Raw genomic sequence first — 70,886 nt, 5'->3', positions numbered from 1 at the left:
TATGAATGTAGCTATTCAACGTGTTAAACAATTTCTAAAATTAAAAAAAAAATTTGGCCGCACCTCGCAGCATGTGGGATCTTAGTTCCCCGACCAGGGACTGAACCTGTGTCCCCTGCTGTGGAAGCGCGGCCTCCTAACCACTGGACCACCAGGGAAATCCCAAAGTGTTAAATAATTTTTAATTATTCTTGAAATTCTTTTAGGATAGCTTAAAAACACCAAAAAACTTAAAATATCAAGTGTGGGTGAGAATATGGAGCAACTGGAAAGCTCATGCATTGCTGGCCTGAAAGCACAGTAGGTTGTACATTTTGGAAAACTTTGGGTAGCAACTACTAACGCTACGCACATCCCCGCCCCACTCCGGGACCCAGCCACTCTCCCCGTGGCATGTGCAGGAGCATGTGTCTATCCCCACAAAAGATAAGCACAGGACTGCCTAAAGCAGCTTTGTTCCTAAGAGCCGAGAACTGGAAACAAGCCAAATGTCCATCAGAAATAGAATGGATAAATTATGGCATGTTCACACAGTAGAATACTACACGGCAATAAAAAATAAACCAGTACACAACACTGATGAATCCCACAGACATTATGCTGAGAAATAGAAGCCAGACGCAGAAGAGAACGTGCTGTGCGAATCTATTTCCATAAAGTCCCAAAACTAATCTATGGTGAGAGTGTTGGGGGGACGAGGAGAGGTATTGCCGGGGAAGAGATCTGAGGAAGCACTGTGGGGGGATGGAAATGGTCCATATATATGGAAAAATGTATCAAGCTGTGTACTAACAACGTGTGTAGTTAATATCAAAGTTGTAACTCAACTGAAATGAAAATCCCTCAGAACAGTTTGGCGGTTCCTCAAAAAGTTAAACATAGAGTTACCAGATGACCCAGTGATTCCATTCCTAGGTATCTACACAAAATAATTGAAAACACATTCAAGTCTGGACCCAAACAAACACCGGACACTAGCGTTCAGAGCAGCGCTATTCACAATAGCCAAAAGGTGGAAACAACCCGAATGTCTATCAACTGATGGCTGGCTGAACAAATCGTGGAATATCCATACAATGGAATATTATTCAGCCACAAACAGGAATGAAGTACTGATACCTACTACAACAGGGATGAACCTTGAGAATGATATGCTGAGTGAGAGAAGCCAGACACAAAAGATCATATGTTATATGATTCCAATTATATGAAATATCCAGAACTGGCAAATCCGTAGAGACAGAAAGTAGACTTGTGGCTGCCAGAGGCTGGGGGAAGAGGGGAAATGGGGAGTGAGTGCCTAATGGGTGTGGGGTTTCTATCTGGAGTGATGAAATGTTCTGGAACTAAATAGTGGTGATGGATGCACAACATTGTGACTATGTTAAAGGCCACTGAATTGTTCACTTTAAAATAGTTACTTATGTTACATGAATTTCATCTCAATTTTTCAAGAAGTAAACAAGCAAAAAAACTATGTAAAAAAAATCTCTCCGGAACTTACACTGGTGAAGACCCCATTTGCTGCATCTCCGGAGTCCAGTACAGCCAGATTTTCCCCTGGGGATGGACAAGACAGACACTATGTTGTCCAGAGAGCCCCAACTCACTAGGGGCCCTGGCCTTAGGGCCCATGTTGTAGGAAAGCTCCTCGTCTTCAGCCACAAGAAGCATGAGCCTGAGGGGACACGTGGGAGATGCAGTCGGCGGGCAGCACGTCGCAGCCGCTGTGTGTGGTCTCCTCGGGAGCCTACAGATCCCAGCCCTGCAGCTCTAGCTGGGTGATCAAGGGCAAGGTCCTTCCTTAGTCTCTCTAAGCCTCTTTCTCCCCTTCTGTAAAATGGGAGTAAGAACGACACTTACCTCACTGAGTCCAGGAGAACGCAGTGGGCTAGAACAAGTAAGGCACTTGGAACGGATTGGCCCATGCTGAGCTTGCAATAAATGGACCCAGGCTAGGTTAGTCAGCATCAATGCCACTCAGTGCTAAAGTTCCTGTTGGAACTCTTGTGAGATGCACTTCTTTCCATCGGAGTTGACGAGGGCACTGGATCTGAGCCCGGGGCTGCTGACCACCGTCTTTCTTAGAGACCATCTGCCTAGAAAAGGAGACAACACAGAGAGAAGCGTTGTTGGAGCATCCGGACACAGCCTTGCCTGAAGCCATTGACTCTGCACTTTTATGTTACGTGAGCCGATATTTATTTTTCGGTTAAGCTGGTTTGATTAGGTTTTCTGTCACTTGCAACCTGGAGAGTCCTGCTGATGCCGAGGCAGAACACACAGAATGGCTTTTGAAGTTGCTTCAGTGCCACACCTCCGTCATTTGCCCTGGGAGTTCCACATAGCCGGCTGCCAGCTGACACTCCTGCCCAACAGGCTCGGGCTCCTCTGGGAGGCTTGGGGCAAATCATCAAGGCCACCCAACCTCCCTCCTTTACGCCTGAAACCCTTTCTTCCCCTGACCCTCCTGTCCCCTCATTTCTTCTCCCTCTTCCCCTTCTCGGAGGCTGTCTTCTTTCCTGCTTTCCTAAGAGGATGAATTAAGGACCAATGAAGGCTGAGTGTGGAGTTTGGAATCATCCACCCCAGACATCAGAGATCAAGCATCAAGTAATCTCTGCTGAGATTACTTAACCTCTCTGAGACTTGGTTTGCTTTTCTGTAAAACGGGGATAGTACTTCCTATTCATGAGTCTTATAAATACGCCGTGCGCACCGTATGGCCCATAGGAAGTACTCATCCACACTGACGACTATTATTAAACTTTACCTCCTCTCCCCAGTCCTTGGCTCATTAATGCCCATTGCCATCGGTGACCTTGAGGACTAAAGAGGAGACCGAGCCCCTGGCCATCTCCCGGGTGGTCTCCATGAAATCATCTGCAGACACTGTTAGCTGATGACTTAACTCTTCAAACAAGGCCCACCCCAGTGAAATGCCTGCCTGCTCAGCCAGGTTTTAAGAATATAAATAGCACCATCGGCAAGACTCAAAGCCCAGGGCCAGGTAATGACTACCCCTCTTGGGCCTTAGTCTAAGGCAGGTTCCAGCCTGCTATGCAGGGCCTGGAGCTTCTCTTAGGTGAGGCTGTAGCAAAGAGCCTCGCCTTGCATGGAGCGTTTCACTTCCACTTAAGGAATAAGAAGCACGTGGGAACTCTGCTGCCGGTCCTCTCAATCCCCAGGCTCAGCACTCTTACGGCAGAAATGGAACAGTCTATGTATGAATGGACATTAGCTAGAGATGCTAGGAAAGCCATAACTGAATTTAGCCTGTGAACGAATTGGAACAGTATGCCCACCCTAAACCATCACTGGGGATGCTCCTGGGCTGTGATATTATTACTGGAGACTTTTCCATTCACAGAGCACTCTTCAAACATCCTGCTACTTGTGTAAGATGCTTACCATCACATGAGGCTGAGGTCACACCCCAAGCGTCCTTGCATAACTGGGATTCTCTCGAAATGACACAGATCAGTCCAAGGCATTCTGGAAGTCATGGAATATAGTTTTGTGAGCTGGGTGTAGGCTTTGGAGCCAGTCTCTCTGTAAGGATTGGGAACTGAGTGGTGAAAATGAAGTACACTGTCTGCATTTGACTTTTTTAAGCGCAGTGCAATGCACAGCAGTTTTTTGTACCGTTGTCTCCTCCTCTACCCTACACTGCAAACCCCTGAGGGGCAGGGTGGGTCTCGTTTGGCTTTGTCTGCTAACAAGCTGGCTTAGTTTCCTATTCTGCTAAATGGGGATCCTAGTGGTTCCTGCTTCGTAGGGCTGCTGTAAGGATGAGTGGCAGCTGCCTTTGCTGAGCCTGTATCCCGCGCAGGGCATCTAAGTGTGTTACAGGCATGACTTCATCTAATCTGGGCAACATCTCAATGAGACAGGTACTAGTGGCGTCCCCAGATAAGAGGGATTTACAGATGAGGAAACTGACGCAGCGGGGGCCTGAACAACTTGCCTGAGGTCACAGACCTAGCAAGTGCTGGGGCCAGAACTGAACCCAGGCATTTGGAGAGTGGAGCCCAGCTTTCTGACCACCAGCCCCACCGCTCCCTGGTTCAACACGATGATGGATGTGAAACACACACATGGCACAGCATCTGCACCCAGCTGCCCATAAACTGTACATCTGATTGTTATTCATGCTCTCCACAGGACTCCACACACATTGTGGGACATCCATTAGTCAATATTTAGTGAATGGATTCACGCAATTGGTCATGAAATACTGGTTGAGCTCGTGCCATGCCCAGGGTACTATTCTAGACACAGGGAATGGAGACGTGCGAGGCCCCTGACCTCCGGATGCTTCCATCCCAGTGGGAGAGGACAGGCAGTGGCCTTACAGTCAGCTAGAGTATCAGATATAGTATAATGTCAGAGGTGACGTGAAGCAGCCCAAAGGGAAAGAGACGGACAGGAGCTGAAAGGGAAACAATTTAGAGTTTGTTTGAAAATGTGGAATTTTAGAACCAGAGGGGCAGTGAGAAAAGTCCCAGAGGGGATGTATTTGTGACTCTGTCATGCTTTGGTCAAAGTAAATGCCACCACATAGCAGTGAAAGTTACACCAGGGGTTTTGAAATGGCAACAGAGAGGGATGGTTGATGAGGTCGACCTGGGGGTGGACTCCTTACACACACACCCCTGCCCGCCCCGGCTTTCAGAGCCGACGGCACAGTGTGAAGACAGGACCAGGCAGCCCCCAGCAGATGGCATCCACATACGCCCCCGCTGCCGGCTTAGCTGTCCTGGGAAGGGGCCTCCCGAATCCTGTATTTTGCCTTCTTTGCCAAAAGCTCAGCACAATCTCAAATAGGATGTCCTTCATCTGTGACCAGTACATAAGAACCAAGAACACCGGAATGGAATTTCAACGGGGTAAATAAAATGTAGATGCTAAACCCTGAGTTGCAGCAGCTGGACAAGTGAGAGGCCAGTGCAGATGGGGATTCACAGGCGCAGGAGAGTATGGCCGGCTTTCGTGGGTGCAAATCATGCAAAACGGGGTGGGTAGATTTGCAGAACACTGGACAAGAAGAAAAAGAACTCAGGTCTGCGTGCAACTGTCCTCCGACGCCAAGTCTCGGGCCCCACAAGCGGTATCCCGAGGAGGCTGTGATCTGCAGGCTTCAGCCTCCCAGCTGCTCTCGCCTCTGAAGCCCCCCAGGAGCTCGGTGGTGACCTCATTAGCATCCAGTCCTGTGCTCCGGAGGGAATCCGCTGTGCAGGGTCCAGGTTGAAGCCGGCCAAGAAATCCTTGAAGAGAGCCAGGGACGGAATTTAAAGCCAACAGAAACAGCAGTTTCTGACCCAGGGTTCCCCACGGTCTGTGGAATTCCATGAAGGAGGTGATGTTAAGATGGTCAAGGAAGACCACCGGGGGCCCCTACCCCAGATCAGCACCTTGCTGCCCCTGTCTTGGGCTGATCAGACCCCCAAAGAGGGTAGGGGCCACCATGTCATGCCATGTCCCAGCAGTGGAGCTCTTGCAAGTTGACACGGAGAGTGGCCTCAGAAGAAGGGGAGAAATGACAGAAACGTGGGAGGAAAGCCCAAAGTTATCAAAATTATCAAAACTCCCCCAGTCAAGTTGGATTTGGAGTGCAAATAACAGGCCCTTCTGCGCAGGCCCAGCCCGGCAGACAAAGTGTCAGCGGTGGTGACACATCGTGTTTGTCCTTTGCCTCTGGCAGCTGAGTACGTGGCTTGTTTGGCCATCCGCAGAAGAAATCCATCTTGACAAGAACATTCTAATTCTATTAGGAGGCGTCTGAGCCAGGCGCTTTTGGCTCTTCCCTGCCTCTCTGGGGAGCACGTCGGGACCAGCCATAACACAGGCAGGGGAAGAGAAAGGACCGGAGGCCCTGAGCTGGGATCTGCAGGAGCCGAGGGGCACTTCATTCTGCAGGGCTTGCGGATCGCACAAAAGTGCTTCCACCTGGGACGGGAACCAGCAGGGCTCCTGTCCCAGGACAACCAGTCCAGCACTGTGGACAAGCTCCGGGGTTTGGGAGACAGGCCTGGATTCAAGTCCCAGCTCCACCACTTTCTTGCTGGGAGCCTCAGCCTCAGTTGAGGCCCTGAGGCCTCTCTGAGCTTCAGTTTCCTGATCTGTAAAATGAACATAATAATAGCACTGGGACTTCCCTGGTGGCGCAGTGGTTGGGAGTCCGCCTGCCAATGCAGGGGACGCGGGTTCGAGCCCTGGTCCGGGAAGATCCCACATGCTGAGGAGCAACTAAGCCCGTGAGCCACAGCTACTGAGCCTGCGCTCTAGAGCCCGCGAGCCACAACTGCTGAGCCCGTGCACCACAACTACTAAGCCCACGCGCCTAGAGCCCATGGTCCGTGACAAGAGAAGCCACCGCAATGAGAAGCCCACGCACGGCAACAAAGAGTAGCCCCCGCTCGCTGCAACTAAAGAAAGCCCGCCCACAGCAATGTAGACCCAACGCAGCCATAAATAAATAAACAATTTTTTAAAAAATAAAAAATAATAGCACCAACCGCAAATGATCTTTAGGAGGACTCGGTGAGATCGTGCTCATCAAACACTCACCAGAGCTTTAAACGTTGTATGTGCTCCATGAGTGCCTCTGAGGCCCTGTTAGCTTAACTGCGGTTGCCACAGTGAAGGGCTTCTGTGTTCCAGTGACTGTAGGGCTGCCCTTTGTCCAGTGCTCTCAGGCACCAGGGACCGTGCTAAGTGTTTTACAAACATCATTACCTCACTAATTTTCCCAGCAAACCTATGACACTGGGACCATTGTTGCATCAGTCAGAACACTTCTGATAGCAGGTCACAGGTCAGCCAATTAAAAGCGGATAGAACACGGGGGAAAGTGGGTTTTCTCCCAGCACTCGATGTCTGCTGGCAGGCTGTACCAGGTGGGATTGGTGTCCCCGTGAACTCTCCAAGGACCAGGCTCTTTCCATCTTCTTGCTCCCCCATCAACTGCAGACTGGCTTCTTCCCTCATGGTCACGGAATGCTGCTGCAGCTCCAGGTGTCACACGCAGATGTGACAACACTCTGACGAGCGGCATTTGTCCTGTCCGTCTCTATTAGGAAGGGAAGCCTTTGCCCTAAACTGAAGGCACGCAGGCCGTCGGGAGTCGTCTGCCAGGACTGGGGCAGAGCCCTCCACTTAGCCCCACCATTCACTAGCAAGGAATTAGCCCGACTGTTCATCTCCCATGGTGGGAGGTGGGCTTTGCCAGCAAGGAGAAGGACTTGGGGGAGGGAGACAGTTGATAGTGTCTTCTCAAATGTTCACCCATCCTTGACGAGGAGAGTCGAGGTGCAGAAAGATGAAGCTGGGTGTCTGACATCACACTGCTGGCAGGTGGTGACTCCAGACCCACAGCCTGGCCACTAGTCTTCCTGACCTTTCCGACCTACAGAATTTAAGAAATCCTTCCCTATCCAAAGTCATGTGCTTTCTTTTTTGAAGTTTTGTTTTTCATACATAGGTCTTTTTTTTTTTTGATGTGGACCACTTTTAAAGTCTTCATTGAATCTCTTACAATATTGCTTCTGTTTTATGTTTTGGTTTTTTAGCCCCAAGGCATGTGGAAGCTTAGCTCCCTGACCAGGGATCAAACCCACACCCCCTGCATTGGAAGTCTTAACCACTGGACCGCAGGGAATTCCCACACATAGGTCTTTAAACCACTTTGAAGTGAATTTTGAGTATGATACACAGTAGGAATCAAAAAAAAAAATTTTAACGTGGAAAAATGGTTGTCATAGCACTATTTTTTAAAGTAGCCCATCCTTTCCCCTTATCTTCAAGGTCACCTGAGTCATGGAACAAGTCTCCACTCATGGAACAAGTCATGGAACAAGTCTTTCACTCATCTATTTATCCATCACTGTTTCAACATCAGCTTCTCTCAATAACTAGAGCTTTGTAACAAGTCTTATGTCTGGTAAGTTAAATCGGCCCAACTTCTTCTTCCAATTTATCTAAATTATTCTTGCCCTTTGTTTCTCCATACAAGTTTTAGAATTGATTTGTTAAGTCCATTGAGAATGCAAATTCCAAAAGAATTATTGGAATTTCATGGGATCTAGGTTAATTTGGACACATTCTTCTTTTTATAATACTGAGTCTTACATCCACAAATATGGCATATGTCTCCATTTATTCTGGTCTTCTTTCATGACCTTAAATAATGTTTTATAATTTTCCCTGTAAAGGTTTCATCAATATTTTCTTAGTTATATTTCAAAAACCCACACTGGAGTGAAAAGGATCTTAGAGATGATCGGATCCGATGTCCCACTTACAGATGAGAGACCGAGTAGGCGGCCGGGTCTGCGTATAAGATTCTATGTGAGTGCTCCCAGAATTGGGAGCTGTAGGAACAAGAAGTAGCAAGAGACGGGGTGGGCAGGGGAGTGAGGAAGACTTACAGGGGAGATTGTCCCCAGGAATGGACAACACCGACCAGAGGAGGGAGGTGGCATTCTGCATGAGGATGAAGGATCATGTGGGAGACTGCAGGTGATGGCTGGAGCGAAATAAACAGGTGAGATTGCCAAGTTCTATGGAGGCAAAGCTGATGTTACAGTTAACAAACTCCAGGATCTTGAAGGGGGTCAGAGTATAACCTTTAGCCAACACAGACAGACTTTTGATCAAACTGATGGAAATGGACACACAAAAGATGTGACCAGAGTTCTGAACATGTGCTTATACTGACCTACATTTTCATCACAACTGTAAGATGATGATAATAATAGTAACAGTAGTAGTTATAATGACAGTTAATTTTTACTGAGCACTTACTATGTGCTAGGCCCCATTCTATGCTCTTTACTTATGAATGTTTGTATTAATGAATGAATGAGCGAAATGTGTTAATTCATTTAATCCTCCTAACAACCTATGAGGCAGATACTTTACCATCCTCCTCTTAAAGACAGAGGAAGTGAGGTCCAGGGAGACTGATAATTTGCCCAAGGTCACACAGCTAATAACTGGCAGAACTCAAGTGTGAACCCGGGAACTCTGGCCACAGATCATATGCTATTAGCCACTACAAAAACCAAGGTGAATTGTGCCTGCAGCTGGGAAGCTGGGCTACTCTCAGGGAGGTCCTTGCTCCTGGTCCTGACTGCAGAGCCATGAACCAGTCCTTTGAAAGAGACGCCAAACCAACTCCCCATCAAATGCGGTAGAAATAGAAGCCACTGGTCATTGGATGCCCTGTGATTTTGGGACAATCACCTGAGAGGTTCCCCAACCACAGATTTGGTGACTGCTCCCCTCTGCCTGCCCCCTGCTATTTTCTTTCCAGAATTTACCTCGTCTAGACAACATGCTAATGAGTTACCTGAGAAGGTCTGGATGGCTGGTAGTGTCTCTTAATGAAACGCATTTGCTCGATAGAACAGCTGGCATTGGCGAATGAACCTGAGTGACAGGACCGGGCAGGGATGCCGAGTGGCACTGGGATAGTGGAGTTCAAGGGTTGTCCAGCCACCAGCACCGCCTCCACATGCAGGGCTAAGAAAACAGTTTTCAAGCACGTGGGTATGGTTTTCAAGGCAGGTAGAAGAAAGAGGTGCACGAGGTAGAAAGGGTACGGCCTCATCTGCTGCTACCTCCACAGGGAGGGCTAGGGGACAACTCCCACTAAAGCCACCAAATAAGGCAGCGCCAAACTTTGTTTAAAGACAGGTGGGCTGAGCACCGGCACAGGGCAAGTGAAGAGAAATGAGCGATGCCCTTAGAGCAGACTGTAATCAAACCTACAAGACCCATTTACTCTATATTCAGCAGCAAATCAAGTTCCAAAAAACACCAGGAACAAGGATTTCTGCTTTAAGAACCCAAAACTCTTTGAAGCCAAGTCTGGGAAGGAGGGAGACAAAGTCACAGAAATACAAAGATCCTTGCTGACTGTGATTACATGAGACTCATGTCTCTTTCCCTTTTTCCTAAAGACAAAATAATCCCTACCTTATAAAACGGTTCAAACATTTCAGACATATATAATATAGAAGATGAAGTCCCCCCAAATATAATGTACTAAAGAGGGATAATGTGACACAGCTGGCCTTTTCACCCAACGGGTAGCCAGGCAGTATGCACTCTGTTCCTGTTATCAGCTTATAGAGTTTTCCACTGTGTCTATGGAAAGCATTGCATCAATCTTGCACTGGAGAATATCTGAGTGCTTGCAAGTTTTTTGCATTTCCAAACAGTGAGGCAATGAAAAACACTGCCGATTTTTATAGACACCGAATGTTTTAGCAGAGAAATTTGATACCACCAGAGGCCTTCAAAGTAACAATTGCTTCCATTTATTGAGCACTTACTGTGTGTGTCCTAATAGTGTGAATGCATTTTATCCTCACAACCCTCTGAGACAGGTATGATGGTTACCCCCACGTGACAAATGAGCAAACTAAGGCTCAGAGAGGCTAAGAAACATGCTCAGAGTCAGAGGGCTAGTAAGTGGTGAGGCTAGGGACCGACACACTGCACGCACTTCACGCGTATGATTATTGCAACCATGCAGCCACACGGGTGTGACAGAGGGTAAGGAAGGGGTGGGGGGTGGGAGATGGAGCCCAAGGTGAGGTGAGGCACCGACGGGGGCAGAAGTACAAGCACGTGTGGGAAGAAAACATGAAAATTACTCTACTTTTCTGAGCTGGAAAGATAGAACTGCCCCTGCAAAGCAATGAGGCAACGTCCTGCATTACATCTCTATCATGGGGCTTCAGAAAGTCGGGTGAGGAAAGCTGGCCCAGCTGACTGCTGAGGGGCTGCAGATGGAAATAAGCACATCTTTCTCCCCTGGTTGCACAGGTCAGCTGGGAAGCAGGACAGCAGTGAGGTTAGGTCTCCAGCCTCCACGTCTGGATGACTGGGGCCAAAGTCCCACTGTCCCTTCAAGAGTAGCAGCACCCTGGAAAGTCCTAGCACCGCCTCAGTTTCCGCCTCTGCTCAGCGGGGATTTGAACACTTGCTCTTGTGATTTTTTTGAGCATGAAGTAAGATGTGCCTCCCTGGTACCCGCTAATCCGTGATCCTTTTATTTCTTTTTAGCCATTGTCACTCTATCTTCTGCACGTGCTCCCCGTCCCCGCCCCCGCACGTGATGGACACTAGGTTGCTGTGCCTGGATGTGGTGATCCTGCTCCCTGGTCATAAGCGGCTGGGCCCAGCAGGACGTCTCAGATCAAGAGGCTGGCTCTGCCCACCAGCTGGCTGTGTGACCTTCGGCAAGTGTCTCAACCTCTCTGAGCTTCAGTTTCTTGTATGGAAACTGGCAGTCATAATAGACCTACATCCCCCATAGGACTGAAATGAGGATCGCATGAGTTAATGCATGAACAGTGCCAGGCACATGGTAAGCACCTTAGACATTAACAATTTGTATTACTACTGACCCACTTAAATAAAATTTATTTGAGAACCTTTTGTATACCAGGCAGTGTTCTAAGTGCTGCAGGTACAGCAGTGAACAAAACCAGACAAACCCTGCCCTTACGGAGCTTAGATTCTAGGGGAAGACACAAACAACTAAATATAATATAATGTCAGGTAGGGAGCAGTGCAGGGAAGGGCATTAAAGCAGGGTGGCGTGAGCAGATGTGGGGTGATTAAGAAAAGGGGTAACATTGCGCTGTTCACTGAAAGTTTTTGGTTTTCCTTCTGGACACTTGTGACTGGCTTTGGCCACGAAACGTGAATGGAAGTGATAGGTGTCACTACCCGGTGGGACTGCAGAGCCACTGTGTGATTCTCCACACTCCTGTCCCGTGGCCATTGTGACCATGAAAATATAAGTAGAGACAGAGTCTCACTCAGCCTGGGCCTCTGAGTGACCACCAGAGCCCCCAGGGGACGACACCAGACATGCAGTGTGTGTGAGAGATGAGCATTGGCTGTGCCTGAACTTGGAGAATTGGGGCCTGTTTGTTACTGCAGCAAACTGAGCCTGATCTAAAAGTCCTTAAGGGGGCACTTGAGCAGAAGCCTAGGAGCAGAAGCCTAGAAGCAAGCCGCAGGACGATGTGTGATGTGTGGGGAGTGCTGCAGGCAGTGGGAACAGCAGGTGCAAAGGCCCAGAGACAGGAGTGGACTGGTGGATTTCAGGAACAGCACAGAGGCTGGTGTGGCTGGACCAGCCCCAGCAGGGTCCGTGTGGCAGGGGAGAGGGGGCCTGATGATGTCCTTGTGGTCACTGGAAGGCCAAGCACAATGATTACTGGTGTCTGGGGAGGGGAGGCTCTCCAAACCAACCAGCACACCTGTCCTCCCGGACCTGTTTCCAATCCTGCCTTTCAAAAGTCACAAGGAAGGCTTCCCTGGTGGTGCAGTGGTTAAGAATCCGCCTGCTAATGCAGGGGACACGGGTTTGAGCCCTGGTCCGGGAAGATCCCACATGCCGCAGAGCAACTAAGCCCGTGAGCCACAACTACTGAGCCTGTGTGCCACAACTACTGAAGCCTGCGCGCCTAGAGCCCGTGCTCCACAAGAGAAGCCACCGCAATGAGAAGCCTGCGCACCGCAACGGAGAGTAGCCCCTGCTCGCTGCAACTACAGAAAGCCTGCGCGCAGCAACGAAGACCCAATGCAGCCAAAAATAAATAAAATAAGTAAATTAAAAAAAAAAAAAAGTCACAAGGAGAAGATGCAGCCCTTGGTGCCCATCCCGACCCTCCACGCAGGCAATGGGCTGGAGCATCCTGTTGGACCCTCCCCCTCCCCCAGCCCAGGGGCTCTCCTCCTCCCTGGCTAGGGACCTTCCAGCTGGCCTCACATTTGGCTGTGGGTCCTCATTTGTTTGGGGCTTGGACAGACTTTCTGAGCTGCTCCTCTCAGCGCCTGTCTGTTTGTGACAGTGACTCTCTATGGCATGAGCCTCCCAGGGCTGCTCCGTTGGTCCAAGCCTCTGTTCAGCTGAGTTTCTTTCTCTGGTTATTTCTCCAGTGAACAACCGGGGCAGAGGCAGGGTTCTGTGGTATTCCCACGACTCCCAATACCTGTGCCAAGACCTAACAGGATGCAGTGATAATGAGGGGAGGAATAAGCGCCCTGTGATCTGACCAGAGCACGTGTGAGGTTCTGGAATCTCCATGCGGAAGTTGCATCCTTGCTGCAGGCGCCCACAGTGCCCACGGCACCCAGAGCCATGGACGGAGCTGGCTGCTCTAGTGGACATCTGCTGGCTTTGCCCCCCAGCATCCAGACCCTTTTCTCCTGCTCACAGCACCCCAGCAAGCACCTAAAAGACCCCAAAGGACTATCCCTCCCTTTCTCAGTTCAGGCCTACAGCCCCGTGCTCCCCTCCCCTCCCCTGTGCTCCACGTCCTAGAACAGGTACATGGCAGAGGCCTGACCACTGAATTTCTTGTACCCACCCCACCTCCGGCCTTTGTGACTGGCTCTGTGGTGGTCATGTGACCCAAGCTCGGCCAATGCTATCATCCCAGGACTCTTAGGGGAACCATGCAGGAAAGATGGGATCGCTCTGTTTGGGATAACATGGCAGGATGTGAGCTCACAGCTGCTGCTAACCATATCAGCCGTCACGTGGGAAGAGCCTGCCTGAGAATGAAGACAGCAGAAGAAAGCAAAGTGGAGGGATGGAAAGATGCAGATTTCTGAAAGTATTCAATAATATTAGAGCTCCTGCATCCAGCTAAGCCTGAAATCCCTGGACTTGGGGGTTAGGTAGTTTGTGTTGCTTTCCTGTCACTCCCAATCAATAGCGCCCCAACTGATTCACATGCACACATCGGTAGATGGACATCAGGAACTGGGGTGTGGTGGTGGAAGGAACACCGGGCAGGATGGAAAATGAGAGGAGACAAGCGTGGGAGCTACATGCTTGTGGTGGTTCTCTGTGTCCCTCAGCACAGATGACAAAGTCCTTACCACCACCTACACAGCCCTGTAGCATCTGGCCCGTCGTTACCTCTCGGGCCCCATCTCCTCTTTTGCCCCACGCCCGTCCTCCGTTCCAGCCACACGGCCTCTGGATCCATTTTCTCTGCTGTGTAACAAATCACCCCCAAAGTTAGCAGCTTAGAATAACACCAACTTATTAGCTCACAGTTCTGGAGGCTGGAAGTACAGCAGGGCTGACTGGGCCCTTCACCCAGGCAGAAGTCAAGGTGTTGGCCAGCTGTGCTCTTGTCTGGAGCTGAGGGTTCTCCTCTGAGCTCCTGCCGGTAACTATCAGAACTCCATTCCTGTGGTTGTAGGACTGCAGTCCCCACCTCCTTCACAGTTTTCAGCTGGGGGCAGCTCTCAGGTCCTAGAGGCCACCTTGCATGTGCCTCCCTCCACCTTCAGCAAGCAACAGCACATGGCATCTTTCCTGTGTTTCAGTCCCCCTTGACTTCCCTGCCAGAACCAGAGAGAGCTCTCTGCTCTTAAAGGGCTCAACTGATTAGACCTGACCCACCTGGCTCATCTCTGCATCTCAAGGTTAACTGACTTGGGACTTTAATTACCAATGCAAAGTCCCTTTACAGCAGTAGCTGGATTCGTGTTTGGTCGAATGACCACAGGCTGGAATCTTGGGGGGCTGCCTTTAGAATTCTGCTGACCACAGCTTCCTTGTTCCTCAAACATCCCAACCAAGCCCCCCCCGCAAAAGACTCGCACTTGCTGTTCCCTCCTCCAAGAAAGCTCTCCCTGCAGGTGGCCACGTGGCCTGCCCCTCACTTCATTCAGGTCCCCGTACAAACGCCACCTCCTTAGGAAGCCTTCCCAACCTCCCATCAGAGTCATCACCCCCGTCACTCTGCAGCCTCTTAACCCTGCTTCGTTTTTCTCCCTAGAGCTGAAGTGCTCTTGCAGATTTATTTGCTCTGTCTCCCCCGCTGGACTCTAAGCCCTGGGGACAGGGACTTGACTTTGTTTGCAGCATCTGGCACAGAGTAGATGCTCAATAAATGTTTCTTAAATTTCTTAATGGTCTTAAGTAGTCACCCCGAGGTCATTCTCATGTTCATCTGCCAGTCCTGGCTCCACGGGAAGCAGAGTGAAGCTAGAGCCGAGAGCCCAGGCAGCAGAGCCAGACTGCCTGCCTCCATGTCATAAGCGCCGGCCCCCCCTTCATCTGCGACACAGGGAGAATCTTCGTACCTGCCTCACAGGGTGTCTGTAGGTGCTAAACGCAAGAGTCCAGGTAAGGTGCCTGGCACCTACATCAAAACCCTAAGGTGGCACGGCTTCCTACCCTCAGATAGGCAAAAAGTAAAGAATGCTGACATGATCAAGGGTTGGCAAGGATGTGTGTGACAGGGGCTTCCACTGAGACTGCAGGGCAATGCAATCCCTTAGAGATTCATTTGGCAGAATCTAGTGGAAGTGAAGAGGAGGAACCTGTCCTAGTCCTCCTGGGAGGCAAGCACAGGACACCTGGTAATGACACTGCTTGCAATCACAGCTACCAACATATAATGCTTATACCGATACAATCTTACCGGCACACTCACAGATGCTGCTGGCAAGAATACGGCTGCAGTTGATGGCCAGATGTGAGAGTAAGAACGTTCCATAAATAACCTCATTTCATCTGTAGCTCCATTTTACAGATGAGAAAATGGAGGCTCAGAGAAGTGTAAGTTACTTGCTCAAGGCCACACACGGCTGGGGAGTGGCAAAGTTCTGACCCATGCCCTAGATGGTGGATAGGGTGGGAAGGGGAGGAGGGGCAGGAGGAGGAAGGAAAACAGCAGAGAAGACAAAATGACAGCATCAACACACCGCAAAGAGCACTCTCTTCTGCCAAATGCTAAACAGAGCTACCACACGACCCAGCCATTTCACTCCCAGGTACACACCCAAAAGAAAGGAAAATACACACCCACACAATGTTCATCCACAGGAATGTTCACAGCAGCATTAGTCATAAAAGTGGAAATGATGTAAGTCCCTCAACTAATAAGTGAATAAATAAAATGTGGTATGTCCATACAGTGGAATACTTTTTGGCCATAAAAAGGGATGAAGCACAGATACATGCCACAATGTGGGTGAACCTTGAAAACATTATGCTGACTGAAAGCGGTCAGTCACAAAAGGGCACACCGTGTATGATTCCATTTACATGAATTGTCCAGAACAGGAAGAAGTAGGGGCTGGGGGAGGGGAGAATGAGAAATGACGGCTAGCAGGGGCAGGGCTTCTTTTGAGAGGGACAAAAATATTCCAAAATTAGATTGTGATGATGGTTGCACACTCTGGGAATATACTATAAAAACCATTGAATTGTATCCTTTAAGAGGGTGAATTTGGGGGCTTCCCTGGTGGCGCCGTGGTTAAGAATCCGCCCGCCAGTGCAGGGGACACGGGTTCGATCCCTGGTCCGGGAAGATTCCACATGCTGCACAGCAACTAAGCCCCATGTGCTACAACTACTAAGCCTGTGTTCTAGAGCCCGCGAGCCACAACTACTGAGCCCACGTGCCACAATTACTGAGCCCACGTGCTACAACTACTGAGCCCACGTGCTACAACTACTGAAGCCCGTGCGCCTAGAGCCCATGCTCTGCAACAAGAGAAGCCACCGTAATGAGAAGCCAGTGCACCGCAACGAAGAGTAGCCCCCGCTCGCCGCAACTAGAGAAAGCCCACGTGCAGCAACGAAGACCCAATGCAGCCAAAAATAAGATAATAAATAAAATAAATAAATTTATAAAAAAAGAAAAAAGAAGAAGGTGAATTTTATGATATGTGATTATATCTCAATAAAGCTGTTTTCAAAATACGTTCTAAGGGGCTCTGGTGTTCTGAGCGTACACGGGGAAAGGTTATGAAAAAATAAGCTTGGCAAATGCAGGTTGAACAAGCTCAGTAAGGTTTTTAATGCAGGACTTCTCAGAGCCTTCAATTCGTAGACATGCACAGGGACACTCCTAAAAGGAACATGTCCTAATAATAGATAATGCTTATTGAGTTTTCACAATGGGCCAGACATACACTAACTCATTTACACATATTAACTAATTTAATTCTTATGCTAACCCTATGAGGTAGTTACTATTATTACCCTCGTTTTACGCATGAAGAAACTGAGACCCAGAGAGGTTGAGAATCTTGCCCAAGATTACACAGGCAGCAAGTGACAATGTCCAGAATTGAACCCAACGAGCTTTGCTCTGAGATTCATGCTGGACTGCATATCTCGATGTAGTATACAGCATTTCCAAAACATGTTTGACCATGGCTTACTTTAATAAAAAGAATCCCGAAATATCTGCCTTCTCTCCAGCTTCAAGGCCAGCACCCTGGTCCAGGAGCACATCCGTCCTGCGCAAGTGCAATTCCTTTCCCAGCCCCCCAGGGGCCTCCTGCTGCCTGTGCACCAGGGTTTCTCAACCACGGCACGGTTAACCTTTGGGACTGGCTCACTCTCGGCCGGGGGGGCTGCCCTGTGCCTTGTAGGGGGCTTCACAGCATCCTTGGCCTCTCCCTGCTAGATGTCAATAGCACCTTCTCCCCAAGTTTGACAGCCAAAAATATCTCCCAACATTGCCAGATGCTCACAGGGACAAATTGCCCAGGTCGGAATTGCTGCCTTAGAAGAAAGTCCCAATTCCTCACTGTGGCTGAGAAGCTCCTGATGGTCTGGCCTTGCCCACCTCCTCGCCTACCACCTTCTGGTACCCACACCCCACAGCAACGGGGGCCTGCTCTCTGATCTAACTCTCCAAGCACGGCCCTCTGGCTCTTCGCATGTGTTCTTCCCTCCGTCCTTCTTCCTCATTATTCAGGTTTTCTCTGTCCACCTTCTTTGCTGTTTTCTACCCAGTCACTCACTCCCCTAATACTCGGATTTGTTTTCCCCGTAACACACCATTATTGAATTTATGATATGTATTTAGTTTTTTCCTTATAATCTGTTCTCCCCACCAAAATACCAGCAACGTGTGTGCGGACGCCTGGTGATCTTGTTCGTTGAATCTCTGGTGCCAAGAAGAGCCTGGGTACCCGGCAGCCACTTGTCTCTGAGTGCTGGATGAATCATGAACCTGTCAACAGGTAAATTGGGAAGCCCTCCTGGCGCGTGCCTGGGCACGGTCAAGACTGGCGATTGGAGGGGAAAACACCTGAGGAGTTTTATCAGTTTTATCACCGTGGCTGTGGGCATGGAACATGCCTTCTGGTCTTTTGTAAAAGGTCTCTTTCTTTCAAAACCGGTTGCCAAGAGGTCTTTAAAACGGAAAACACACAAGAAGGAAAAGAAACAGCAGAAGAGGAGGACGAAGATTACTTTAAAATTTTTAAAGCCTTCTTAAATGAAAGCAAGTCTCTGCTTAGTGTCGGCTGATTTTCCAAATAAAGCAGGGACTAGACATTGGAACGGGAATGGAAAGCAGCGGTGGGGTGTCTCAAGGTCACGGCTTCGGCAGTCCCGACAATGGGGTGGGTGGAGGAGAGCGATGAGCAGTCCACTTGGGGTGTGAGGAGGAAGGAAATACAAGGCAGAGGGGATGAGTCAGCCTGGGCTGGGGCCACCCTGAGCACCAGCAGGCAGAGAGGGAGCCGGCTTGAGGAACCTTCCTGGCAAATCCACAGGATACGTCTATGTACCGGAAGGAACTGCAGCTTCTAAAGCTCTCCCCAGATTCCCTCCTCCGGGGTGGTCTTCTGTGAAGGGATTTTGAACTTTGCAAGGATTTTGCTGCGTACAACTAAGCCTCCTGAGCTTGGCTTCTCCTTCTGTTAATGAGAGGCTCAGGCTTGCTTGGAATGTCTCGACCTGGAACCCCCCGCCATAGTGGCCCTGGGAGGTTAGACTGGAGGCCCTAAATATTTCCAACCACCTATTAAATATTTTTATTAAAAAAAAAATCAAACCAGAAACAGTCAAGTCCCCAAGTCTTACCACCAATTTAGAGGAACTACCAGGGACAGAAAAACATGTTAAATGACACCACAGGGATGCAACCCACAAACTCTCAATTGCACAAAGCTCTCTGGGACAAATGACTAGCTGTCTCCAACAAATAAACTGCAAGGAAGGAAAAGAGGGAATCCTGTGGAATTAAGGAGTCTTAAGAGACACATCAACCAACAGCCATGTATGGATGCACCTTGTTTGCATTTTGACAAGAACAAACTGTGAAAACAATTCATGAAACGACTGGGGAAATTTCAACAGTGATGGGATATTCAGTGATATTAAAGGATGATTGTGAATGCAAGTTTTGGTATGATAATGGGATCATGGTTATTTTTTAAAGAATCCTTATTTTTTAGAGATATTTGTTCAAATACTTGTGGAAGAAATAACATGATGCCTGGGATTTGCTTCTAAATAATCTGGAATGAGGTGGGGGAAGGGGAAGATGTAGATGGAAAAAGTTCGGCCGTTTGGCCGTGATTGACCAATCATGGCAGCTGCTGTTGGGTCTGTGGTAGTGGATTACATACCCTCTCCCTAAAAACAAACAAACATGACTTCATCAATCAGATGACCTACAAGCTTACAAATATTTTGGTGCTCTTACTAAAATTCAGTTTAACTTTCTTTATTGCTCTGCTCTACATCATACATCCAGGTATATAATTCCTGGCTATGAAAAATGGGTGAATTCATTCATCAGTACTAAATTACCTTGACTTGGAGGCAATATCATATAGTGGCTGAGAGTAGAGAAACTATTCCTGTCCGTGCTTTGTCATTTGCATCTCTAGGAAACCCAGTAAATATACTTCGCGGAGCCTCAACTTTCTCTCCTGTAAAATGGGAGGGAGTAAGTGAGATTTTGCATGTGGAGCACTTGGCCGAGTGTATGACCGTCAGAAAACTGCAGTGACTATTATGACCAGTGGCAGCAATACCAGAAGAATGCAGAGTAGGGTCTATTCATATAAAAAAAGTATGCTTATTCAGGCATCTGCAGAAAGATGACTGGGATGAAATACTACAAAGAGATTACACAGAGATAATCCCACAGGGAGTCATTCATTCATTCAACAAACGCAACTGAGTAAGTACCTTCCACGTGCCAGGCACAGGGGAACTGGGGCCACTGCCTGAGCACAGCCCCTGCTCTCCTGGGGAGAGAAAGGAGGGCATGTCGAGAGAAGGGGAAAACAGGGGTCAAGACTTAGGGGCAGTGCAGGGAGAGGTCCAGACCAGATCTGAAGGACATAGGAGAATTAGCCAGGTTGGATTTAGGGAGGGAGGGTGGAGAGGTGGGAGAGAAAAAAGGACAAAGCATTCCAAGCTGTTAAGGCAAGAGCAAGTGCAAAGGCCCTCAGGGCAAGAAGGACTAATTCCAGGCTCAGAAGGATCACAGAGTCCCAAGCAGGACAAATGGAGGTGGGGCAGTGAGTGGCTGCAGCTGGGAGAGGGTTTCTTTCATTTTTACTTCATACCTTCTGAATTATGTAAATATTTTATGGAAGCATGTGTCATTCTTATAATTTTTTAAAAGTTAAAAAAACACATACAAAAGTAAAACACCTTATAAAGCCCCAAGAAGTAAAGAAATTACGAGAGCATTTTCTCTACTCTTTTCCTCTCAAGAATTCTACAATATGTTAAATTCATTCACATTTGCTTAAAAAAAAAAAAAACACTTAAAAAAAATCTAACAAGCACAGCATCCTCTCCCGTCTGGTTTGCTGGAAGGGCCTCCCCATCCTTCCCCACCTCCTTTCCCTTTTTTGGTGCGTTAGACATGGAAACGATAACTGCACCTTATTTCAACGATGCTCTTTCCAACCCTCATGGAGGCTCTGGCCCTCAAACAAGTTTCTAAGTGACAGGCTGAGATTGGAGTCAAGACCCACTAGTAAGGTTTGGGGAAAAGCTTTTCATTTTCCCAACGGAATGCCGTTTGAACACAATTTGGGGCGCCCCCCCCCCACCCCCTGTCCCTGTGCTGAGCACAGCCGGCCAGTAGGAAGAAATAACTTGGTACTGGGACTGCCCTGCAAAGTGGCGTCTGCAAGTTTCCTCTGCAATCTGTTGCTAGGGGTAGAATATCTGTTTTTCTGGTTTCCTCTCAGCCCGGGGCTGGGCTTCACTTTGATGTGAAGGAGGTGCACGGCGTGCATGCGAGTTACCTGAGTGGAGGTGGAGACCTGAGGGCAAGGCTGCAGCTGCCTGGGAGGAGGGCTAAGGCCTCCCCCTTTGGTCTGCGCAGTGGGAACCCCAGCGAGGCCCTTTCAAGTCTGCACCTTGCGGTTTCTCCCCACAGGAAGGCCAGCTTTATTATGGGTTTGTTCCCTTCACTGTTTTGATCCCCTCCCTGGACTCCCGCCCAGCTCAGGACCTTTCATTTCATGTCAGGTCTAGTGAGGCCGCTGGCTCCTGGCTGAGCACAGCGCTACGTGATACAGAAGGGTCTGCCCTCCTGAGAGACAGAGATCAGTGCTCAGATGGTTTCTGTCCCAGGAGAGAGGTGCCTCCCAACAGACAAGCCTCAATGGTGTCATTGACTCAGCCTCTCCCTTCAAAGGCCTTTTATTGTTTGTTTCTCATGGAGAACCCACCTGCTGCAATGCCTTCATCTGAAAGATGTAAAAGCTGAGGCCGGAGGGGTAATTCCACCACCAAAGAAACCCCCGCAAAATTATGATGCATTCCCGGCCAGACCCTCAGTGGTGCCTCATAATCTAGCGGTAAGAGCTCCACTGGGGAGTCAAGGTTTACCTTCCAGCTCCGTCGCCGACCACAATGCAATCTTGCCCAAACTGCTCAGCCTCTCCAAGCCTCAGTTTCTTCACCTGTGAAATGGGGAGAATAATTTTTACAGCTTAGGGTTGTTGATTTAAGTCACCCTGCCAATTTAATTATTTAAGTGTTCACCTGTTTCTCCTCAATTCCCCCCTTCCCCTAGACTGTGAGTCCCCTAAAGGCAAGGACTCTGTCCGCCTTGCTCACAGACGTGACCTCAATAACTACAACTGCCTAGTGCAGGGTAGGCGGTGAGGAAGTATTTGTGTTGATAATAACGAAGGCCCTCAGCACCGGGCTCGGCACAGACACTCATCGTGAACAGAGGGAGTTTGTTATTTATGATGGGAAAGCAGGTTTTGTTTCAACACTATCAAATCACCAGGAACTGAGGGAACAAAACAGCTCTCTGGAGAGGGCCTGATGTCAGGTGGCTCTTCTGGGGCAAAGCCCCCAGGACCCCATCCATAAAGGACCTGTTCCCACAGGCTTCAGAGCCACCTTGCTCCAGGGCCTCTCCCCGCTGTCCTCTCTCTCAAGGAAATGTCCCCCAGAGGCAGGACTCCTTCCCCGGGGCTTCAGAATTCCTATCTTCTGCTCTAGAAGAGAGCAGGGGTAAAGGTTCAGCTCACCAAACCTGCAAGGGCAGGGTTGCTAGGTTAAAATACTGGACGACCAGTTAAATTCGAATTTCGGACGAACAATGAAATAATTTTTTAGTAGAAGTATGTCCCAAAGATTGCATGGAACCTGGTTATCCTTAAAAAAAGTATTCACTGTTTATCTGAAATTCAATTGTAACTGAGGGTCCTGTATTATAATTTGCTAAATCTGGCAAGCCAACAAAGTGATGGAGCTGGGATGTTAACCCAGGCCTGCCTGAGCTTGTGGGCCTCACTTTCTCCTCTCCTGCAAAATCCCCATGATCATATTAGGAAACTCTTGGCATGGTTATGGGAATTAAAAGAGAGAGGCTGAGTGAAATGGGCTTTTAAGCCCTCAACTACTTCATAAATGTTAGCAAGGGCAGAAATTTTGTTTGCCTTGATCCTGAGCTGAAACCAGTGCCTAGAGCTGTATCTGACACACAGTTGGATAGCCATAACTATTTGTTTCAGTGAAAAACCGCTGGTACTACTTTCCATAAATAGCCGCAAAAAAAAAAAAAAAAAAGACATAAAACAATTTCAAGGTCCCAAATCTAGGTCCCACATTCCAAGCATACCCTTCTGGTCCCTTATGCTGGTCCCCATACTTGCCAGACAGCGCCCAGGCAACGGTCCCTCACTTTGCCTCCCAGATAGGATTGCACCTGCGAGAGCCCCGCGAATGCAGGCCTCACTCAATGGAGATGCTATGCGCATGCGTTGGTCCAGCTCTGCCTGGGGAGGGGGGTGAGGAGTGCACATGCGCGGTCAGCCCTCTCCAGAAAGTGCGGGAAAGGAGCTGCGTCCTTTCCCGGAAGTGCTCTGTGGGTGCGGGGAAGGGCGATATCAGCCCAAGTCAAGTTCCTGCTCTTGGACACTTTCGTTGCCGGGCGGTCCTCATGGCCTTTGCACCCAGGGGTCCTGAGGCCTCGTTCTTCCAGGTTTTGGACCAGCACAGGGCTTCCCTGCTGGCCGCCCTGAGGAAAGGCGGCGGGGAGCCCGCTGGCGGGGGGACGCACCTGGCCTCTAGGTATGAGGGCTCCTTCTGGGACGCAGACGCCGAGACTTAGCGGAAAAACTTCCTCGGCGCAGCCGGGCTTGAGGTGTTCCGTGGGGAAATGCTGGACCCCCTTCCTGGCTCCCACTGTGGCAGCCCCAGGGTGAGGCCTGTTGGGCCCACCAGCCCTGAACCCCGAGAAAGGCCCTTGTTTAGCGACCCCCTTTCTCTACTGTTAACTTATTTTGAACTCAGAAAGCCTGGTGACAGACCACTCTCCCCCCCCATGTCTTCTAGAATGTTCCCCTTCTAGAATGTTCCAGGAGCATCCCCACAGCTGGGTTCACGAGTTTCTTGAAATCCTAACAGTTTGGGGGAGTTTAGGGCACAGTTTGGCCTTGTGTTTGTTTAAAGAAAAAAACAAAAGTGTAAAAATTTAGAAGTTTTCAGGCTTTTTTTTTTTTTTTTCTCTTTTGGAAGCGGGGAAAATCAATGTTGTGAGTTCTCAATAAGTGTGTTTTATCAAAATGAACAAGGAAATCAACACATTTTAAGTGGTTTCTAGTGAGGCAATGGGGTTTTTGACTTCGAAGTGAAGAGAACGTACACTTCTTTAAATCGATTGAAGCAGTTAGAGGTTAGCTCAGAGTGCGGTGCTGATAAAATCAGTTATGAGATTCTCCAGCTGCCCAGCTTGGAGTTAACTACAGAAATTATGTTTACATTATTCACCGCTTTTACTTAAAATGCTCTGTTGTTCTGCTTCCTTGATCTGCTTTTCCCATTTTTCAGCAAACTTTTTCACTTAAACAAATTACTGCCTTTTACTTTTAAGCCCAAACCAACTACCAAAAAACCAAAAAGCCGGAAAAACCCACATAAAATTTTTTACGAAAGGATTTAGTTTAAGGGAGAACTGGGAGTAAAGGAAAGAAAGGGGTGGAAGTCCCTTTTTACATTTCAGATGGAAATCTGGTTGTTTTAAAGTTGGTCATAATGTTATTGTAACTTTTTTTTTTCCAGGCTGGAAAAATGAGATATTTGAATCAGGTTTTGCATCCCGCTATTAGAAAATACGGAATGTTTTAAAATTTATTTTCTGATGTATGCATTTTCAATGAAAACTCTGATGTTTCTGTGGAAATTAGAACACTACATTTTGTGCATTTTCTAGATTTAATATGAGTTCCCTTCCTAGGCAATATTCTTAACGGTGTTTATAACAGAATAACATTTTTTGAAGCTGATGGCTTGTGAAATTAAAAGTCAGCTGACAGAAAACTGGGCTAAGTCTTAATAATTTTCTGTGGTGTAGTAGTTGCCAAGTCCTTTTATGGTAGTGATTAAACTTTTTTCTTTTTGTGTCACTAAAATTCAAAAGGGCTGATTTATGGCATGAGATCAATTAAGGTAACGTGCTACAGCATGAAGTTTTTCTTTTGAAATATTTTCGCTTTGCATTTTGGGGAAATTAATTCAAAGCAAGTGTTACATCAATTTTAATTAAAAGATTTATCAGTAGTATTTCAAGTCAATGAGTTTGTATTTAAAGTAGGTTGATATGAAGAGTAGATAAAAATATATTTATAAATTATATTGTCTAGTCATTAATTTAAAAGGGAGATATTACTTCAATTGGTAATTGAGAAGTAAAATTACAAGCAAATGAAATTTCTCTGTAATTCACCACTATAAATACAGTTGTTGTTTTAATGCATTACTGTTGTAAAAATTTAGTGGGAGAGAATATTATTGACATGTATCACCTAGTCTTAAAAAGCAACCAATGAAACTAAAAATTACTTTAATATTGATCTGGGGAAATGTTACATACTTTAAAGGTCTAATTTAGAATTAAGATTGAATCATGGTATATTTATTGTTTCAGTTCTGAGGTTCTTGCATCTGTAGAAAATGTTATCCAAGACATAATCACAAGCTTGGCAAGAAATGAAGCACCTGCATTCACAATAGACAACAGATCAAGCTGGGAGAATATAAAGTGGGCATTTTGCATTTTTTACTTTTAAATGCAGTATCTATGTCATTATTTGAGTTTGAGTTCGAGTTCTAGTTGGATTTAATTCTTTTTATTGCCTTTACCCTGCCAAAAAGATCTAAGGAAGTTTACAAAATACATACCATACAGGCAGGTTTTATAAACTAGAAGTAGGTGTGAAAGATAAGGCAAAGGGAAAACAATGCTAGGAACAAAAAATGGAGCACCAAAAGGGGTTAGAATTCAAAATGCATATGATAAAAGTCTCACAGTCCTGCTAAAAATAGGCTCCAGACTTGGATCTAAGCTTTCTAGCACTCAAAAGGGGGAAATAGCACCAGTGGAATTCTCATCTACACTGCAAAAGCAAACCACTTGCTCAGGGGAGCTACAACCAGTCCTGATACTGAGACCAAAATAAATGTATCCTGAACATAGAGCACATTTTGATGGCTCTTTCCCCTAGCAAATCTCCCCCTGCTAAGTCCTGTGTCCAAGAGGGTAAAATCAGCAAACAGCTTTATCAAAGTCCTGGAACCTAGTTACATAGTTTGTTTCTTTCGGATCATCAACCTGTAGACACTTTCCACTTAATAATGAAAAACACTACAAGAATAGTCTTCAATAAGAGTTACAGAAACAGAATTAAAGTAATTTTAAGGCTCTTTAGGCACTAAGTATTCTTTTATGATCAATATAATTAATGTAACTGTAAACTTTTGAATCATATTTTGTAAGATGGATCTTGAAGCAGCTGTCACCTAGCCTATTTGCCTGGTGCCTTCTGCCACCTTTAGGACAGGCTTGGCAGTTCAATTTAACAACCTAGTCTAAATTGTTATTTCATTTACTGTAACTTTGGGGGTAAATTAAACAAAACATTTCAAAACTTATTATTAAATTGAGTAAAATTATTAAATAAACCAATCAATTAAATAAACCAATCAAGAAAATGAGCAAAATGCTAATAAAATTGTGAAATATTTGGTAATAGTTCACATACCCTAAATATCTTCCTGGGAAAGAAAGAAATACACACACACACATCATAATTAAAGGTATTTAATTCATGTATTTTATACACTTGCTTTTAGTGCCTCTGTATGTTGCAAAGCTAATTACCTAATTACCACCTGGAATTATCTAAGCTTATAAACGAGGTTATCATAATATATCAGTGCTTACATTGAGAAGAAATGGGGATTTAAATGATGTTCAGAAGAGGACATTAAGTGTATATTGTTTGGTGTTCAGAAGTTAATTCTTTTTTATTCTATTCCCTTGCTTTAAACAAAATGACAGGTTTGAAGATTCTGTGGGTCTTCACATGGTATCTCATTGTACCACAAGAAAAATCAAAAGTGATTCACCAAAATCAGTTAAAAATTTTGGTAAATTAATCTTTCTTAGCTTTCTGTAGTAAAATAAATAATTTTGGTTACCTTCTGGGTTATAGTTTTTCCTAGCTAAATAATTTTACTTGTTCTTTAATAGGCCACCCTGTACTTGAAATACATTTATAGAATTTTGCATTGTTAATAACCATGGAAGTAAAGTATTATTTCAAAAGAAATTTTCAAGATGCATGAGTCAGTGGAAGAGTATTCTCTCAGTTTTGCTGTACATAGAGCAATTAATTTTATCTGATTCTTCAGGCAATTATTATTCTGTACTTAACACTTCTATTTTGGGAAGATAATTTTTGTAATATTGTGGAAAGTAACTGAGGACAGTTAAAATCCTTGATAGCAGTATGTTTTGAATTCGTAAGAAAAATGATGAGTAACTTGTTTATTGCATCTTATTTTCCAGCGCTAATTCTTAAAATATTGTCCATGATTTATAAATTAGTACAGAGCAACACTTACGCAACCAAACGGTAAGTACATTGTTCTAATAAATTACTCTTTAAAATGCAGTGTGAGATTTAGTGGCATTAACTTTCATTATATGTTTTGAAAAGTTACATAAAACTAGGCTATGGGTAGTAAACTACTTTGCTTATATGTTGCCTTCATCCAGTTAAAGCTTTCTTCAATTAATACTCCAATGCTTAATCATATTCAAAGAGAATATGGTTAATTAAAATATATATTTTTAAAATTTTCATAGAGACATATATTACACTGACAGCCAACTCTTTGGTAACCAGACTGTTGTGGACAATATTATCAATGATATTTCCTGTATGTTAAAAGTGCCGAGGAGAAGTCTGCATATAGTAAGTAGCATTTCATACAAAACATTTTAAGACAAAACATATAAAAATTGTAATAGAAGAATAAATGTAATCTGTGCCTTCTTTCCATATTTTTGATACTATGTTTTTCTCACTATGAATTTAAATAATCTATTCTCATTGTATTCCCTTGGATAAATGAACCAAAACAGATGAATTATCAAATATTTTTCATTTCTAAATGCTCTTACATATTTTCTCCTTTATTTCTTAAATTCCAGTTTGAGCCAAAATACATATAATTTAGCAGGTGAACATGAGAAGGGACTTAGAAGCATAAAGTAAACTCAAGAAAAAGGTTTCAGATATGTCTATTATTTTTTCAGTTATCTACATCAAAAGGTTTAATTGCTGGCAATTTAAGGTATATCGAGGAAGATGGCACCAAGGTGAATTGTGCATGTGCAACAGTAAGCATCGTTAATGTTTTCACGTGTTTTAACTCCATTTCAGATCGTTTGTTTTTGAAATGCATTTTATTTACTGCCTTGTTATGTAGTTTGGAGCTTAAGATTTTAAAATAAAATCGATGAATATGTATATGCTGTACAGGGTTGTACATTACATAGTTTCAAAATATGCCAGTTGCCAAATGTCATATTGAAAGAAACAAACATACACATTCCTTTTTAAAATGCACTGTTGTTTTCAGGTAGAGCATGACCTGACCCTTTTAGCATGGTTATTTATGAAATCTTCATAAAATTTTCTGGTTCTGAAATTAATGTTTGTTACTAAACTATTTGTTAGGCTTGGTACGTAGAAAGCCCACAGTACTGAACTAGCACAGAAGTTTGGAAAGGGCCAGCTCACCATTTTGGAAAGAGGAGAATGACACCTATGAGATCCTGCATAAGGAAGTCTTTCCTTCATCAGTTTCTGCTTTTTAAGCCATATATCTATAAAATTTCCAAGAAATTCTCACCTTCTGGGAAGTAGTTTAGGTCATATGTCTGTTTTCTTACTGAAAAGTAAATCTGTGTCCTACTGTTTTCTTACTGAGGCATAGACCTCTGATAACAGGTGTATTTTTTTAAATGAAAATATAGGATTTTTGTGATAAATTTTTAAATGTCGTTAAGCTTGCTATTTATTTAAAATAAAAACTGTCTTGTTTTGTTAGGCTGTTGCTGTGCCATCTAATATTCAAGGAATTCGGAGTATCCTTTGGGAAAACTATTTAAACGTCTAGAATGTTCATTCATCCATGACTTTGATAAATCAAGCCTTCATAATGTGTAACCAACAAGCCAAACCCTGTAGTGGTCAAGATGAGCACACCATGGTCCCTTTTTTAAGATCCTTTTAGGAGCTCACCATCTAGTAGGAGAGACAGATATCTAAATACTGTGTGTGAATAGATCTCTGTTTACCTTCAAATATAACCGTTATTTAGTTAGTGGTTAAATTGAAATACTCGTGCCTTAAATTTATCAGCCTTAACTTCACAGATTTAATTACAGATGCCAAATTTCTATTAATTGTAGAAAAAGATGCGACATTTCAGCGGCTCCTAGATGACAATTTTTGCACCAAAATGTCTCCGTGCATCATGGTTACGGTATATTATCTACCTTTACCACTATTCCAAGACTAACATACTACATTGGTGATTGGTAAGAGGGGTTTATAACATCATCCATAAGCTTGGACAGCATTCTGTTATCAATATGATGCATCCTTTGGGATTATAGAACAAGAATTTCCAAGGTGTTTATTTAACCATCCTCAAATCTGACTGAAATCAAATAACGCCTCCCAGGAGGCATCCTGATATAGTGTAAATATCAGGTGCTTACAAAAGTGGATTGGTGAGAATGGAAATGACAAGGATTAGTGTGGCGGCGTCATCAGTTAGACGGAGAGGGACGTAACTGGATTTGGGGCGCCTGTCCAGAGGCTCTCAGGTGGTTGCCTGGGTGGAAGGATGCCAGGGGAATGACTAAGGAGAAAGGACTTAAGCAAAGGGCATTTCCAAGGCAAGTCCAAAAGGACGTGGTGACCACGGGATGAGAGGAAGGAGTCAAAATGACTCTGGTGTGTGGAACTTTACCATGATGTCACCATCGATACTACAGGACAACTGGTGGGAAGGCCCAGTTCTTTGCGGCAGAAAGATGTTGAATGTAGTTTTAAAAATATGAATTTGAGATGATAGCAGGAAATCCTAGTGGCCTCTGCCCAGTTTGAAGTGAGGGGAGAACGGTTGAGGTGGAAAATGCAGACTGAGAGCTCATAAGTAATAAAGGCGCTACCTGAGCCCCTGAAGTGATCTCTCAGTGGGGGCGTCCTGTGGCTCACGCTTTGGTCCAGTCCTCCTCAGCTTTCACACCTCCCTGGTGAGAGTGCATGCTTGCTGGGCTGATAGGAAGCCAAGCCACTACCGACAGAGGAAGCTGCCCAGGCCCCGGCCTCTGTTCAGCTGTTGGCGTTTGAATCACGGCTGGTACTAGCGCATCGGAGACGCGAGTAAAGCTCGGCTCTCTGTCACATTTCTTTTTCTACCTTGTCTTTCCTCTTGTAGGCTGCCTCCTAGTCCTTGCCTACCTACACGTTGGTGCTATCATGGTGTCCACTGATAATTGCTGTCATTGCTCTGGTGAAACACCCACAAGCAGCTGACCTGTAGTAGCTGTTTCTACAGAGGGGAACTGAGAACCGAGGGCCAGGCTAGGAAGGAGCTTTGGTACTCCTCTGTGGTCTCCTCTACCACATACATGTGTAGTCGTTCCCAAAGGAAAAAATTAAAATACACTAGCGTTCACTAAGTGCTCATGATGTGCCAGGAGCTCTGCCGGGCACTGGATACAATAAGGGTTCCCATTTTAGTGCTGTTTTTCACATAGCAACGTGTAAAGTCTCTCCAACCTTGTCAGGTAGGTATTATTATCATCCCCATTTTAACAGTAGGACAATGGGACCCAGGAAGGTATTTCACCGCAATCTTAAGGCTGGTCAGAACTAGGGCTGGGATTCGGGCAGTTCAGCTGCACATTGCTGTAGCCCCATAACTGTGTGGCAGGCTTATTTATCCCATTTTATAAATAAAACCACGGCCTAAGACACTAAGAAACCAACGCAACTTTACCCGCTCATGATTGGCGGAGAGGGAGTTCAAACTCAGAGCGGTTTCATTTGGTTTTCTGCTTCTTTTTCTTAACGCTATTGTAAAGCTCTTTAAATTACTTTTCTACATAATTATTGTTTTAATGGCTTCATAACACTCTTCCACTGCTTAGGGTTATTAAATTCTGAATGTAAGCCAGGTACTCTTTTAAATGCTTTATAATCATTAAATAATTTAATTCCTATAGTAATTTTATAAGGTGTTAAGAAGCCCCAAACTTCAGAGAGTCTTCATGACTCTTTCAGGTTCATGCTGCCAAGAAGTGGCAGAGCCAGGTGCCAGCCCAGGCTGTCTGGCCCCAAAGCTGCTGCATATCACCACCGTGCTGTGCTGCCTCTCCATGTCCCTGTTGTGAGATATTTTGGCTATTTATCATAGTTTCTGTCCTGTTAAATAACCCTGCAGTGGACATCTTTATGTATGTCAGATTTTTATTATTTCTGTTTCTGCTGAAATATTTCCTTAGGATTATTTTCTAGGACTGGGATAATTGTCAAAGGTATGAAGTTATGTGGGCTTTTTCACCCTGTTGTATATAGTGTACATTTTTTCACAGTCAAAACCAGTCTTCCATCACCTGAAATTTAAGGTGAGGGGATCTAACTTTTAAGTTATTAACAAAATAAGAATATAGTTTGATCAGTTTCATTCTACTAAATGATTTCAATACTTGCTTTTAGGGAAAGGGAGTACCTGATCTGAACACAAGACTTTTAGTCAAGAAGCTGTGGGATACATTTCACATTCCTATTTTCACTCTTGTAGATGCTGATCCTCATGGTAATTTATTGTTGGACTATTTGAAACAATAGTCGTAATAAATCATATCTGTAGTGTTTTTCTGCTCATAGAACACTTTCATAAAATATTCTGGGACTTCCCTGACCATCCAGTGGTTAAGGCTCCGCACTTCCACTTCCGTGGGCACGGGTTCAATCCCTGGTCTGGGAACTAAGCTCCCACATGCCGTGCAGCATGGCCGAAAAAAAAAAAATTAAAAGAATATGATTATTAGATTAAAATGAATGACTGTAATCATTTGGGGCAACTTATCGCTGTTTTTACCGTATTAAACTGAACCATAAATTTTCCATTGGTAATGTCCACAAAAATAAAAATTGCAGATGTTAGGTATAATTATCTAGCCTATAATATGCAAGAAGACTAATTTTAAAGTTAACTTTCTTTTAACAGGCATAGAAATAATGTGTATCTATAAGTATGGATCTATGGTAAGTATAGAAAAATATTTTTCCTTTTTCACTATTGAGATATTTTATATTCACTGAAGTGATTTCTGCATTTACTTATCAGCCCCTAGTAAGCTAAGGGCCCCCAAAATGTACCAGGGAAGCTACTGTCCTAGTCTAGGGCCAGTCTATTTGAGACCTGTGATTCCAGCTTCCAGCATGACCAGTGTGACTGCCGATGACAGAGTGGGATTACCTGTGGGCAAGAGGCATTAATTATCCTCCACTTTCCTGGCCTGCTGAAGTAACTGTGGGCCCTCAGCATAGCAACACTGATCACCAGTTATACCCTGAAAATTATATATAGCCTTGAATTCCGACTTCCAACCATTGGTTGAATTCCAATTCCAACCATAAGGAGAAAGGAAAAGATCACCAAACTTCACCACTAGAGACGGCAACTACCACACATCAATGGTTGTCAAAAATGTCGTCCTGGACATCAGCATCACCCGGAAACTTGTTAGAAATGCAAATCTCAATCCCCATCCAGACCTCCTGAGTCTGGATTTCCAAGGGTGGGCGTTCCAAGTGATTCTGACACATGGTGAAGTTTGGGAACCATTGGTGTACACCTTGAGTGTCCTGATGTATATGTTTATAGCAGATGAAAAGGATGGTGGAGCAAGGTGTTAAGGTATGGAATCACGAACAACAGTAAATGCAGGTCAGAGGGGTCATTTGTAGTTTTACTTTATAGAAAACCAATACAGAAATACTACAGAGCAGTTTTAAAACCTCCACTGAAAGTCAAGTTTAGCTAAGCCCCTGGTGATTTTTTCTTACTTCTGTGGTCTCTGGGGGTGTGAAGTCTTCAGTACTGGTCCTTCCTAATAAGTTAAAAAATTTGCTGCAAAGACAAGTATGCTAGTTCTCTGCATACCTTAGCTAATATACTTCTGCTCTTTATTTTAGGCTATGTCTTTTGAAGCCCATAATCTCACAGTTCCAGCTATTAGATGGCTTGGTCTCCTCCCTTCTGATATCAAAAGGTTAGGTGGTTAGCAGAAGTAGGATATTTAAAATGATGATTCATTGTAATATGTAACAGCCTAAAAAGTCACTACCTGGGAAAGCACTTAATGGTTTTTACTTACCGTGTTCACAATGACTCGGGATTATATAATTATGAATTACATTTATCCATGTTTCTGTTTCAACTACTAAAATACTTAAATATATTTGGTTAATTGAACCTTTAGCTAGCTAGAAGACATTTTTTGTTTTACCTTTATGGTTAAAGTGTTTAGTAATTTTTTTTATACTTAGAAAGTATGAAGACATTGAATCTAGTTAAATGGTAATCATTGACAACACCATTTGCCATATGAATTAACTTTATCATAGATTTAAATTTTTAACTTCATTTAAAAATCTCATTTTAAGATTAAAGTTGGGAAATCTAAATTTTGTCATTTTTAATATATATATGTTCATTATAGAAAAAATATCATTAAGTAACAAGATAAAAGTCACCTGCAGATGAACAGCTTTACCCTTGTTGATTATTTGCTGTGCATTGCCATAACTTCTTCCAAAAGAATGGAGTCATACTCTATTTTGTAGTCTGCTTTTCTCACATAACACAATGTGATCGCTTTTCCTTATCAATAAATACATTCCTAAGACCTCATTTGAATGTCTTCTTCTGCTGAGTTCCAATTCTGAGTGTGTTTATTCAGTCAGCCCCTTGCAGTTGGACGTTTGGGTGGTTTCCACGTCTCTGTTCCAATGGATAGTGCTTTGATGGGCCATCTTGTAACTAAATCTTTGCCCTGTATCCTTAATTAGTCCCATAGGCCGAATTCCCAGAATTGCTGGGTCAAAGGGTATGCACATTTTTAAGGCTTTGACTGCCCTCTGGATAGGTTAATTATTTTGTTTTCCCTGGAGAGTAAGAGCCCATCTGTCCTTCAGCATGAGACATTATCACTTTATTCATCTCTGCTAATGTGATATTTTAAAATATTTTATTGTTTTAATTAGCCAGTGAGAATGAAATTAAACATTTATTGAATTTATTTAAGCAGTGAGCAAACCGTGGTAACAGGTGCTTATTTTATAAATATGGAACATGAACAGGTTTTGGGTAATCACTGCTTCTTACAAAATGAGGGCACCAGAGAAAACATTCAGTTTTCGTTTTTTGAATGTTTACGCTCTAGTGAATCAAAGTTTTGTCAGTTTAGTGTATATGTCATGGTCAGAATCCCTTGGGGGTCATCTATTTGTAGGAATATCATTTCTAACACAACTTGAGGACAGAGGATCTGATTATTGAGGTGGAAAACTTGAAGAAACTCTAGCTGCATCTCATAAATTCCATCAGTGCCCTCAAAAGCCACTCTAAATAAATGTACAATCAAAGAAAAAAGTGTGATAGCAACACAAACATGGCTTCAAGGGAAATCCTCTAGGCCTCCCTTTCAATCAAATTGTCATCCTATTCAGGAGCTGCCACTGGCAAATGGTCATAATTATGGGGACATTGAAAAAGACTGTTTGAAACTGGAGCTCTCCTGAGAAATCCAGGATTTGTGACTTCAAAAAGCAGTTCACAACATAAATCCTGGACCTCTCGTGTTCTATTTTTAAAACACATACCAAGATAAAATTACAATCTTTTTAAAAGTGTAAAACTAAATAGATGTGTGCATGTCTGTGTGCATGCATGAATGCATAAGTGAAAACTGATAGACTGACTTCTTCGGCCCAGAAAATTCTCAATGAATTACAGAGAATTAAGTATTCAGTGGAACCTAAAATGCCACAGTGGATCTTGCTGCTGGCCACACATACTGGCGCTCACCGCTTCAAAACTGCGGTGCTCTGGGGGCTGCCTTGGTGTTGATACACACGATGTTAGTGTTCTCGGCATTTGTTTTATAACCAATGTCTGTCTTCCTGTCATCGTCCTGTGAGTGTGGCATGAAAGAAAACAACAACTTAAAACAGACTTCCGCTATGATCTTGAACATTTGCTGGTCTAAGACATGCCAGATCCCCCAAATTCTGTATTTAAAAGTGGATCTGTACTAATTTTCTCATCTGTTATTTCTGAGTCTCTTGAAATAGTATGATAAATAAAAATGAAATATATGTGACCTTAAAGTTACAGGAGCACTTTGTTTTTACTGATTTTTTTCATCTATTTTTTTCCAGATTAAATATACCTAAAGGTACTTTAATTCCACTGACAAAACAGGACCAAATGAAACTTGACAGTATCCTGAAGAGACCTTATATTACTTGCCAACCATTTTGGAGAAAAGAAGTATGTTTCTTTTTAAAATTCAAATGTTGTCTGTTTTATTGCCTTTTACTTTAGCAGTGGCTATTTACATAATATTTTGGAACTATCCTTCTTGAATTTTTATATAACCAACAACTAACGTGTGTGCTGTTCAGCAGTAATGGTTGTAGAAACATTGAATTGTGAATGCTAATAGATAAGATCAGCTGGGTGGAGCTGATCTAGTTTATCCTCATCATAGTTATATACCCATTGTCTATGGCTGTATCATAGTTCATGGGGGAAAAAAGGAGAGAAGGAAATTATAAAGATCCCAGACCATTCCTAATTATTGAAGGAATCCATACTAATATTTTTAGCTGTAGCAGCTCCAGAATATTCTGGCTGACCTAAAGGTTATTGCCGATGGCTTTGGAGAATAAAACAAATCTAGATTTATCAGTTTGAGTTGACAGAACTGTAGCAAAGGACTCTGGTATGATTATATTTTACTTTTATTGACAGATGGAAATAATGGCAGACTCTAAAATGAAGGCAGAAATTCAAGCTTTGACCTTCCTATCATCAGATTATCTTTCCAGAGTGTACTTACCCAACAAATTAAAATTTGGAGGATGGATATAAAAATATATCAGAATATATCTTGTGATTGCAAGAGGCTTTTCATTAGTTTTGTTTTCAGCAGTGGGTGCTGTTGTGGAAAGAACATATGGTCTTAATAAAATAATTTCCGTTAATTGTATTTTTTGTCAAAAAAAATGCTGCACTCTAATTTTCTTCAGAAGGCTTTATTTTATCCTCCTCTGTAGAGACTAATTTCTATCCTATGTTCTAAAGTAAATCATAAAAGAATGTATGTTATTTTGACTTTTAAATTTTGTTTGAAAAAAAATGTTTACACATGTCATCAAAGTCTGCAGAAATATTTTATTTACTTTCTACAATACAAGTAATGTTAAGGCATGGAGTATCTTATTAGTAACAAAAATAATAATAACCTAACTTTGAGAGGTTGCAAATGAATGATAGTGTCCAGCAGTTTCTTCTTAGTTATATTTTCCTTTGTCTTCATAGTATAAGGGTCATACCTCATTCATTTACTGTGAAATGAGTAATGTTTATTATGAATAAATATTTGGATTGATGTAGTCTTCAGTGCTTTGTTTTGATTTTGAGCATACTTTTTTTTAATAATATACTTATTTGAAAAATTTCCCCAGGGTTGTATCAGTTCTCACCCAAATTCAAGTCACCTGAATTCTTCTCTAGTCTACGTTGAGAGAACAAAGAACTGGTTTTAAGGTTAACAGAAACCTCAAGTTTTAATAAGGCCTTTCTATAACAGTAAAGATGTGATCTTTTCCTCTCATAAACTTATCTTAATTCCAGAGATGAGTTTTATGATTTTATTCTGTACTTTCAATAAAGTTTTAACTGCACTGGAAAGTTTATTGTAGTTGCAAGCAAGATTATGTATTTATTGGAGAAGTAAAGAAATGTTGGGTTAGTTTTTTATTGAGATAAATGTTAATAATAATAATAGATATTTCTGAGAACTTGTATGTGCCAGTCACTGCTTACACGTTATCTTATTTAATTCTCCTGAGAAGAGCCTTGTCAGGTCAGTAGTTACACTTACAGTTTACAGGTGAGAACACTGAGGATGTTGCTTGTCCAAAGCCACCCAGCCAGATGTAGCAGAATGGGGACAGTAACACTATCTACCTCAAGAGCAGGGCCGGGTGCCGAATATTTGGGGCCCAGTGCAAAAGGTAAGTGTAGGGTCCCTTGTTCAAGAGTTATTAAGAATTTCAAGATGACAGCAGCCGAGAATTAAACCGAGCATGGGGCCCTTCTCGGCCTGGGACCCAGTGTGACTGCACAGGTAGCACAGCCATGAAGCCAGCCCTGCTCAAGAGGTAAATAAGGTCAAATATAATAATGGAAGAAAATACTTGTATAGCACTTATCATGTGCCAGGTATTTTTCTAGGTGCTTCACGAACATTAATTTCATTTTCACAGAAACCCTATGAGCTAGGTACCTTTCTCATCATCCCCATTTTACAGATGAAGAAACAAACATGCAGAGAGGTTAAGTAACTTTGCCAAGGTCACATAACTATCAAGCAGTGGAGCTGGGACCTAATCCCAGAGAGTCTGACTCCAGAGTTCATGCTGTAATCACGATACTGGTACATGTAAAGTGCTTCACGTTTGGCCGGGAAGGCACACCACTCAGGAAGGGTCTACAATTTCTGTTGTTGGCGAGGTGTCAAATCAAGGCTCCCTGATATCAAGCCTGTGATGTCAAGCTTGTTATGTTATATTCTCTAGTCACATCAGAACCAGGTATTTCATTCTGAGAACATTTTGGTGACTGTTAATTTGACTTACTTGCGAGACTATTGAAAATTCTAAAAACATTTTATAAATCTCAAGTTTTTCTTTGAATTTATGCCATACTCTCTCCCTTAACAGCTAATAATCATTGAATTTGGGCAAGTTTTGTAAAGGAGAAAAATACTAACTTAGAAATATATGGTTAAGCCACAAAATGTCTGGATTAGGATATACTGTCAAAATGGGAAGGAATAAAAAAATCTATAATAGTCATTAAAATTTGAAAATAAATTTGAAAAAGGCTTGCAGATACATTCAGTTTGGATAATTAAATTCATTTCAAGTTTATATTTGGAAATTTACTTAAAATAATTTTCATTTATTTGGGAAGTGAAAATGGGAGGAGAGCAAAATGCACTGCAGTTTGGCTTTGCTCCCTATCTTTATTAGATGCAGCTGAAAAGTTAATGTTAGTAGCTATTTGGGACCCAGCTAGAATTCTCATTCTTAAGATTTGTTTCTAAAAAGTATTACTGTAAAATAGGCAGCTGTTTAAAATGGCAACTGACAACAGACATCCCCTCTAACCATGTGTATTTATTATTTATTTATTTTTTATAGCTCACTTTTATATTATTAGATTCAACACATAAAATAGTCAACTATAAAAGTTTCTGAATGCTTAGTCTTATTTTCTGAATTTATCACGGACAGCTAACAATTTGAGGAGTACACTGCCTCCATTAACTACACTTGGAGTAGCACTGTTCTATGTCACATTTTGAGCGATTTCTTGAATGAGCTTTCTAAGAAGTCTCTCATAATGAGTTTTAACTTATATAGATCTCTCCCTTCCTCTGAATCTCTTTCTTTCTTTCTTTCAGCTACATTGGGTCTTCATTGCTGCGCGCGGGCTTTCTCTAGTTGCAACAAGCGGGGGCTACTCTTCATTGCGGTGCTCGGGCTTCTCACTGCGGTGGCTTCTCTTGTTGCGGAGCACGGGCTCTAGGCGCGCGGGCTCAGTAGTTGTGGCTCGCGGGCTTAGTTGCTCCGTGGCATGTGGGATCTTCCTGGACCAGGGCTCAAACCTGTGTCCCCTGCCTTGGCAGGTGGATTCTTAACGACTGCGCCACCAGGGAAGTCCCTGAATCTCTTTAGCATCTGCTAGTGTTGGAGGGTCTCCTGCAGAGGCGGGAGGTGGCTGTGTCTCACCGTGAGGACAAGGACACTGGCAGCAGAAGTCCTGGGAAGTACTCCTTGGCGTGAGCCCTCCCAGAGTCCGCCATTAGCCCCACCAAAGAGCCCGGGTAGGCTCCAGTCTCTACCATCTGTATTTATTTTTAATATTTCCATAATTTTAATCAAGAAAGAACATTTGGATTGGAGTCTGTTTATAATTAAAGTGAATAAAAACTGGTGCAACCAAAAGATGTTCAGAGAATCTTGGTTTTTTCCTTAAGGGCTCATAATCACCCTCGTAAAATAAAAGCTCTCGTGATATCTCCAGGTTTCTGGGAAATTTAACCGTCATCATTGATGATGCTAATTGATTTCAGAAGTCATGATTTCATGAAAAAAGAAACCCATATTGCACTTTCTACAAAATAGGCAAAAAACACTCCAGGATTTCTATCTATAACTTCCCTTAATGAATGTCTCAGTTGAACTGTTTGATGTAGATACCTGTTCAGTGGTGCTGAAAAGAATAGATGCTGTCAAAGCTAAGCCACAAGTACATGTATACTAAACAGTATTTTCAACAGGATGTTTTTGTAGTAAACTATTGAGAAACATTACTTTTGTTTGGACTTCTGTTCACCATTTAAAGGTTATGTAGCCCAAGAAAATCTTGTAAAAACAAGCCAAGGTCTCCCTCTGCTGGCAGAAGCTCTATGTTCTCTCAAATCCTTCCACTGTTTTGGGTGGACATTTCTTTAAAATATATTCATCCCAAGAGGGAGGGGATATGGGGATATATGTATGCATATGGCTGATTCACTTTGTTGTACAACAGAAACTAACACAGTATTGTGAAGCAATTATACTCCAATAAAGATCTATTAAAAATATATATATTCAAGTCCTTGTTTTCAGGAATGGGGTGGAAGAGTCTGGGACACAACAAGAGGTTGGGGAAACCATGAGGATTTCTGTGTGAGACTGAGCACTTCTAGACAGGAGCCCATTTTGTATTATCAGCTTTGGATGCCCGCAGTTCCTTGTAAAGCTACACTTAATGTGTGCTTCGTTGCAACCAAGCTATTTACAAAACCTTAAGACAACATATTAGGACTTTTTAATTAAAATAACAGAATTAAAGATCACTTCAAATGAAAAGGAACTGATACTAAAATTACAAACATTCAGTTTCTATTTACCTAGAAATGGAATATAAACTGTGTAGTCATTCATAAATACTCCCTTGTGTAAAAAACTGCAGAAGGGTATACTAATGTGAATAATAGCCATGACCAAAATTTAATTTTACTTTTTATTTTTAAAAATTTTCACCTAGACTTTTGGCTCAATAATCATACCCATGGATACAGATTGTTTTGATCCCCCTTTTTGTTTCTGAGGGAAAAAGTGAGGTGAAGCCACAGACTGCCATCTCTAAAGTCATATTTTGAGGGGCAGACTGCTTGCATCCCAATTCCACTTCTACTCACTGCCTTTGTAGCTGGGAGAAGTTACAACCTGGCCTTCATTTCATCAACTGTAAAATGGGGATAATAGTGATAATACCTAACCTATAGTGTCATTGTGAGAACAAGTGTGGGTTTGAATAACACTCTTTAGAAAGAGTCAAGGAGTGTTACTGTTATATTTGGGTACACATGCTGCTACCATTGTTCCACTGATGGTATATGCAAAACCAGCTTGTCGATTATACACCCCTAAACAACAGAAAGATTTTTTTTAAGCATGCTGAATAACCAGTATTGTACATAACAGAGGCTTCTGGAAGATTCCTTGGGCATGGAAAATATAATTCGACAAATATTAAACACCAAAATATGTAAGACTGTGCTTGGTGCTATATACATGGGCTTAAGACACAACGTTTAAAATCTAGGAAGCTAGACAAGGCAAATACACCCACAATTTTATGAGACAATATGATAAGCACTGAGAGAGCTTTGAGAGGGCTTTGAGAGTTGAGAGATGCTATGAGATGATCCATTTGGTAAAGAAATTACAGGAGATGGAGTATCCAGTGCTTAAAGGAGCTATTACTATTATCATCATTATTTAGACGAGAGGTTCTGAACCTTGCCTGCATCTTAGAATCACTCGGAGAGCTTTTAAAAAATATTAATTCCCTCGTTCCACCCCAGAACAACTAAATCAGAATCTCTGAGGGTGAGGCATCAGAGTTTTTTAAAAGTTTCCCCAAGTGATTCTCAACACCTCATCTAGATCCTCGGTGCTCAACTGTGGTCCATGGCCTGGCAACCTCAGCAGGGAGTTTGCTAGAAATGTGGGTTCTCAGGCCCACACTGGACCTTCTGAAACTGCATTTTATAACCAGGTCCCGCGGATCCTCAGGCTCCCTGAAGATGTCAAGGCTTTTGGTACGCAGCCCACGGTGAGTAGTAAAGGAGAAGGGTCAGTGTATGTACCACAACCTCAGGAGATCCCTTCCTCTCTTTTTCCTTCAGACATTCTTAAAGGGGGAAAAAGCAACCACCTGAAATATTCGGAGTTGGCACGTGTGCGTCATAACAGCCCCTTAATATTCCTATGGAACCTTACACTTAGCAAAAGGCCTTCATGTGTGTTACTTTACTTGAACCTAATTAAGAATAGCCCTGGAAGTTAGGCATCATTATCCCCATTTCACAGCTGGAAACTTAAGTCCAAAGAGACCAGATGGCTCAAGATACCCCAGTCGCAAATAGGGAGGCCAGGGCAGGAAACCAGGCAGCGTCCCATCAGCTTCTCGAAGGATGGCCTTGAGAACTGGCGGCAATCGTAATTTCGCTAGACTTGTCATTCACAAGAGAAAATTGTAACTAACCTTCGCCAGCCGGGGCCGCGGATTTATCAGAGCGGTCGCTCGGCAGCTGCGTCGGCTACACCAACTTTCGACCAATCCGCAAACTGCTGGCACGAGGACTTCTTCTTGGCGTCAATAATGCTTCTGCGCATGTGCAACTCCCTTAGGGGAGGCGGAGCCTGTTCCTTCCTTTCCCTGCCTTCCGGACAACACAGGAAGTGGTTCGGAGACGCATGCGCAGTGTCTCCGCGGTAATTAGGGCCGTTTCCTCGACCGGCGTGAGAAGACCTCAGGCTCCCGGGATTCCTGTTCCCGCCACCTCGCTACCGCCTCTTCCGCGCCCGAGCGGGGTCGCAGGCTCCCGAGCTCCTCCCGCTCCCCGTCGCCGGCTTCCCTCCGCGGCGCGACTCTCAGGTAGGCCCCGTGCCGCTTCCCCCCGTTCCCAGCCGCCATGGCGCCGCAGAGGCCGGGTCCTCCCGGGCGAGTGCGGCCCGCCGCGAGGTGCTGGGGCACGAGCAGGACTGTTGGCGAACTCCATTAGTGGCCCCTGGGAGGGACGTCAGAGCTGCAAGGGGCCTTACGGGTCACCTCCGGTCTAACCCCCTCGTTTTTCTCGTGGGGAAACCGAGGCACCGGGAAGGGTCACAGAGTGGATGGCAGCCTCTGTCACCTCTGCCCTTCCTCGTCACACGTCTGGCTTCTCATAAGACACAAGCCGCCACGTCGTTGAGCTTCCCGGACCGTTCTTCTGCGGAAGGCCATCCCCCTTTAGTCTCCCCCACGGTAACCGGTTTCATCTCCTTTGTTGCATTTATCCCTCTCTGAAACTGGTTCTTTGTTTCTGTTCCCTCCGCCAAGTAGTCCTGTATCCACGTGCACACACTGTGCCCAGGCAAGTATCTGTGAAGTGCCAGGCGCTGTGCTGAGGGCCAGGTGTGTTTCAGGGGAGCGTTCAGGCGGCTCTTTGCCGTGGTGGAGCTGGCACTCTCCTGGGGAGGCGACTGACTGCCAACAAGTTCCAGATGGGGACAGGTGCTGTGAAGAAGACGGAGATGCGATGGAGGCTCCAATGTGTTACATTAGGAAGGCACGGAAGCCTCTGGGAGGGGCCTTCCTTTACGAAGATGCTTTTAACAGCTTCACTGGATGTCACTTACACACGATAATCCGTTTAAAGTGTACATTTTGATGATTTGGGGAAGTTTAAGTCGTGTAAACATCATCACCGTGCGGTTTTAGACCGTTTCCATCACCCTCAAAAGTTCGCAGGAGGCCCCTTTTGAAGTGGGACCTGAAGATTCAAACTGAGACAGCTGGGGGTTTGGGGGAGGGCGGATCATCCCAGGCTGGAGGAACAGCTGGTAGGAATGCTTCAGGGCTGGGAGGAGCTTGCTTTGTTCAGGGGCAGAGAGGAAGCCATCAGAGCTGGGGTGCAGCAAGGAGGCACGGAGCGCGCGCTTCGGTAGGCTGGAGACGTACACTTGTCTTCCGAACGTTTAGAGGGTTCTCGGTGTCCTGCACAACATGTGGCCCACGTAGGCTGATTAACGCTCGATGGCCCTTGTTCTTCTCCCGTAGTTCATCCCTAATGGCAGAAATGCTCTCTCCCAAACTTGACGGTTGAAGAGAGGAAGGGACAGGCGTTTCAGGCACTGTGTGTACAACCTCACTTGGTTTTCGTAACTCTGTGAAGTGGATATCAGGGTCTGTTTTTACAGATGAGAAAATCAAGGCTAAATAATGTGGCCCAAATCATATATTTAGTTCCTGGACTTGACTGCAGAAACCTTGTCATTCCTTTGTTTGCTTGTGCAGTTAACTGGTGTTTCAAATACATCTCAAACATTTGAGGCAGAGGTGGTCAGCAAGCACCACGGCCTCACACAGGGTTGCTTTCTGAGATATTAATGCGTTCATAGACCTAGTAGGCCTACACTTGATTATTTTTCAGAAAGCTCGGGAAACTCAAATACCTCCCCAGAATTCCTCACAGTTTTCCCATTCTGTGTTGTCTTCTTAAGAGATGCTACTCTTGTTATCTCCTCTCCCATGAGCTGTATGTTATTGGGCTAGTCACTTTTGTCACTCAGCTGCTAGCCTCCTTTGGGAGAGGTTGCTGATACGGTAGGCTTCTGGGTGTAAAAATTTACTAACCAATGACAGAATTGAAAATGTGGCATCAGTGTATGTGAGGCATCAGAGTTATAATACATAGACTTTCTCCTTGGAAGGAAAAAAGGGAAAGTTGTTTATGACCCACTATGCACTAGACACTGCACTTTCTACATAGATAATCTGATTTGATCCTCAGAGCAACCCTGGAGAAGGTGTTAATATTCTCTGTGTTTGCAGAGTAGGGAAAATGAGGCTTGGTGAGATCAGGGTCCCAGCTCTGGTGAGTGGCAGAGACATGGCTCTAACCCAGGTGGGCCTGCTAGACTGTGGTGCCCAGGAGAAAACTCAAAGTGGGGGGATTCTTGCTGGGCACATGCCCAAAACGTAATGCCAAACCTTTTGCTACTTAAGCAGACCAAAATGGATTACTTTTTTAAACTCCTACGATCACTGCCAGGGTTGGTTGCTTTTCTAAGTAACTTCATGCAGAGATATTGACCTAATCCAGAGTGCGGACATTAGTACGAAGACAGGGAACTGTCACTAAGTGGGAAGCTGGAGGAGTGGGGCCTTCTGCTGGTTTCCAGTTGTGTTCCTGGCGCTCAGCAGCGTGTCTCTAACGGTGTAAAAAGAAACGAGCGAATTTATTTTTTACCTGGTGACTGAAAAATACTCTGCTGTAATGTGTCAGTATTGGTGAATTAATTGTGACAAAGTTAAGAAGGAAACTGGATGTGGGGTGTATGGGAACTCTTCTTTTTTTTTTTTTAAATTTATTTATTTTATTTATTTATTTTTGGCTGCGTTGGGTCTTTGTTGCTGTGCGCGGGCTTTCTCTAGTTGCGGCAAGCGGGGGCTACTCTTTGTTGCAGTGCGTGGGCTTCTCATTGCGGTGGCTTCTCTTGTTGTGGAGCACGGGCTCTAGGCGCGCGTGCTTCAGTAGTTGTGGCATGCGGGCTCAGTAGTTGTGGCCTGCGGGCTCTAGAGCGCAGGCTTAGTAGTTGTGGCACATGGGCTTAGTTGCTCCGCGGCATGTGGAGTCTTCCTGGCCCAGGGCTCGAACCCGTGTCCCCTGCATTGGCAGGAGGCTTCTTAACCACTGCGCCACCAGGTAAGCCCAGGGAACTCTTCTGTCTTAAGAATTTTCCATTAAAAACTATTCTAAAATAGAAAGTTTATTTTTAAAAAGCACTCTGCTTATCGCATATTTAGATCTCTTCAGAAGAGAGAAGCCTGACATCAAGCCATTTATTTATTTACGCTCTATTTCCCTTCCATAACTTAGTTGTCTGTATCTTGCCTTTCAGTGATGTGTATTACTTAGGAGAGGCCCTGTCCTTAGCTTTTCCCATTATTTTTAGGGCCCAGATGAGCTTGTTTGGAGCAGCCTCCGGGTTCGGCACGGGGGGAGCCAGCATGTTCGGCAGCGCCGCCGCAGATAATCACAACCCTATGAAGGTACCACCTGAGGCTGCATGGGTTTGTAGAGACACTGCAGGGGGCCCCACGCTGGTGACAGCGAGAGAAACCCAGATGGCTTGGGAGCCTCCTTTGGGGGTGAAAACTCTGAAGTTTTGTCCAGGCTGCTTTCTCAAATACTGGAGCGGAGAAACTGCGTGTCCCCTGGACGAGTGTCCTGTTCTCCCTGACATTCCTGATCACTGGAATCCCTCGAGGTGCCTGTTAAAATTGCAGGTTCCTAGGGCCCAGCCCACAGCTGTTGACTCAGAATTTCTGTGGCGGAGGGAGGCCGGTGGTGCTGTGATGGAGCGCTTCGGGGCAAGAGTGAGCGGGTGGGCCGTCATCTGGGGAATGCGGCTGTGGGCCTGCCTTTGAGAGCGCTGCTTGCAGTCCAGCAGTGCCCGTGCTTTCACTGGCTTAGTTACGCTCCCCTTTTATCAGAGTAAGAAAGATCTGATTCACTTAGCTCTTGACATGAGGGAAGGCCACCATGAGGTGCTGGTGAGAAAGAAGGCAATTTTGAATTGAATTGTGACAATGTATACATTTTAACATGGACTTTTTCCACCCCAGGATATTGAAGTCACATCCTCTCCTGATGATAGCATTGGTTGTCTATCTTTTAGCCCACCAACCTTGCCGGGAAACTTTCTTATTGCAGGATCGTGGGCTAACGATGTAAGTGCTCCTTAAACGCATGTTCTCTCTGTCATATCTCTTTGTATGGGCACAGTTAGCTTTTTTTTTTTTTTTCTTTTGCTCCAAGTGAATGAAGCAGAGAGTTCAGGCTTATTCGTGGCTTTTTTTAAGCACCGAGTTTAGAGTGTGAACCCGTCTGAATGGCAGGCATCACTTCTTGTGCCGATTTTTGTTAAGAAAGCAGGATCATATGCGTCATTCAAAAATTCCCACTCTAGTTCAGTATCTTGAAGTATATTCCCAGATCTGTAGTATTCATTGAAAATAAAAGTTGTCCATGATGGTATACACAAATTTCCCTTCTAGGCATCCTGCAAATGTTCTTCAGGCATATGTTAAAGTTTTTTCACCTTTAGATATAGCATAAATCCTGCACAGACACTATACTTACCAAAAAGAAATCATAGCATATGAAAAGAAAGATAAAAACTCTGGTAGAAAAATAGGCGAAGGGTGCTTAGAGGCACTTCACAAAAGAGTGCAAGTGGCCTGCTGGAGTAATCTTGAAACATTCAACCACACTCCTAATCAGATAAACACATAGTGGCTTTGCCACTCTCTTAGATATGGGACCTGGGCCAGTTATCTTCGTTAAGCCTCGTGTCCTGTTTCATGAGATGGAGATGACAGTAAGTTCACAGAGCTTTAGCTGTTGTAGAGATTAATTCAGATAACGCATGTAAAGTACATCATGGGAAATCCTCAAGTCCCGAAATAGTTGAGACACAGGGTACAGACTTAAGGATTTCAGATAAATATCCTCCAGAAGAGCTGTACCAACTTACACACCTACCAGTAGTACAAGTTTCAGCTTATCCTTGCTGGCGCCAAGTATTACTCATTTTATTTTTGTTAATTTGATAGGAAAAAAGTGTCTATAATGTAAATTTGTGTTTATCTGATTATGGCTTGGGGCAAAGGGCTTAAAATGCATATAATGTATTATTAGTTGGCTGTTTGCGTTAATTTGTTTTATTACTATAGGTTCGATGCTGGGAAGTTCAAGACAATGGACAGACTATTCCAAAAGCCCAGCAGATGCACACTGGGCCTGTGCTAGATGTCTGCTGGAGCGATGTAAGCTTCATTCAGTTTTTTCTTGTTTTCAGAGTGTATATAAATGTATATATGTTTTTATTATAACCTGAAACACAAATAGCAAGTATGTATACACATTGTAGAAGTGCTGTTCCTGAATTTAAATATAGTAATTTATTGATACTCATAATGTAGTCAGTTAACTTTAGTCATGTTAACTTTAATCTCTCTGAAAGCTTTTCTTGCATTAAAAAAATCCATTAATTTATTGACATATTTCCTTGAGCAAGGGATTAGACAATTTTTTAAAACCTTTCCTACCTCTACATGTTCCATGAGCTTATGTTGTTTTAAAATTAGAAATTACTGTCCCAGAAAATAAGTCCTAGGGGAAAAATTAATCCTTTTCCATTATTAAACTTCTGAAATATTTCATTTTTTTGGAAGTCTTTTTCCTCCCAAATCCTGAACATCAGCAATATAAGTAAATGTGTTCAAGTTTATTCAGCTCTGAGCTCTTCTTTATTTTTCTTTTTGGGGGAGTGGGTGGGTGATTGGGGAGTTTAATGAAGGTACCATTTACAAAGAAACCAGCAGGGATGGTGAAGTCACGCACAGCAAGAGCCACAGCTGTGGAGGACCCACCCCTCCCTAAAGGAGGAGCCCAGGATTGACAGCCCAGCCTTTCTCTCCTCCCTTCTGTTGATGGCTGAACCCTGCAGAAGAGAGAAAACAAAGGGGCCTGACTGAGAGTCTGGGGCAGCTGTGCTGAGGAAGCTAAGCCTCAAGGTCCCTCCTCAGGCTCATGCAAAATTTTTTTTATTAGATGCGATTTGCAAACAGTAAAATTGAACCTTTCTAGTGTATGATTCTGTGAGTTTTGAGAAATGCATAGAGTTGTGGTCAAAATATAGAAGAGATCCATCAGCCCAAGGATATCCTGCTGCCCTTTGTAGTCAAATCCTCCTCAGCCCCCAGTCCCTGGAAACCACTGATGTGTTTTCTGTCCCTGGGGTTCTGCCTTTACTAGAATATCATAAACAGAAGCCCTTTGAATCGGGCTGTTTTGAGCACACTGCATTTGAGGTCCATCCAGGTTGTTGTATCTGGCAGTAGTTTGTCTTCCTTATTGCTGAGTAGTAATCCATGGTATGGATATATCACTCTTTGTTCACCATCCACCAGCTGAAGGACATTTGGGTTGTTTCCCATTTTTGGTCATTACGAATAATGCTGCTATAAACATTTGTATATTGGATTTTCTGTGAATCTAAGTTTTCATTCCTCTTGCATTAATATCTAATAGTGGGCTTGCTGGGTCATATGTAATATATGTTTAACTTTATGAGATATATCAAACTACTCACACCATACATTGATGTGATCTTACTTAGCTTTCAAATAGGAAATGATTCTGCTATTTATAAATATTTTGAGATGGTTAAGGAGCCAGAGTTGCTCCCATTTTAATCATTAGCTCTGACAGCCTTCTCTAAAGCATTTTTGTTATCTGTAAAATGTATTTCTGACATGTCTGATTGGGTTATTATGAGACTAATAATAGTTTTAATTTACCTGTAGAAAAATAGCAACTTGAATAGATTTTAAATATTTCTAATTTATTTTGCCTGTCTTTCTTTACTGATCAGGTAACAGATCAGAATTGTAAGTTTCTTATCAAGTATGGTAAGAAATAGAATTAACTGACACCGGAATTCTGTTGCTCAGATGTTACTGAGTAGGCTGTTGGCTTTTACAGAGATGTGTACCGCCTGTTTCCTTTCTCCATCTCCATTAGAGTTGTGCGCCATCTAGTGGAGGCATCGAAACATAGACATGAAGAGTTCCAATTCAGTGAGCTGAGTTCTGAGAGAGGCAGGATGCACTGTGCTGGGTGGACAGAACCCAGAAGGCAGCTATAAAGTTTGGGAAGGGGGCTGTGAATGCTCCACAGAAGAGGCAAGAATTGAGCTGAATCTTAAAAGTAAACCATCTGCTTATATAGCTTTAGAGCATTGTCTCATCCATTCCAGGCCTGGGTTCAAATTTCGGCTCTATCTCCACTTTTTGACTTTGCCAAGTTATTGAATCTCTCTGAGTCTGTTTTTTCACTTATAAGATGACGATAATAATAGTATTTACAACAGGTAATAACATTATTTAGTTCCAATAATTGTCAGGCACCTATTGTATGCTAAGCACTTGGGATATAGTGGAAGTCAAAGTAGGCGAGGTAGGCAAATCCTGTGCTTATGGAACTCATGATCTCTTAAGACAGACGTAGAGAAACAGAGAAGGATTGCAGGTAGTGGAAATCAGTGACAGCTAGATTCAGCCACGTAAAGACTAGCGGGGCACCTGTGGGAAGTGGTTAAGAGACTTGTTTGAGGGAATATAGGGGGTGAAAGGCTGAGCCCAGACCTGGACCTTCCTGGCTCCAGAGCCCATGCACTTAACAGCCTCCCTCACAGGGGCTTACAGGAATAGGAGCTAGCCTGGGAGAGGAAGGCAGGTGTGGAAAGGCACAGAAGCACAGAAGAGCCACAGTTAACGCTTGAGGCATAAAAGCCAAACTTGGTGAGGGTGATTCTCTGGCAGTCTGAGGATGGTCGGTCTGGCCACAGCAGGTGGACCTGAGAGGAGCTGAGTTGAGAGCGCTTGGGAATCTCGTTTCTGTGCCCCAGCCGTTTGATAGACTGGCCTCTGTCTCAGTGTGTCCACTGGGGCCTGGCATCCTGCAGCTGGTAGGATTGGCATTTTATGAGATTGAGGGGCCAGTGTTCCACTCAACCTCGGGGCATCCCGCTCCATACATTAGCATCTTTCCAAGGATTTGTGGAGTTGCCCTCATAGCTTCATTAATAGAGAAGAAGGTTTTCTCTCTTCTTTCTCATGGGGAACTGGCGACTTCAAATGGGAAGAAGTTTTTGCTAGGGGAAGATAGTGGTAAATCTTTGAGTTGTGGAACCAGAAATGAAGTCCTGTAGGGCAGGGGTCAGCAAATTATGGCCCATGGGCCAAATCTGACCCATTACCAATTTTTGTGAATAAACTGTTCTTGAAACACAGCCACATCATTCATTTACATAATGTATATGGCTGCTTTCAAGCTACAACAGCAGAGTTAAGGAGTTGCAACAGAGACCTCTTGACCTGCAAAGACTAAAATATTTACTGTATGGCCCTTTAAGAAAAAAAATTTGTTGACAGCTGGTCTAGAATTTTAAACTCAGTACTTTTTGTTTCTAAATTACCTTGTGCTTCATGTTGACTGACCTACTTTATGAGTTCTGTAAGTGAGTATTTTAAAACCACTATACAGTGACTGCCAATTTTTTAAGCTATTCTATAGTTTACATTGGACCAGTGACTATCATAAATTAGTGTAGTTTTATTGCATGCACTTTAGAATGCTATGAGATACTGAGCTGAAAAGTAATAATGATTGTACGTGTGGTATAGAGAGGGAATGGGGGGGGTAAAAAGAGATACAGTAAATGTGGCAAAGTGTTTACAGTTGGTGAATCTAGGTGATAGGTTTATGAGTATTCATTGTATTATTCTTGCAACTTTTGTGAAGGCTTGAAATTGATGAAAATAAGAAAAAAATTTTGAAGTGGCTCCTGGTAGGTAACACACATCGATACAGGATGTACAAAGGCTGTTCCCGGAGGACATGCCAGTGGCCATGGCTGCCTCTGAGCAGCAAGCTGGGGTCAGGAGAGACTTCGTTTTCACTCTATAATTCTAAATGCTCTTCAGGGTTTTTTTGACCTTTTTACATATTATCTCTTAGAAAAAATTAACAATTAAAAAGAGCAGAAAATGTGTTTTGTATATGATATTGTAGCTTGCAATACTCTGGCCCCCAAATAATTGGAAAAATGAAAATTGCAAAATAAAACCTGCCTCGGTATGTTCAGTCTAATATCTAGGTGTTCATATAGAGGTTTTATTTTTCTTAGAATGTCAGATTTTTTTCTATTTTTTTTTAGGATGGGAGCAAAGTATTTACGGCATCATGTGATAAAACTGCCAAAATGTGGGACCTCAACAGTAACCAGGCGATACAGATAGCACAGGTAGTAAAAACTTACCCTCTGCAGGAAGGCTGGGCAAGGCTGGTGCCCAGGGTTGCGATGATTCCTTAATTACAATAATTCTCAATTATAGGAAAGATGCAGTTTGACCATTCCAAATCAATTAGATTTAAATATACCAGAAACCTCTGTAGCACAAAAATGACACCAATTTTGTACACATTCTCGTTTTAACTAGTATTTCATAAATTGTTCTGTCATGGGTCTTCCGTAGTGTGTGGATGAGGAGGGCATAATAAGGAGCTAGTGACATTAAAATCTGTAAATGGTACAGCTGGTCCTCAACATTCTGACACCCATGTGTGGCTTGCCTTTGTACCAACTGCATTTGGTCACACATTCATTCGACAAGTCTGTATTGAATGAATGCCTGTGATACTCCAGGCACTGTCCTTAGGAGTAGAGATGCAGCAGTGAGTAAGAGGGACCCTTCCACATGCCAGGAGCTTTTACAGTCTGCTCGGGACAGCAGGCAGGTTCTGTGTGAAGACTGCTAAGAAAAGCAGAAATGAGGAAGATGAGAGAACCTGGAACCAGAGGGTCTGGCCTGGTGAGGAAGAGCCTCTTGACACTGAGACATTTTCAGGAAGGTGTTGCGTACCGTGAGATCGCAGTACTGTGTGCTAGAAGCATCTCCTCAATCTCTTAATGCGTGTCATCTAAGTGATACAACTGTGGTGGAGTTCCCTATGAGTTATTCCTGAATATCTCCCCCTTTCACTCTCACATGCTAGTTAATTATGGTTAAAATCAAATTAAATTTTGTTAGAATGGAAGGTAGATACATGCTCTTGATGTTACATTGAATGTTTTGGTCATGGGGAAGGGCTGAACTATCCTTTGGTTTTTGTTTGGTATGACCTCAATATTTAAGGTTCCTTTTCTTTGAATTTCCAGAACCAAAGCTGTGTAGCATATTATTACATTCACCTTGGTGTATTTTGGTTTTATCTTGAAAGCACGATGCTCCTGTTAAAACCATACATTGGATCAAAGCACCAAACTACAGCTGTGTGATGACTGGGAGCTGGGATAAGACTTTGAAGGTATAATATACTGTTGAGGGACTGCATGGCCTGACCAAGATTGGCATTTATTTTATTATTATTTTTAAAAATTAATTTTATTTTTGGCTGCGTTGGGCCTTCGTTGCTGCACGGGGGCTACTCTTCGTTGCGGTGGCTTCTTTTGTGGCGGACCACGGGCTTCATTAGTTGCGGCACACGAGCTCAGTAGTTGTGGCTCGCGGGCTCTGGAGCTCAGGCTCAGTAGTTGTGGCTCATGGGCTTAGTTGCTCCGCGGCATGTGGGATCTTCCTGGACCAGGGATTGAACCCGTGTCCCCTGCATTGGCAGGCGGATTCTTAACCACTGCGCCACCAGGGAAGCCCGACATTTATTCTTGCACTATTTGGACTTTAGCTCTGAATGGTCACTTATTGGGTTTTTGTGGGTTTGTTTTTTGGTTTTTTTTTGTCTTTTAGTTTTGGGATACACGATCATCAAATCCTATGATGGTTTTACAACTCCCTGAAAGGTGTTACTGTGCTGACATGGTAAGGAATTTTTAACTTAGTAATAATTATTTCCTTTAAAAAAAAAAAGAAGAAAAAAGGCACTTCTTACCTTATGATATCTTGCAATCAGAGGGTAATGTAAAAACCCTTCAAACTTTAATAATAGACGTGGGATGTAGTTTGGATTGCCTCAGTCGTCTTAAATCTGTAGATTTTTGTGCTGCATATGTTCTAGAATTACAGAAACCTGGATGTCACATTTTTTTAGTCACTTGTATGAACATAGGCAGATAGCCACATGCCACGCTGTCCCCAGAATGCCATGCACTGTGTGGCTGGAGGAGAACTGGCAGTAGCTTGGTGGTGTGGTGCCAGAGCTCTGGTGACTGTCTCTGAGTGAGCGGGATAGAAACTAAAGAACTTTCTCTGTTGGTTTAGCAATACGTTGAAGTTTTATACCAACTGCCCCAGTAATTCCACTTTTAGGAATTTATCATGAGAAAAGTAAAGATGCAAATGTGTTTTGTTCTCTATAATATAGTAAAACATGGGAAGTGACCCAGTGGCCCAACAAGACAGACATGGTTAAGTGAACCCTGTGGTGGGTTCATGTGAGGGAATGTTAGATATGTGGCCACTGCTAGTGTTCTCTGGAAAATGTGTGGGGTGGTGCTCACTAAACACGCTTTGAGTAAAGGATCAGCATTATATAGAAACATACATATACACACCTGTATAACGTTCAGGAAGAAAGACGGGGGTTAGCATACCATAATGCTAACGGCAGTTATCATTTGATGGGGTGATAGAGGTGATGTTCATTTCTTCTCTATTTCTCAGTACATTTTCTAAATGTATATTTTGTAGTTTTAAAAAATGAGTCTTTTAAAAAGATATGAATGTTCTACTTTCAAATACGATTTCTCTAGGTTACCTTGAAATGTGATAATATCATCGAACTGTTAAACTTGAAAAAAAATTCAGACTTACTTTTGCGACTCTAGAAACAATTGATCTAATACTTTGGTGTGAAAAAGAGCACAATCCACTTCAAGCACGCCTCTGCTTGCCTGTGTCCCCAGATATACCCTATGGCTGTGGTGGCGACTGCAGAGCGGGGGCTGATCGTCTATCAGTTAGAGAATCAACCTTCCGAATTCAGGAGGATAGAATCTCCGCTGAAACACCAGGTGAGTCACAAGTCAAATCAAGAAGCTCGCATTTAGCACTTGTCGCAGGCAATCTGGCCACGTGGCCACATATGGAAATCGTTGTACTTTCAGACATTCAAAGGGGGTGAATTTAAGGATATAAACACAAATGTTTAGTGAGTAAATACCATCTTCTGCAAACATCCCCCGGGTTCGCTGCATGCTGCTGAATGGGTGCACACCTCGGTGGATTGGTTCCATCGTGAATCCACAGCTTCCGTCTTTAGCTTGGTCTTTACCTGCCACGGATTCTTAGATCTCCTTCACTCTCTTCAGACCCCTGGACACTCCCTCCGAGAACATAGAAGCTGATGGTTGGGAACTTCCCCATCTTCCTCCCGCTGCATCTAGAACTCTGGCTACACCTGCATCTTCCCTGCCTTTTCCCAGCTGTTAGGTGAGCCTTCTCAGGAGCCTTAGGCTGTCAGCCACCTGCCTCTCTCCTGTATCTCATCTCCCCTCTTCTTGTACTTCATTGGCACTGAACCAGGCTCAAGTCCAATCCTAGGAAACAAGCCTCTTCTGACCCCACATCCTCTGCCACCTCGGTCCCTTTTTCCCTTTGAAGTCAAGTAAGTGTCTTACGTGAGCTTTCTTGGTTCCCTTACCTCCCACTCATCTCTCACCCTCTTTGAGACTTCTGCCCCCATTACTCTACTGAAACTGTTTCTGGCATGGCCACTGATGGCTTTCTAATCAGTAGCTCCAGTGGGACACTCATCAACCCTCATCTTACCGTGGCAGCAGCATTCGCCGCTGTTCTTATTACATATTCTTAAAACTCTGTCCTTGGTTTCTGTAATGCCAGCCTCTTACGTCCTGCCTCTCTGGTTGCTGCTTTGTCTTCCTTGCTGGTTCTTGCTGCATGTTGAGGTTCCCCAGGCGTCTGCCCTTGGCCACTGCCTTCTCTACATCTGCCGGCCGTTGCTGTTGCTTAGGTACGCCTTGTGGGCTGGAGACTTGGATCCCCAGCAGGCCTTGCCTCTGTGCTCCTGACAAGGACACCCACAGTCTGACAGCTCCTTTGCATCCTCCTCATGTCTCAGCCCAAGAGCCAAACCCGTGCCAAACCCAGGACCACTTTCTGCAGATCATGTTACCTCTTCTCAGGATCCTCCCTGCTCATTCTCCCCAGGCTATGTATATATAGATATGTGTGTGTGTCTTATATATACGTACGTGTAGATTTTACTCATCTTGTTTTTTCGACCAGAGCATAGACTCAGTGAGAGCAGGGATTTTGTGTTCATTGCTGCCTCATTCCTGGCACCTGGAGCCAGGCCTGAATAGAAGGCATTCTGTGTTTGCCGAGTGAGCAGTCTTTACCTGCCCCTTCCCACCACCCCAGCCTGCTCTTCCCCTTGTGCTCTGCATCTCGCTAAATGGGGCCTCCGCCCCTTAGTTGTCTAAGCCAGAAATCAGGAGTTGTCCTTGATTCACTCTCCCTCCTTTCCTCCTCTCCCATCTCATCAACCACCAAGCTCACTTCTACCCTGCATGTGGTTTCAGATCTGTTCATTTCTCTCCTTCCCTCCGTCTACATTTAATGCAGCTCTTCTTGAATGACAATAAGAATGTGGATCTGTGCTCCTTTGCCCCCGGAGGCTGGGCCGTGGGCTGTTGCTGTGGGATCTTCTGTGGAGTCCAGGAAACCCTCCTTTGGGCCCTCAAACTCAGTGTTGGATCGAGGGCAGTGTCTGGCTTTTGCATAGCTTATGCACGGTTTAGAAAGTTCTGGCCGCGTCCACTGTATGCTTGACCCTTGGTCCCCCGTGCTCCACAGCCAGACACTACCTCCCTTTTCCAGTTGGGGATGCAGAGGCTCTGGAACGTTGGGTGACTTGCTGGAGGGCACTCGCCTAGTCAGTGGTGGGCTGTGAATCCAAGTGACATGTTCTCCCGACCCACCAGGGGGCCAGCGCCAGAATGGGACCTGGCGGGGCTCTGAGGGCCGCGTGCCCTGCTGCAGTGACAGCAGGGCCTTTAGGGTGGCAGAGGGAGAACAGTGCCTGGATGGAAGCACTTGGTCCGAGGTTTATTCATAAAATCATGTGGCTGAGTGAAAAGAAAATAATGCTTACTGGAGGAATAGAAATTATCTTCTTTACCATATTTGAGAAATACTGTTTCTGGTTCTTTCAAAACCATAAAAGCTGTTTACAGTCACATTAGTTATGGAATGTTACAGCTTACATTGTGATGATATACTTTTTCCCCCCCAACTGTAGCATCGATGTGTGGCTATTTTTAAAGACAAACAGAACAAGCCGACAGGTTTTGCCCTGGGAAGCATTGAGGGGAGAGTTGCCATTCACTACATCAACCCCCCAAATCCGTAAGTGAGGCCTGATCAGCTTGAAGATTTTCACTTGAAGCTTTTTTTAAAAGAAGAAAACTAAGTTGGGCCTTTGTTTTTCAGTGCCAAAGATAACTTCACTTTTAAATGTCATCGATCTAACGGAACCAACACTTCAGCTCCTCAGGACATTTACGCGGTACGTTTTTAGAAACTGTAACCCTGAGAATGTGTCTAGAAACTAGACTTGGAGGTGGGTAGCTGAGTCATTATGGGATCAGAAAAGATCACTGTCATTGTGTGTGTTTGCGTGCAGAGATAAATGGCTTACGTGAGAGGTTTCAGTTTTCTGTTTTTATGAACATGTTGACCGTCTTCGTTCTCTCTGTTTCTGAATGCAGGCTTAGGAGTTTTGGGGAGCGACTTCCACCTCTATGAGTGCTGGTAGACAGTTGATACACTTAGCTAAAACGGAGAAATTGCCATTTGCTGAAAAAGAAAAAGGCATTTTCCTGAGGTTCGCTCCTTGGTGTCACTAGCTTACATACTTATTAACCTCTGCTGACTCGTGTTTTGAACAAGAGGCGAGATTCAGTCCTGGGCTGCTGATTGGTTCAGGAAGTGGGGCTAGTTTCTCCTGTGATCAGCGGGCCGCCAGCTCTACTGAACTGACCCATCTGTTCCATTTTGTGTCCTGACTGAACCAGGAAGTCTGCATTGGCGAAAACCTGATTTCTCCTCCCTCCTCTGCCTCTGCTTCTCATTGTACGTATCCGTCATTTGTAGGTAAATGGAATTGCATTCCATCCTGTTCATGGCACCCTTGCAACTGTGGGATCTGATGGTAGATTCAGCTTTTGGGACAAAGATGCCAGAACAAAACTAAAAACTTCGGAACAGTTAGATCAACCGATATCGGCTTGCTGCTTCAATCACAATGGAAACATATTTGCATATGCTTCCAGCTACGACTGGTCAAAGGTGAGAATTCCCAAACCTGCGCTGGGCCCCGTCAGGCAGCAGAGCCAGGCTCTGGAGTCAGAAGGCCTGGGCTTGAGTCGCGAAGCCTCCCCAGACACGCTGTGTGTCTGCAAATGGCATGTCACCGTCACCTCACTGCAAAGGGAAACAGCAGGGCCTCCCTCCCATGCTTTCTCTGAGAACGTGCCCACGTCAAGAGCTTGGTCAGCGTAAACCCAGCGGCCGCCACTCGGGGGGGTCTGAGTCATCCAGTGATGCCAGGGGTTGTTGGGCGAGAGTGAAGAGGGATCAGCAAGGCCGTGGGGCTTCCACCAGAGGCATTGGCTCTTTGCTTATTTGCTGTGTGGGGAGGAGGGAAGTTAGGGACTGACAGGGTCCTGGCTGTGTTTTGGAGTCATCCCAGCGTGATGGTGAAGAGAGCAGACCTGGGTACTTGGGTTCCAGAGCCGTGGTGTCTTTCTTGCTCACCTCCACACGTGTCTGTCTTCACTGGCCCTGGCCCCCTCCCTTCCCCGAGACACACACAACACACACACAGCACACAACTCTCTCTTTCTCTCTCTCTCTCTCTCTCGACTCCGTTCTTCTCTGCCTGTCCCCTGTCTCGTTCCCCCGTCTGTAAGCACACACTTCGGCTCTTCTAAAACAAGTGTTAAGAAGCCTGGTTTCCCTTCTGTTAAACTTGTCCAGAGTGGTGACCCCCTGCCCTCTTTGTTCCCCCACCTCTGTCTCCTCAGTTTCCTGGACTGTAGTCAGGTTCTTGCTGCCTTTGTTCTTGTCCAGTACAGAAGCTTCCTTGCCGTCTGTGCTGGGCACCGGTCCATCCCTTCCTCTTCCCTTCACAAAGCCCTCCGCTTGGTTTCTCTGACCTTTCTGTGGTCTGTTGTAGTCCTTCTCCTGACTGCTGCTCGCCATCTCTGGTGGCTTCTGCTCTTCTGCCCACCTCTTGTACGCAGGCCTTTTTCTGTGGTTCTCCTTTGGGTCCTCCAGGCGCGTCTGCATTCACGAAGCAGCAGCTCTTCCAGCCTAAGCTGGTGACTCTTCCGTGTCTAACTTGGCTCCTGACCTCGCTCCCCACTTCTTCCGGTGTCCCAGTCCCAACGGGATGTCCGCCCCTGGCTACCCCCTAAGCACCTTAACCTAGGAGATCAAAATCCGGTGGATTCCCCCCCCCCGCCCCCCGCTTTACCCTCCCGCTTGCGGCTTCTCCTGTGTTCGTTCCTCTTTGAGGCAAACACCTCCTAGTCAGTGGGGTGTCGGTCTTGGAGCCGCCTTTGGTTCTCTCTCTTTCTCAGAAGAGCTGGGCAGTCACGGAGCTCTGTCCACTTCACCTGCGGTACATCTTGCCCGCTCAGTGCATTGTTGTGATGCCTGCTCAGGCCTGTGGGGGGCGCACTCTCTCTGAGCGTTTGCTTATGTGAGCCGCGTAGCTGCCTTTTTCCAGCAACTTTACTGAGTTGTAATTGAAAGGCAATAAATTGCACACATTTAAAGTGTAGTTTGATCAGTTTCAGTATCTGTGTATATACCCAGGAAACCTTCACCGCAGTCAAGATAACATACATTTTTATCTCCCCCAAAAGTTCCTGTGTGTATCATTGTAATCCTTTCCTTCACGCACACACTGATCTGCTTTCTGTCATTATAGGTGAATTTGCGTTTTCTAGAATTCTGTGTAGGTGGCCTCGTATACTGTGTACTCTTGTTTGCTGTTGAATGTGTCACTAGTTTGTTTTTTACTGCTGAGTAGTAGTCCATGGTGTCTTGATGTATCCACCGTTTGTTCATCCATTCACCTGTGGAAGCCACGCACTCAGTTTTGCAAAGAGTGTGCTTTTTTTGGTTCTGCCTGGCTGGGGTTGGAGCCAGACTGTGGCCTGAGGCCTCAGTTTCCCCGTGGGCCTCTTCGATGGATCTCCTCTTCTTCACCTGCTCAGCCTGCAGCCGCATTAAAACTCCATGTTTAACTCACATCACACTCATGGCTCTGCGTGTTTCAGGCGTTGAAAAAATAGTTGTAAATTGAAAACAGTGTAAAATCAAAGCTCATCGCTTTGAATGCTACTCAGAATTAATTCATCTGAGCAATTAATGTCAACCGTGGAACACTTAAATTATAATCTTTTAACTTAAAAAAAAGTTGCTTACGAATTTTCCATTGTTCTTAGTTGAAGGACAGTTATCCCCACATATGATTAATATTATTAGCTTGTTGCTTGAGCGTAACTGTTCCGAAAAGCTGCACTTTGTGTATTACGATGAGACTTAATGGTCATTGGGTGAGCAGAACTTCTAGAGCTATCTTGGCGTAACTGTCAAGGAGTGAGAATAAAGCATATCATTGCACTGCAGGCGGCAGAACGCACCCAGAGGCGCTTCCCACCTCCCTGTTCCAGGCCTTTTGGTTACCTCGGGTTTCCACTCATCTGTCTTACCCACACCACTCTGGTGTCTTCCTGAAACATGAGTCCTGTCATTGTCACTTAGCTTTGTGGCTGCCATTCCTTTTCCCTGTGGGACAGTTTTCACGGGCCTCGGCTTGTTCACAGCCCTTTCTAGCCTGGCCTGAGCTGGGTGCTTCTGACTCCCCCAGTGTCACACAGTCCCCCTTCCTCCTCAGCACAGGCGCAAGTAGACACGCTGACACCTGCACTTCACCTCCCTCCGCGTCTGGGATGGCGCATCCTGGGACTTGCCCCGCTCCCTGTGACGTCACAGACCAGAAGTCTCCTGTGCTGAGAAACCTCCAGCCCATCCTCCGCCACCCTCCCTCCCCAGCCTGTGCTCACTGAGGGGGAGTCATCTTGGCATTAAAGCGGTGGAAGGTTGACAGAAGTCTCAGTGCTGAAATGATAAATATGTAGAAGATCATCCTTCTGAGGGGCACATTGAAGACATTTCCACCAAGTCCTTAACCTTTACTCTGAGGATTAAAGTTTTTGTTTAACGTTTGACTTTTATTTCTCTCCATTTACCTGTTTTATTCCTCCAGAGAGATTACGCATCATGCATGGAGCACAGGACTTGGCATGTTAAAAGTGCCTACAAAATGCTACCCTGATTTTTAATCAATTTTTAAGGTACTGTTTTTTTTTCCCCTTTAGGGACATGAATTTTATAACCCCCAAAAGAAAAATTACATTTTCCTACGTAACGCAGCCGAAGAGCTAAAGCCCAGGAATAAGAAGTAGTGGCTGGAGACTTGTGGGTTGTCCAGAGTTGTCTTCTCTCCACTCTGCCTCATCTCTGTACGAATTTGGGTCCCAGCTTTCGGTGGGTTGTCAGCCATGGATATGGATTTCAACCCCTGGAGAAAACGATGTCATTGTTCAGCAGTCAGGAGCCTGGCGGCCACGGTGACTGTCCATCTCTCCATTCCACTGCCGGTTACAGGTTTCGTCTGTAACTCTAAGGGGATTAAAATTATTATAGAAGTTCTTAGATTCATGTGGGCAGCTGCCAGGTATTTTGCAGTGTTTCGTTCAGCAGTGTATGTATTAGAGAACATTGGGAAACATTCTGCGAGCCCTGTACTGTATTTTGTAATAAAATATTTTGAAGATTGTCTACTAAGTTCCCTTTGTCCGTCTCTCCCCTTGCCCACCCCGTAAGCTCTGAAGTGGTTGCCCTGCTCAGCATCATCACTGGGTTTTGATTTGTGATTGCAGATGCCCTGTGGGAAATGCAGAAATTTTGCCCCTTAGGAGAGAGGAAATCCTGAGCTGGGAGTATTTCTGCTGTGTGGATTGTCTAGCAGCAGTCTCTCCAAGCATTGGTGGGCAGAGTTTGAATGTGTTTTTCTTTTGCTTCCTTCATTCCTGTCTTGGACATTCCAGTGCTTTTCAGTTCTGCAGGGCAGATGTCCTGGTGACTGGAACAGGGGTGTTCCTGTTCTGAGTGACAGGCCTTTGTGGGCAAAGCCCAAGTGGGTGACGCATGTGTGGCCTTCAAGTTAGAACCCAAGTGCCCTGCATGGGAAGTACTCGGAGCTGGTGCCCCCAGTAGCCATAGGTTTGGGGTGTTGCTTTTTTATTTCATGTAATTCAAAATTCCTGATTGGTAAGTATCTGAAATGAGAGTCTGTTGTGTTTTTACCCTGCAATCCCAAATGCTTTTTCTGCTTTACTCTTTGGGGCTGGTGTGTAAATTAACTTCCTGAGTGTGGAGCTCTGGCGTTGATAATACTGTAAGACATGTTTGCCTACTCTTAAAAGACAAAATAAAGTTTTCTACTGAAAGACATTGCCAGCACTCAATGGTTTAAATTCTTTGGTAGTCAGATCACAGATGAATTCAGACCATTAACTCTCCGGTTATTTTGGTCTGAAAAGTTTTGTTTTGGGTTGGTTATTTTTTTCTTTTATTTTTCTGAGAGAGAGGGAAAGGCAGGTGCACTAGAAAAGTCTTAATATTCAAGTTAACTGTTTACAGCTAACTTTTTCCTTCCCTTTATGAATCAGCCCTGCAGCTCTGCGATCTGTGTGTATCGGCAGATACGGCGAGTAGGAAAGATTGCCATGAGGAGAGCCAAGCTCTAGCCAAGCTCAGGCTATTTCAGTAGCCGATGTTCGTCGGAGGTGAGAATAGATGGATCACTTTTAGTTTAGCCGCAGTTTTGTTACTCTTTTTTTACAAACTAGTGACTGGCTATGGTTGAAAATGACCACAAAATAGTGAGTCTTAAGTCATGAGCCTTTTAGAGTGTTCTTTTCCAAGGCTGGGCCTTGTCACATCACCGAGGGGATAGTTTTTCTAATTGGCAAATTTAAAACATTTGCTTAAGTCCAGGGTTGGACTTGGGGCTGCCAGAAACCAGGAGTAAAGTAAGCTCCTTGCTGGGAGACGGGCTCAGTTCTCTGTCGGCCTAGAACCCAGAACATAAAAGTCTGCTGTATTTTTTCTAATGATGAACCTGTAAATATTTGTTGAAGTCATTAAACTTCTTAAGATACTTGTTCTCATGTTTCCTAAAAGGTATGTGAAGTCTGAGGAACTCTCCATCTTCAACCTCCTCATCCCTGCAGGCACCAGAACTGTATGTTGCATACAGTAGGTGCTCAATAGGTAGTCATAAATTTGATGGCATCTTCTAGTTTGGAAAGATACAAGTGTAATCTTGACTGTGCTTTAATAAGCGTCAAGTCATTCTGCCATTAAAAATTTACACCCAGTTAAAAATAGAGTTCCTGCTTTTGCTGCAGATGGAATATGTAAACCTCATGGAGAAGACAAGTTTTGTTTTCGCTTATTTTTTTTCCCCAACAGTTGTAATGAAAACTTTCAAACATACAGAGGAGTTGGAGATTTATAGTGACCATATATCTACCACCTAGATTCTACAGTTAACATTTTGCTTCCATTCAGTTTTCCACTTGGTTTTATTAGGCTTCTTCTCATCCCTATTTATAACATAACTTTCTTGGTTAATTGTGGACATGATCATATTAAGATGCTGCTCAGGACCTCCCTGGTGGTCCAGTGGTTAAGACTCCGTGCTTCCATTGCAGGGGGCGTGGGTTCAATCCCTGGTCGGGGAACTGAGATCCTGCATGCCTCATGGTGCAGCCAAAAAAAAAAAAAAAGATGCTGTTGAAACAAGGTGTCCTTACGGGTTTTCCCAAACCTGAGTACAGGGAGGAGCACCTCTCTGATCCTGTTAGGTTTGGTCTGACCCGGGTTCAGAGGGGCAGATCCTGGAAATGGCAGGGAACTGTGGTTCTCCGTGTGTGAGCGCAGGTCTGCAGGCCCGCGTCTGAGCCTGCCTGGGAGAATCCCGCTCAGGCAGGGGGGCCTTCCGAACCCTCCCTGTCCAAGGCTGCTTTACGGGCGGCTTCATCTGTCACCAGCCCTGGACGAGAGGATGCAGGGGTGGGGTTGGGTGGGACAATGTGTGTGCCCGACTCCCTGCAGTGAGGGATTGCTGTCCTTCCAGAGAAATGGCGGTTCCAGCAGGTGAGGAGCTCCTCAGGGGCGGGGCCCTGCGCTGGACGGCGGGTGTCAGTGCAGCTTCCCAGGCAGGCTGAGCCACCGCTTCCACTGGTACTTACTGATTTTTCTTTAAATCGATCCACTTCTTGAAAACATAGTTACCTTTCAAAAATAAATTTGTTGCCATAAATTTAGAGAAAAAATTTCAGGATATGGAAAACTAATATCTCTTGCCCAAGGTATTGTAGCAAGTAACCATAAAAAATAATACAGTGAAAATAAAGCAATGAAAATGAGACAGGAAATAATACAGTGGAAGTTAAAACATACACCTGAGAGTCGTCTTCAAGGTGCAAACGTACCTCGCAGGAAAATTCTGCAGAGGTGAACATTATTCCATGTGTTCTAGGCTACTTGGTAGAGTGGAGGGATACTTTTTTTTATTCAAAATTTGAGTTTCCTTTTAAGGAAGGGCTCTGTAAGAAAGGAACCTTGAATGCATATAGGAACATCTAAGCCAGCATTTTCCAAATTAAATCATGACCCATTCATAGGTGGTATAATGACTGTAGTTGTAGCATTTTTTTAAATGGAGCCACAAAAGATGACAACCCATTCCAGTACGTTGCATACAGTAATGGTAAGTATTGTTGTGCTACCATTACATGTGTATATATGAATCTATGCATGTATGTATGATATATTTTAATAATATCAGAGATGGGCATTTTTCTCTGTCCCTGTTGCTTTTTATATGGTTTAGAGTGAGTTCTTGTGGTTCAATAATAACCTCAAGTAGTACTGTATGAGTACCAGTCATAAGTTATGTCCTTGCATTCTCCCCAAAATGGGAGGGGTAATTATATCAATTCTAATGTGACATTTGAAATGCCTGTACAACGTTATAGTTAAGAACATGCACTCAGAGTTGGATTGCCTGTCTTCACATCCCAGCTCTGTCACTTACCAACTCTGCGACCTTGAGCATGTGACTTAAACTTCTCTGAGCCTCAGTGACCTCATCTGTAAAATAGGAGACATTAAAAGTAGCTACCGCAAAAGGTGGGTGTGAGTATTTAAAGAGCTAATGCATGCCAAGGGCTTCTGTGGCTGGCATGTAATAAATGCCCCAATGTCAGCTGCTGCTATTGTAACTTCAGGGGGGATGGCGTCGGTGGGAAGTTTCCTATCCCACGGAGACTGCTGGAACAAAAACGACAAGAGGATTGTCGCAGGGGGAGGCTGTGTTTCAGTGTGGCCAGCAGATGGCGCCAGTGACGCCAGTGGCAGTATTGGGGACAAGGTTCTGTATTCAGTTTCACCGACTTCAGCTGATTAAAAGAAATAGCATGTTTACTCTCCGTTTGCTGCTGTTAGTAAGCTTGTCAAATAGTTGGAAAGTGGAGTCAAAGATTATTTATCCTGCTAGAAGACTATTCTTTAAAATAATACACTTTTATCTTTAGAAGATTGATGGCCTCCTTAGGAAATGCTGAAGGGGACAGTTTTTCAGTGGTCAGATTCCTGACTTTTCTACTTAAAATTTAATGTCCCCATTGGTTTCCTCCTGGGACATTGAAGCCTTGTTGTGTGGGGTGCAGGGGGCTCTGAGCACCTGCTCACCCTTTAGCATCCCTGCCCTGGTTTGGGAAGGAAAGATTCGGAAAATCTCCATCCCAGATGGGTACTGGAGGCAAACAGGCCATTTTACAATGAGTTTTAGTAACTCTGGATGCTCTAGGCCTCTGCGTGACTAGTCAGAATTGAGATGTAAATGTAAAATCTGGCACAGAAGATTTCAAAAACAAAAAGAAGAATGTAAATATCTCATTAACTTCTTATATCAATTATACATTGAAATAATATTCTGGATGATAAAATTAATTCCACCTGATTATACTTTTGTACTTGTGGCTCCTAGAAATGTAAATCTACTGCTCGCAGTGTATTTCCCTGGGACACTGGGGCCCCAGGCCCTCTGACTTTTTGTAGGTTTCCCCACCCATCACATCATATGTTAAAATACACCCACATCCCTCCTTAAATACACATTCTTGCTGCAAATTTTCTGAAAATTTTTGTTTCATATGTTACTTCTGAAATTATTTGGCAGTCTTTAATTCACACTTGGCGATGATTTCTTAATGATCACCTTGAATACCAGGAAATTTCTCATACATGTTTTCTGACAAATGTTTGGAACACTAAACCATTTGATAGTATTACATTTGTAGACACAATGAAATGTTAATTTTGGGTTGTTGTTTTTATATTTTGAAGCCAATTTCCTCTCTCTCTCTCCCCACCCCTCTCGCCCCCTCCCTCTCTCTCCCCCCTCTCCCCCTCTCTCCTCCCACCCCCAGACACTTTTGTAGGCCCTTGAACAAGCTGTATAGCCCCAGTCATTGGGTCCCCATTGCCTGGTGGGAAATCTCTCGGGGCTGCAGTGTTTAGGAAAGGCTGTTTCAACACAAGCATCCTATTTCCTTGAGAGGTGCTGGGTTGATACCCAGAGACTGCCACTGTTTCATAGCTCTGCAGGATGTCCTGCTAAGTGAGGTTACCCAGATTTCACAGATCTTGTTCAGCAGAAGGTGGGAGAAGGTGGCAAAACCATGCAGCTGCAGTTTTGAGAGTTTTTAATCACAACAGGTGTTATGTCACCAAAAGGCAAATGGAAGCAGAGTAAGTAATTTTGTAGCCTCTTGTATGTAAGTCTATTGTGAATTTTGCATTGATGTATGTTGAGAAATATTCTTTAAGGTGAGGGCCATTTCCGAAGCAAATAAGAAAAACCTGTTACACACTTGCTGAAATAGTAAGTCAGCCCCTAAAAAGCAACTGGTGTGCATTCATTTGGTTTTTTCCCCCAGGTGTGGGGCAGAGGCGGTGATGGGGAGAGGAACTGGACACAGTACTAAGAAGAAACTGTCAATCCCCAGCATCCCATGGATCCAAATCAGCACCGCCCTTTGGGTCATCATGGCCACTGGCAGTGCGGGGTCACCCCCGCACCTTCAGTTTCTCTTCCCCGTCACTGGTCAGCAGTGAAGGTCTCTCCCTCTGCTCTTGAGTCTTGAATTTAGATGTGGCCGGGAGCCCCTCGGTACAGTGTCAGCACTGCTCCAGGTGAGTTTATGGGCGTTGGTCACTCACCAGATTTCACAAGGCTGCCTGGGACTGGGAGGGGCTGGCCAATGCTCCCTGTGACCCAGGCTTCCGGCCAGGACTCACTGCTTGCAGTGGAGTCGAACCCCGGCTCCTCCTGACCCTGGGTGCCTCCTCGGCCACCATATCTGCCATCATTTCCACTCCCTCACAGATCTTTCTGACTCCTGGGTTGGCCCTTAAAACAGAAGTGCAGTGGAGGCCGAGAGTGGAAAGTACCCGCTGTTCTCAGATCAGTGCGTGTCTCCTGGTGCCAGGGCCCAGGGAAGCCCCCGAGGCTCTTCAGCTCTCGGACTTCATGTGACATGAACCTGTTCCTTGGCCGCATCGGTGGGACTCCGCAGTGAGGGCCCTTGACCAGTGCGGAAGGCCCCGAGCGTGATTCTGGTTAACAACTCAGTCGCCTGCAGATGCAAAGAAGGTATTTGTCATGGGCTGAGTTGTGCCCCCCCATTGTATCTTGAAGTCCTAACTCCCCAGTACCTCAGAATGTGACTGGATTTGGAGAAAGGGTCTTTAAAGAGGTGATTAAATGAGGTCACTAGAATGGGCCCGAATCCAATATGACTGGTGTCCTTAAAAGAAAAGTTTAGGACACAGACACCGCAGAGGAAAGACCATGTGATGACACAGGGAGAAGACGGCCATCTGCAAGCCGTCTTGCAGAGAGAGAGGCCTCGCAAAAACCAACCCTGCCCGCACCTTGATCTTGGACTTCTGGCCTCCGGAACTGTGAGGAAATAAATTTTGGTGGTGCTTTGTCACAGCACCCTGAGCTACGTGTTCCCAGGTAGCCATGTGAATTTCAGCTGTGTGACAAGGTGTCCTCCTTGGAATAGAGCCCATGTTCATGTTGCACCTACAGGAACCTTCACACACACTCCTGGGCTCCCAGAGCAGGTGGTTTGAGTCACCTGCCAGGCTGCATCTGCCGGGGCAGGGTCTCCCACCAGCGCTCACTGTGAAGACCCCTGCCAGCAGGGGGCGCCCTCCCTCCCACTGCAGGGACAGGCTGGCCCTCATCCCAGCGTTGGTTCTCGAGGACCACTCTCAGCTGGGGATTAGCCGCACACCATCCTGGGGAAGGGGGCTCCTGCTGGCAGGACAGGCTTCCCAGCACACCTGCTGGCCTGGAGAGCACCCAAAACCAAGACACACGTAGCCTTCCGGGGGGGATGGGACTGACCGTGTTTAGTCCACATTTTCACACCAGCAGCGGCCGCTCTTCTAAGGCTGACAGAGGTGGTGTCCCAAGGTGTGCACTGACACACCATCATCAGTCCCCAAGGCGTCCCCCGCTTGCCATGCCACCTCACATGGTAAGAGGGACTTTGCAGATGTGACCAAGGCCCTGGGCCATGAGATGGGGAGATTATGCTGGATTATCCAGTGGCCCAGTGGAGTTGAGAGGGTCTTTAAAGTGGAAGAGGGGGGTAGAAGGGAGAGAGCGTCAGAGAGATGCTGTGGGAGAGACACGACTCTGAATGTGGAGGAGGAGGCCACGAGCTAGGGGTGCAGGCGGCTTCTAGAAGCCGGAAAAGGCAAGCAAACGGATTCCCTCCTGGAGCCGCCAGAAGGACCACCCCTGCCTACACCTTGACTTAAGCCCCGTGAGACCCGTTCTGGGCTCTGACCTCCAGAACTGTAAGAGAATAGATGTCTTCTGCTTTAAGCCATAAGGTGTGGGCACTCTGTGACAGCAACAACGGGAGCTAATGCAAAGGGGTCCTTACCTGCGACCCATAGATCCCACATGTAGAGTTCGGGGTCCATGAAATGGAAGGGGGAAGTGTTCATCTTCAGCAACCAGAGTCAGACTGAGGCACAAAGGAGCCACGAACTTGGATGGGGCCCCACCGTCAGCAGCAGCTGTGACCCAACCACGGAGGCTGCACCGCACCATTTCTCTGATATCCTGACACCGCCGTCTTGCTCATCAGGCCTTCAAAACTACAGACTCACTAGCGCCCCTGCTGGATTTTATTGCTTAATGCATCCGTAAAGGAGCATATGCTTGCTTTTAACTATTTTAATAGCTGTGTTTTAGTATGATTGTTTTCCTAGGCATTTTATTAAGTGTCTAAGACCAACCGTCTGAGGAGGGTCCTTCAGTCTCAGCAGACTGCCCAGGGCTCCGTGGCCTACACAGAGCTGTGGGCCCCTGGGAGGGGACATGACTCGAGGAGGCTGGGCCCTTTGGCTCTGGTTTGGAGAGCAGGGAAGGCATCTTGAACAAAGGGATCTGGGACTCTGCCCCAGGGCACTGGGGAGCCACCAAAGCAGCACACGTGGGGGGGCTGCCAGGTTCCCTGGAAACTGATGCGTGCCTGGTGAAAAAACCAAAACTGCAGGAGTTCACATTTACCAAGCTCCCATTCAGTATGAGGATGAGCCCAGCACTCTGTGTATGATCTCACTTCAGCCTCACCAAAACCCTAGGAGGAAGTCATTGTCATTATGCCCATTTTACAGCTGAGAAAACTGAGGCCCAGAGAGGCGTTGGCTAGCAAGCACGTGATGCGTGCAGGACACAAGTGTGGCCTGCCCTCTGCCCGAAAAGAAGGGGGAGGGACTTCACTACCTGACGGGGATGATCAGAGAGGAGCCCAGGGGTCAGGTTACTCTTGGAAGCTGAAACAGCAGAGCCCAACCCACGCCCGGCTGGTGCGCAAAAGTCTCTCACGCTTCCTCTTTTGGTTCGCTGTGTCGGTGTTTTATTTCAAGGCTCTTCGGGCCTCCGCCGTTTTGGGTGGAGGTGGGTGCAGGTGGCCTGCACGGCCCCAGCTGCAGCCCAGGTCTGGGATGCAGAGGGTGCTGCCCAGGCTTGACTCCACAGGAACACTGCGTAGCCTGCATCTCCGTTAAGATAAACAGGCTTTGGGGATCCCTCCACATTCCCAGTCTCAGTCTCCTGGAAGGCATTCATTCACACATTTGTTCCTTCACTCAGCACATCTTTACTGAGTGCTTTCCATTTGCGAGGCCCTGGGTACACGGCAGTGAACAAAGCAGCCAGCAACCCGTCCTCCTGGAGCTGGCCTCTCGTGGGGAGGCGGTCCACACAGAAACAAACAGATGTATAAAGCAGGGTCGGGCAGGGACACGAGCTTTTGAGGGATGCTGGAGGAGAGGCCTGGATGGAGTCCGAGTCCCAGGCCCTGGGAGCATCCAGATCAGCGACAGCAGATCCAAACACCAGGCCGGCTGCCTTCCAGGACAGGCTGGGAACAGAGGATCTGTGTCGTTCCTGGGGCAGCAGCCAGATGCTGCCTCTGAGATGCAGGTGGGGATGGACGGTGGGGTCTCAGCCTGGCTACTCGCTGAGTGAAAGGGCCCAGACTCAGGAGACGGCCAGGAGGGGGAGCAGGGAAGGTGGGCGTGGGTTCCATTCCCAGCGGGGGTTGGGAGGGAAGGATGGGACCAGACATAAACTGGGGATGTTTCAAGTGAAAGGATCCTTAGTTGGACCCCCACTTTTCCCAGCTGAGCAGCTGAAGCCCAGAGAGGTACAGGGGGTGCTTCCCAGTCCTGGAATGACCCTAGGGAGTCCCAGGACCCTCACGTGGCTCTGAAGGCCGTTCCAAACCATGAGTCTGACAGCCGGGATTCCACCAGCTCAGGGCTCTGGCTTCCTCTCCCCTCCGGCCGTGCTAGTCTTCTGGGGCTGCTGCAGCATCTGACCATGAACTGGAAGACTTAAGACAGCAGAAATTTACTCGCTCACAGCTCTGGAGGCCAGAAGGCCAAAGTCAAGGTGTCAGCAGGGCCGTGCTCCCCGTGAAGGCACTAAGAGGGAAGACTGTCCCCTGTATGCCTTTCGGTGCTGGCTTCCGGGGTTGCCAGCAATCACGGTGGTCCTCGGCTTGAAGGCGCATCCCTCCAACCTCTGTCTCTGTTTTCACATGGCCTCCTCCTTGTGTGTACAAAAATCCTATTTCCAAATAAGGTCACATTCACGGGTACCAGAGACTTGAATATATTCTTGGGGGACACAATCCAACCCATAGCAAATGCCCACATCCAGGCACAGTCTCAGAGCAGGGTCCTGAGTCCAGGCTCCCCTCGTGGAGACAGTGACAAAGCCTGTAAGGTGGGACTTCATACTCAGCCATCTCCTGAGTGAGCTGTGTCAGGCGAGGGTAGGCAGTGGGCAGGGGGACGGGGCTTTATCCATCTGCCACATTCAGAGCTGTGAGCCTGGGAAAGTGTCCTCAGGGGAGGAGAGGCAGCATGTGTGCTGGGCAGCAGCGGACAGACCCTCACCCCGGGCAGCCTGGCCTAAATCGTCACTCCTGTGTCTTTCCATTTGGCTTCCCAACCCACCTTCCCTTCTGTTGGTGATGCAGAGACCTACGGGGACAGAGGATGAATGAGTCAATGATTTAAACCTGGCTGTCCTCCTCTTGAGACACCGATGCTCCCCCTGTCCCCTTCCTGGCTGGGCCCGAGTGCAAGGTGCATGCAGTGAGCCCACCCACCCGGGGGCTGACCAATGTCCCGCCCGTGTCCTGCTCTGTCCCCTTGTAATGAAGGGCTTGGAACTTTGGGCCGAGAGGAGCATCGGCCCAAAGGCCCAAAGCATTGGGACCAAGATCAACCTCTGGGCTGACCTCCCAACCTACCATGTGACGGACACCAAAGGAAGCAGGGACAAATGACCCCTGTCCAGCCATGCTGGCCCCTTCAGTAGAAATTATCAAACTGCATCTGCTTCATTTGGGAACGCTTTCGGTTGTCATCATGGAAAACCCAACTACAGTGGCTTAAACATGTTGGGATCTATTCTTCTTACCCAACAAGGAGCCTGGTTGTTGGCCTTGGTTTAGCCCAAGTT

At 45.3% G+C, this 70,886-nt stretch overlaps 2 protein-coding genes and 1 long non-coding RNA gene across 4 annotated transcripts in view; 2 read left to right on the top strand and 1 right to left on the bottom strand.

Moving 5' to 3' along the window:
* LOC133103307 (uncharacterized) overlaps window positions 1-1,921 on the bottom strand; it is a 22,606-nt gene extending 20,685 nt beyond the window's left edge. Inside the window, exon 1 of the long non-coding RNA XR_009703253.1 lies at window positions 1,864-1,921. This is a non-coding gene — a long non-coding RNA (uncharacterized LOC133103307). The remainder of the gene's footprint in view (window positions 1-1,863) is intronic.
* Window positions 1,922-23,231: 21,310 nt separating this feature from the next.
* On the top strand, window positions 23,232-35,821 carry SPO11 (SPO11 initiator of meiotic double strand breaks). 2 transcript variants are annotated; one of them, XM_061209421.1, is made up of 13 exons: window positions 23,232-23,362; window positions 25,218-25,331; window positions 26,631-26,719; window positions 27,141-27,207; window positions 27,441-27,549; window positions 27,894-27,977; window positions 28,691-28,727; window positions 29,019-29,128; window positions 31,375-31,474; window positions 31,889-31,926; window positions 32,860-32,936; window positions 35,107-35,218; window positions 35,702-35,821. In XM_061209421.1, exons 1-13 carry the CDS (start codon window positions 23,232-23,234, stop codon window positions 35,819-35,821), a joined length of 1,188 nt encoding a protein of 395 aa, XP_061065404.1. The 2 variants fall into 2 exon arrangements, with proteins under 2 accessions (XP_061065404.1, XP_061065405.1); XM_061209422.1 differs by lacking the exon at window positions 25,218-25,331.
* A 5,962-nt stretch (window positions 35,822-41,783) lies between these two features.
* Window positions 41,784-60,523, top strand: RAE1 (ribonucleic acid export 1). The gene is made up of 12 exons (XM_061208015.1): window positions 41,784-41,953; window positions 45,016-45,112; window positions 45,689-45,793; window positions 46,799-46,891; window positions 50,848-50,934; window positions 51,912-51,998; window positions 52,436-52,507; window positions 53,551-53,658; window positions 55,908-56,014; window positions 56,099-56,174; window positions 56,762-56,956; window positions 60,061-60,523. Exons 2-12 carry the CDS (start codon window positions 45,023-45,025, stop codon window positions 60,145-60,147), a joined length of 1,107 nt encoding a protein of 368 aa, XP_061063998.1. The 5' UTR covers window positions 41,784-41,953; window positions 45,016-45,022; the 3' UTR covers window positions 60,148-60,523.
* Window positions 60,524-70,886: the final 10,363 nt, after the last annotated feature.

Source organism: Eubalaena glacialis, chromosome 13 (assembly GCF_028564815.1).
Source record: "Eubalaena glacialis isolate mEubGla1 chromosome 13, mEubGla1.1.hap2.+ XY, whole genome shotgun sequence".
In the NCBI taxonomy this organism is placed as follows: domain Eukaryota; kingdom Metazoa; phylum Chordata; class Mammalia; order Artiodactyla; family Balaenidae; genus Eubalaena; species Eubalaena glacialis.
The sequence above is the reverse complement of the archived record's forward strand: the minus strand, read 5'-3'. Positions and strand labels throughout refer to the sequence as shown.

Bases quoted from the DNA above. Each gene is read 5' to 3' on its own strand.
- SPO11 (XM_061209421.1), top strand. From the start codon at position 23,232: ATGGCCTTTGCACCCAGGGGTCCTGAGGCCTCGTTCTTCCAGGTTTTG. The intron at 26,720-27,140 runs GTAAATTAATCT...CTTATTTTCCAG, and splicing joins AAAATCAGTTAAAAATTTTG to CGCTAATTCTTAAAATATTG. The intron at 27,208-27,440 runs GTAAGTACATTG...AAATTTTCATAG, and splicing joins AACACTTACGCAACCAAACG to AGACATATATTACACTGACA.
- RAE1 (XM_061208015.1), top strand. From the start codon at position 45,023: ATGAGCTTGTTTGGAGCAGCCTCCGGGTTCGGCACGGGGGGAGCCAGC. The intron at 56,015-56,098 runs GTAAGTGAGGCC...TTTGTTTTTCAG, and splicing joins TACATCAACCCCCCAAATCC to TGCCAAAGATAACTTCACTT. The intron at 56,957-60,060 runs GTGAGAATTCCC...TTTCCCCTTTAG, and splicing joins CCAGCTACGACTGGTCAAAG to GGACATGAATTTTATAACCC.